Source organism: Schistocerca nitens, chromosome 9 (assembly GCF_023898315.1).
Source record: "Schistocerca nitens isolate TAMUIC-IGC-003100 chromosome 9, iqSchNite1.1, whole genome shotgun sequence".
NCBI classification, from domain to species: domain Eukaryota; kingdom Metazoa; phylum Arthropoda; class Insecta; order Orthoptera; family Acrididae; genus Schistocerca; species Schistocerca nitens.
The window spans coordinates 181,062,059-181,134,147 of NC_064622.1; positions in this window are offsets into that span (position 1 = coordinate 181,062,059).

A 72,089-nucleotide genomic window follows, 5' to 3' on the forward strand; every position below is an offset into this window, starting at 1 on the left:
GTCTCAGTTACGTGACTGAATTCGTGATTTGCTATCAGAGAGGTCACATCTCGACAGATGGACGGAAAGTCATCGAATAAAGCAGAAGTAGTTTTGACATTCCCGAAGGTAGTGTTATAGGCCTTGATTTCCTTATCTATATAAACGATTTGGAAGACAATCTGAGCAGCCGTCTTAGGTTGTTTGCAGATGACGCTTTCGTTTATCCACTAGTACAGTCATCAGAAGCTCAAAACAAATTGCAAACGATTTGGAAAAGATATCTGTATGGGGCGAAAATTGGCAATTAACATAAATAACGAAAAGTATTAGGTCATCCACATGAGTGCTAAAAGGAATCCATTAAACTTTGGTTACACGAGAAACCAGTTAAATCTAAAGGCCGTAAATTCAACTAAATACCTTGGAATTACAATTACGAACAGCTAAAAATGGAAGGAACATATAGAAAATGTTATGGGGAAGGCTAACCAGAAACTGCGTTTTATTGGCAGGACACTTAGATTATATTAGATTAATAATTGCTCCATAGATCATGAATACGACACTTCGTAATGATGTGAAACGTGTCAGGTTAATAAAAGATGTCTGTACAACATATTACATTTCAAAAAATATTGCATGACACTAATATTTAATTTTTTTTTCCTTAATTTATATCTACAAATTCAGCCAATGAGTAGAACGAGTTGTCATCTAGAAATTCTTTTAATTTATTTTTAATTGTTGTTTGGCTATCTGTCAGGCTTTTGATGCTGTTTGGTAGGTGACCAAAGACTTTTGTGGCAGCATAATTTACCCCTTTCTGTGCCAAAGTCAGATTTAACGCTGCACAGTGAAGATCATCCTTTCTCCTGGTGTTATAGCTATGCACACTGCTATTACTTTTGAACTGGGTTGGATTATTAACAACAAATTTCACAAGTGAATATACACTCCTGGAAATGGAAAAAAAGAACACATTGACACCGGTGTGTCAGACCCACCATACTTGCTCCGGACACTGCGAGAGGGCTGTACAAGCAATGATCACACGCACGGCACAGCGGACACACCAGGAACCGCGGTGTTGGCCGTCGAATGGCGCTAGCTGCGCAGCATTTGTGCACCGCCGCCGTCAGTGTCAGCCAGTTTGCCGTGGCATACGGAGCTCCATCGCAGTCTTTAACACTGGTAGCATGCCGCGACAGCGTGGACGTGAACCGTATGTGCAGTTGACGGACTTTGAGCGAGGGCGTATAGTGGGCATGCGGGAGGCCGGGTGGACGTACCGCCGAATTGCTCAACACGTAAGGCGTGAGGTCTCCACAGTACATCGATGTTGTCGCCAGTGGTCGGCGGAAGGTGCACGTGCTCGTCGACCTGGGACCGGACCGCAGCGACCCACGGATGCACGCCAAGACCGTAGGATCCTACGCAGTGCCGTAGGGGACCGCACCGCCACTTCCCAGCAAATTAGGGACACTGTTGCTCCTGGGGTATCGGCGAGGACCATTCGCAACCGTCTCCATGAAGCTGGGCTACGGTCCCGCACACCGTTAGGCCGTCTTCCGCTCACGCCCCAACATCGTGCAGCCCGCCTCCAGTGGTGTCGCGACAGGCGTGAATGGAGGGACGAATGGAGACGTGTCGTCTTCAGCGATGAGAGTCGCTTCTGCCTTGGTGCCAATGATGGTCGTATGCGTGTTTGGCGCCGTGCAGGTGAGCGCCACAATCAGGACTGCATACGACCGAGGCACACAGGGCCAACACCCGGCATCATGGTGTGGGGAGCGATCTCCTACACTGGCCGTACACCACTGGTGATCGTCGAGGGGACACTGAATAGTGCACGGTACATCCAAACCGTCATCGAACCCATCGTTCTACCATTCCTAGACCGGCAAGGGAACTTGCTGTTCCAACAGGACAATGCACGTCCGCATGTATCCCGTGCCACCCAACGTGCTGTAGAAGGTGTAAGTCAACTACCCTGGCCAGCAAGATCTCCGGATCTGTCCCCCATTGAGCATGTTTGGGACTGGATGAAGCGTCGTCTCACGCGGTCTGCACGTCCAGCACGAACGCTGGTCCAACTGAGGCGCCAGGTGGAAATGGCATGGCAAGCCGTTCCACAGGACTACATCCAGCATCTCTACGATCGTCTCCATGGGAGAATAGCAGCCTGCATTGCTGCGAAAGGTGGATATACACTGTACTAGTGGCGACATTGTGCATGCTCTGTTGCCTGTGTCTATGTGCCTGTGGTTCTGTCAATGTGATCATGTGATGTATCTGACCCCAGGAATGTGTCAATAAAGTTTCCCCTTCCTGGGACAATGAATTCACGGTGTTCTTATTTCAATTTCCAGGAGTGTATATACTGTGAGGTTACTGTGAGGATCCCTAGATCCTTAAACAGATGTCTGCAGGATGACCGTGGGTGGGCTCCAGCAATTATTCTGATTACACGTTTTTGAACAATGAATACTTTTCTACCCAACGATGAATTACCCCAGAATACGATGCCATACGAAAACAGTGAATGAAAGTAGGCATAATAAGCTAATTTACTGAGATTCTTATCACCAAAATTTGCAACAGCGCTAATAGCAAACGTAGCTGAACTCAGACAATTCAGCAGACCATCAATTTGTTGCTTCCAGTTTAACCTCTCGTCAATGGACACACCTAAAAATTTTGAAAATTTTACCTTAGCCACCGACTTCTGTTGAAAGTCTATATTTATTACTGGAGTTGTGCCATTTACTGTACGTAACTGTATATACTGTGTTTTATCAAAATTTGAAGAGAGTCCGTTTGCTGAGAGCAGCTTAATAATTTTGTGAAAAACATCATTTAGAATTACATAACTTAGTTCTTGGGTTATGTTACTATACTTGTATCATCAGCAAAAAGAACTAACTTTGCATCTTCATCAGTGTGGAATGGTAAGTCATTACTGTATATCAAGAACAGTAAAGGACCTAAGACCGAATCCTGTGGGACCCCGTACTTGATAGCCCCCCCAGTTTGAGGAATCAGCTGTTGCTTTATCTTTACATGAACGACTTATTTCAACTTTCTGCATTCTTCCAGTTAAGTATGAATTAAACCATTTGTGCACTGTCCAACTCAAACCATAATGATTTAGCTTATCTAAAAGAATTCCATGATTTACACAATCAAAGGCCTTTGAGAGATCACAAAAAATACCAATGGGTGATGTCCGGTTATTCAGAGCATTTAATATTTGATCAGTGAAAGCGTATATAGCATTTTCTGTTGAAAAACCTTTCTGAAAACCAAACTGACATTTTGTTAGTACTTTATTTTTACAAATGTGGGAGGCTACTCTTGAATACATTACTTTCTGAAAAAATTTTGATACAGCTGTCAGAAGAGAGATTGGACGGCAGTTGTTGACATCCGACGTATCCCCCTTTTTATGCAATGGTTTTACAACGTCATATTTCAGTTTGTCAGGGAAAACACCCTGCTCCAAAGAGATATTACATACGTGGCTGAGAATCCTACTTATCTGTGGGGAACAAGCTTTAAGTACCTTGCTGGAAATGCCATCAGTTCCGTAAGAGCTTTTACTTTTCAGTGAGTTTATTATTTTACTGATTTCAGAGGGAGAGGTTGGTGGAATTACAGTTCTTTCAAACTGCACAGGTATGGCCTCTTTTATTAGTAGCCTTGCCTCTTCTAGTGAAGATCTAGATCCTTTTTTCTCCATAGCATTTAAAAAATGATTATTGAAATTATTTTCAATTTCTGATTGTTTGTTAGTATACTTGTCATTCAGTTTTATGGCACTAAAGTCTTCCTGTGCTCTTGGTTGCCCTGTTTCCCTTTCATTAATATTCCAAATTGCTTTAATTTTATTATCAGAGTTACTGATTTCAGACATGATACACATGCTTCTGGACTTTTTAAAAACTTAGAAAATTTAACAGATCTACTAAAGAGACTGCCTTCACTACGCTTGTCCGACCTCTTTTAGAATACTACTGTGCTATGTTAGATCCTTACCCGATAGATTTGACGGAGTAAATCGATAAAGTTCAAAGAAGGGTAGCATGTTTTGTATTATCGCGGAATAGGGGAGAGAGTGTCACTGTAATGATACAGGATTTATGGTCGACATCGTTAAACCAAAGGCGTTTTTCGTTGCGGCGGAGTCTTTTAACGAAATGTCAGTCAACCACTTCCTCCTCCGATTGCGAAAATATTTTGTTAACTCCAGCCTACATAGGGCGAAACGATCACCATGTTAAATAAGCGAAATCAGAGCTTGCAAGGAAACATATACGTGTTCATTTTTCCTCACGCTATACGAGATTGGAATAACAGAGAATTGTGGAGGTGGTTCGATGAACGATATGCCAGGTACTTAAATATGATTTGCAAACTATCCATGTAGATGAAGATGTAGATGCGGGAAATTCAGGAATACAGAAACGCAGATAAGTGAGGGATGAAGTAAACAGGAAGAGCAGTGAAGCTAAGTCGAAAAGGCTGCATGAAATATGTGATGAAATCGAGAAAGAACCGGTTGTCGGAAGAACTGCCTATCATACAGTAAAGTCAAAACAACCTTCAGTGAAATTAAAAGCAAGGGGGGTAACTTTAACACTGGAACGGGAATTCCACTGTTTAATGCAAAGGAGAGAGCGGATAGGTGGAAAGAGTACGATGAAGGCCTCAATGAGGGGGAAGATTTGTCTGATGTGATAGAAGAAGTAACAAGAGTCGATTTCAAAGAGATAGGGTATCCATGTCAGAAATTAATAGAGCTTTGGAGGACTTAAGATTAAATAAGACAGAAGGGTTAGATAAAATTCCAACAGAATCTCTAAAATCATTGGGGGAAGTGGCAACAAACCGGTTACTCACGATGGTGTGTAGAATGTGTGAGATAGGAGATACATCATCTGACTTTAGGAAAAATATCACCCACACAATTCCGAAGACTGCAAGAGCTGACAAGCGCGAAATTATCGCACAATAGGCTTAACAGCTCATTTAGCCAAATTGCTTACAAGAGTAATATACAGAAGAATGTAAAAGAAAATTGGTGATGTGTTAGATGACGATCAGTTTGAGTTTAGGAAAGCTAAGAGCACCAGAAAGGCAATTCTAACGTTGAGGTTGATATTGGCAGCAACACTAAAGAAAAATCAAAGACACTCTCATAGGATTTGTCGACCTGGGAAAGACGTTCGACAGTGTAAAATGGTGCAAGGATATTCCAAATTCTGAGAAAAGTATGTTAAGCTACAAGGAGAGACGCGTAATTTACAGTATATACAAGAGCCAAGAGGTATTAATAAAGGTGGATTACCGAGAACGAAGCGCTCGTATTAAAAAGTATATAAGACATGGATGTAGTCTTTCGCCCCTACTGTTCAATCTGTACATCGAAGAAGCAATGATGGAACTAATATTCAGGGTGAAAGGATATGAACGATACAGTTCGTTCATGACATTACTATCCTGAGTGAGAGTGAAGAAAATTACATGATCTACTGAATGGATTGATGGTCACGAAGTAGATGAGGTTAAGGAATTCCATTACCTTGGCAGCAAAATAACCAATGACGTTCGGAGCAAGGAGGACATCAAAAGCAGAGTAGCACTGGCAAAAAGGGCATTCCTGACCAAGAGAAGACCTTAAATTGTGGAAGACATTTCTGAATCTACACGTTTGGAGCACATAATTATATACGGTAGTGAAACATGGACTGTGGAAAAACCGTAACAAGAAAAAATCGAGGCATTTCAGATGTGGTGCTACAGACGAATGTTTAAAATTAGGTGGACCGATAAGCTAAGAAACGAGGAGGTTCTACGCAGAATCGGAGAGGAAAGGAATACTCGTAAAGCACGGTCAAGGAGAAGGGACAGAATGATAGGATACCTGTTAAGACACCAGATAATGGTTTCTGTGGTACTAAGTCAGCAGCACAGCGCAAAAACTATGGAGCAAGGCAGAGATTGCGATATATCCAGCAAATATTTGAGAACGTATATACACTCCTGGAAATGGAAAAAAGAACACATTGACACCGGTGTGTCAGACCCACCATACTTGCTCCGGACACTGCGAGAGGGCTATACAAGCAATGATCACACGCACGGCACAGCGGACACACCAGGAACCGCGGTGTTGGCCGTCGAATGGCGCTAGCTGCGCAGCATTTGTGCACCGCCGCCGTCAGTGTCAGCCAGTTTGCCGTGGCATACGGAGCTCCATCGCAGTCTTTAACACTGGTAGCATGCCGCGACAGCGTGGACGTGAACCGTATGTGCAGTTGACGGACTTTGAGCGAGGGCGTATAGTGGGCATGCGGGAGGCCGGGTGGACGTACCGCCGAGTTGCTCAACACGTAAGGCGTGAGGTCTCCACAGTACATCGATGTTGTCGCCAGTGGTCGGCGGAAGGTGCACGTGCCCGTCGACCTGGGACCGGACCGCAGCGACGCACGGATGCACGCCAAGACCGTAGGATCCTACGCAGTGCCGTAGGGGACCGCACCGCCACTTCCCAGCAAATTAGGGACACCGTTGCTCCTGGGGTATCGGCGAGGACCATTCGCAACCGTCTCCATGAAGCTGGGCTACGGTCCCGCACACCGTTAGGCCGTCTTCCGCTCACGCCCCAACATCGTGCAGCCCGCCTCCAGTGGTGTCGCGACAGGCGTGAATGGAGGGACGAATGGAGACGTGTCGTCTTCAGCGATGAGAGTCGCTTCTGCCTTGGTGCCAATGATGGTCGTATGCGTGTTTGGCGCCGTGCAGGTGAGCGCCACAATCAGGACTGCATACGACCGAGGCACACAGGGCCAACACCCGGCATCATGGTGTGGGGAGCGATCTCCTACACTGGCCGTACACCACTGGTGATCGTCGAGGGGACACTGAATAGTGCACGGTACATCCAAACCGTCATCGAACCCATCGTTCTACCATTCCTAGACCGGCAAGGGACATTGCTGTTCCAACAGGACAATGCACGTCCGCATGTATCCCGTGCCACCCAACGTGCTCTAGAAGGTGTAAGTCAACTACCTTGGCCAGCAAGATCTCCGGATTGTCCCCCATTGAGCATGTTTGGGACTGGATGAAGCGTCGTCTCACGCGGTCTGCACGTCCAGCACGAACGCTGGTCCAACTGAGGCGCCAGGTGGAAATGGCATGGCAAGCCGTTCCACAGCACTACATCCAGCATCTCTACGATCGTCTCCATGGGAGAATAGCAGCCTGCATTGCTGCGAAAGGTGGATATACACTGTACTAGTGCCGACATTGTGCATGCTCTGTTGCCTGTGTCTATGTGCCTGTGGTTCTGTCAGTGTGATCATGTGATGTATCTGACCCCAGGAATGTGTCAATAAAGTTTCCCCTTCCTGCGACAATGAATTCACGGTGTTCTTATTTCAATTTCCAGGAGTGTATGTGCGTTGAAATGTTACTGTGAGAGGAAGAGGTGGGCACAGGATGAATCGTGGCGGGCCGCATCAAACCAGATACTGATGGCTCAAAAAAGAAAAAAAAATGTGGTTTTCAGTGCTTGAATTTCAATGCTAATACAAAACTGGTCAAGCTGACTGTATCTGCAGTAAATCAGAATTACGAGGATGAAATTAAAACACGTTGTAATGCCAACACTAAGAGAATTAAGATGGAATGAAATAGTGTACAGTGGTTTCTCACTGCATGGAACTGTCGATGAGAGAGTGATGGATAAAAAATCCAATACATTCGGTTTCTTATATTTCACACGTAAACATTTATTTTCCCTGGTGATGTGGGTGCAATATGACTCGTGATTACCGCATTATGTGTAGAGGCATTTCGCGCTTATGGAAAAGATTGCGACTCAGGATTTTTCGAAGATTCAGTTCTACACGAAAAACTCAAAGGAAAACCTTAGGACAAAATAAACAAAGACTTAACAGGAACATCGCATTTCCTTGCGTCGCACTAACTGATGAAGTATTTTGGATGATTAAAAATTTAATGAGACCCTATGGTGGAAAGCACCTGGCGTATGAAAAAACGATATTTAACTAAGGGCTCACTTCAACACGTAGGTACCGGTATGTCGAGAGTACTTTTGGTGCTGCTTGTAGTAAGCGTAGAATACATCGCTCTTGAGAGGCCAGTGTGTATTGTGCCAAACAAATTGTAAAAGAGATTGCAGTAATCCACAACTACGACATAATAAGATATGGATGTAAATACGAAGACGTCTAAAAAAGAAATCTCACAAATGTAAATGCTCCCTACAATGGGCGACCAACTTCATCAGCAAATAATGTTCGGACTAAATTTAGCAACAGTTTTGTTGATGAATGTAAACTTGAACTTTCAAGCCCTATAATAGGAACAAAAGTATACTTGTTACCCGAAAAGGGTGTTTTTTTCCTCAACGGTGGTGGGCTGGAAGCGGATAAAAACCGCTCTTCAGCCACAGGTTGCATTAAATGTGTTTAAAGATGGGTTGAATATGAGAAGGGAGGAAAGTAGGAAGGAGGGACATTGAAGTCATTAGAGACGGAGGACAAGCTTCGATTGTGTCGGTGATGGAGGAGGAAATCGTCCGTGCCCTTTCAAAGGAACCACCCCGGCATTTATCTGGAGCGATTTAGGGAAATCATGGGAGGCCTAAATCTGGATGATCGGCGGTATCGTCCACCCAAACGCGATTATAGTGTGCTAGCCACTGGACCACCTCGCTCGGTGGGTTAAAATATATAAAAGGTGATAAGAGTTGACTTAAAAAAAAAAAAAAAAAAAACACGGACGATTTTCACATAAAACAAGTGACGATTAACGAGGATTTTGTAAAATAGGCATAGATGGAAACTATTGATGGTTTTTTAAGCACGTTTGACGATTTATATGATGGACAAAATGTAGTTATCGATGGCAGTGAATGATGCTAAGCTGTAATGGTGGTGCTAGGTGACACATTAAAAACATGTCATGATGAAGGTGCGACGATGACTACGGCTATGGGGCCCTGTACAACTGACTAGAAGTCGGCAATGTTAATGTGCGAGGTGGATCGTTGTGATCAGGATTGGAAAGAGCGGTATATCTCGGGAGGAGTTTCATCGTTGGGGAGTGGGTTACAATTATGGCGGTAGAGGAAGGATAAGGTATAGAGCTGCATGGAAGGTGGAATATGGATGCAGTGGCGCAGCAGGGCACCTGGATTGGTTACTGGTGGGTAGAAAATTGGATGCCATGACTGGGTTTTGCGATTAATGTATGAGATCCGAAGGTGTTCTAGAAAGAGAAGAAGATGTGGGAACTGGATGACTTGCTTCAGAATGCGAATTGGGGAAGGTAGATGAATGCGGAAGGCGAGATGGTGTGCATGTCTTTCCAGGATTTTAAAGGCTTATAGAATTTAGGCGAGGCAAGGATCAAGGCAACGTTGGTGTGGGATAGTATGGGGCAGATGAGGAATTTATAGGTGTGGATAACTGCTGAAGACTGTAGACTCTCCTTCTAGTAGTTTTTGTAGTTTTCGTCGGTTTCTAGCCTTGGGTTGGATGGTAAAGAGATTTGCATTCCACGTTAGTTTTCCATCGACAGTTAGTCCTATACACTTTACTGTGTTACTCAGAGGTGTAGGTTAGGTGTGGATGAAGAGATGGAAATCTGGACAATGGAAACGCGAAGCGTTGTGAGTAAAAGTGGTCACTTGGCTTTTCTCTGGACTAATTTGAAGTTTCCACTCGGCTCGGAGAATTATGTGGTGTTGCAGGAGGTCATAGAAGAGTTGAAGGTTGTGATGAGTGGCTGGGTAGGTGGTGTTGTCACCATGTTGCAGTAGTAGGTTCGGGGTGGCAGTTTGGGAAGTTCTGCAGGGTACATAATGTGAAGGAAGAGTGAAAGGACAGAGCCTTGACACACACTTGCAGCATGGTGAAAGACGTGGCAGCAGACTTGGTTGATTGTGATATATGTACGACAGTGCGGAAGGATACTGTCAGGTAAGGTTGCACCTTCAAGAGCGATCGGGACTGCCATACCCCGTCAAAGCCTATTTGGCTGTCAAGGGAGACAAATATGGCGAACACTCGTTTATTTAGTTGATGTGAAGTTAGGTGGGCAAGATAAAGAAGTTGGTTGTTGATGAAATAGTTGGGACGAAAGCCACTTTGGGTATTGGGAATTCGCTGGGTAAGAATGATCTCAGAAATTTGGCTGAACACTGACTGGAGGTTGAGAGGACAATATGATGAGGTCTGTGAGGGTGGTTTATCAGGTTTGAAGGCGAGGAGGACTTTGGACGTTTCCCAGTGCTGTGGGTAATAATTTGTGTACTGGAGAGCATTGTAAAGTTTGGAAAGGGTTTCATAATAGGCTCTGGGACATTACGTGAGGTGGCAGTAGGTAACTGTATCATAGCTGGGCGCAGTGTTTCACTTTTTAGCGAGTATTTGTGCAATGTCGTCAGGTGTTATTGCCCAGTTTAGACCTGTTCGTGGAGCGCTGTGCAATTACTGGATGTTTGATGCGAGACGTGGGATAGTTGTCTGGTACATTCATACGCGTAAGGGTCCATCGTGTAACCAAAGTTTGGATCATGTGGGATGGTGAATGTGTCTTCTAGGTCAGATGCGAACTGGGAGACATTGATGAGGTGCTCAGTTTGATCTCTTAGGAGCAGTTGGGGATGGTGACGTTATCTCGGAGATGGGTACTCCACTATGGGTAATAGGACTGCAGTTAGCAGTGTGATGTAGGATGTAGGGAGAATTGAGTATGGAATTGTGTGGTTTGAGAAAGGGTTTGTTGAGGTGGAGGGCATGGATTTTGTGTTTTTGGAGGGTATGTTTACTGGAGTGGAGGGAACAGACATTTTGTTATAGGTTGCTGTATGTCTGCTACGCCATTTTCAGCAAAACAAGAAGTAGTTTGAGGGGTAGGTTAGAATAGTGTTTCGAGACAATCAAAAATCAAATGGGCTAGATTTTGGGAATATGTGATGTAGGTATTGAGATAGAACATGTAGCGGTTGGTGTGGGTTATTTGTTGTGCGATGTAGGACCTTTCAAAGGGATAGATATTTTGCAGGAATGGTGTTATGAAACATGCGATATCATAAATGGTGGGTGGCGGACGGTGGGAGTGGTTCGTCTGCAGCTCTGAGCAACTGCGCATTTGGGGATGGTGAGCTCAGGCTTTTGGGAAGAGGGTTGAATTTGGATTTATGGGAGTAGATGACGTGAGGCTGGTCGCAGATGTTTCAGGTAGGTGGGGAGTTAAGTTTTGGGCATTGTTTGTGGAGGTGATTTTGCTTGCAGTGAAATCAGGTTGGTGGTTCGCCGACCTGTTTGTGCTTGTATAGTGGATCGAGAAGCTTATACAGGATGCTTTCTGTTGTAAATCAAGTCCCTAAGTTTGATAAATCTGTCAATGGTATCGAGTGATTTTGAGAATTGTCGTACTAAGAAGAGAGGTCCATTATCACTGTGAATGCTAAGTGCCTTGTTCACATTGATACCCCCACTGAGAGTCGAGTTTATTTTCGATCTCCTCGTACTCTTAGTTGACCTTCTTGCAAACTGCTGTGAAGGTCAGCATGGAGGTCGGCGTTGTTTAGGAGGAGGGTTTGTAAGAGTAGTAATGGTAGCACTTCCTCTAGAAGAGGCGAGAATTCGGAGGGATGAATACGAAAGAGTATCGTTAGTTTTACTCATTATGGAATCTCTCCTAGCGCTGAATGTGAGTTAGAAGTGTCTTTAGACTGACAAATTTGGAGTCATATCTACTGCGTAAAAAGAAAGAGGAATGTACTAGGACGATTTCAATCTGCATGTCTTCAGTGACTAGTGGAGTCAGTTGGGTCCATTTAGTTTCAGCGTGTCGGTAGGTGGTACTCGGCCTTTTGTTAGTTTTAGTGGTAGTTTTTGGTTGGGTGTGTGAGTGAGGTTGCAGAATGATTGGTAGTAGGGATTTTTCAGCTGCTGGTATCGTTGTATGCGTCAATGCTGGTGTTGTGGCTGGTGGTCTTCGGGCTGCTCCAGGTGATGGTGTGGCTGCTCCTGGTGATGCTGCGGTTTCTGCTGTTGCTGGCGATGCTGTGGCTGATGTTGCTGGCGATAATGTGTCTGGTGCTGGGAGACCTGGCGGTGATGGAAATGGCGCTGTGTCCTGAGCGGTCGGTGGCACCGTTGGTTTTGCTGGAGGGTTGTTAAACTGACCTGCGGACGTTCGGCAGGTAGTTGTTGTCTTGTTGTTGTGCAGGTAGCAGGCAATGTGTATATTGTGGCTGTATTTGTTGTGGATCCAGTTCCGGGTGAGGTCCTCATTCGGAAGCTTTGGTAATCGAATAGCAATCCGGCGATGGTGGTAGCGTCTGGCCACAGTAGAACAAGGTGATCTCTCCGCGACGATTTTGTGAACACCGCTGGCGACGGGAGTCGCGGCGGCAGTGACAATAAGTTGAGGTAACATAGCGGTTCTGATTAATAGATTCAAAATCTAGAATAGTAGCTTTTAGTCATTCAGTCATTGAGTTATGGGACTCCAGCCCTTGCTGGTGCCGATAAAGTTTCTCTTACATAATTTTTATTGGTTGGCTGATTTCCCTCACAGGAGATCAAAACCAATAGTTCCCAAGCTCGCCATCTATAAATTATAATTTTATTCACTTGCGAGATACATTCAAAAACGCTGACCACTTTTCTCGTTTTTATTTAGTAGCTTGACATCATTTTTCGCAACGTCCAAAAAAGAAAAGTAACAGAAACTCAAAGAAAATCTGTATGTTTACTAGGGGTACGCGCGATCAAATGTCCAGTTCACGTGCACCATCTGCCCTTCTAACCACGCGTTCGTCTCTTTGTGGAAAGTTATTCTGTGAACGTTACTTCAACGCGCGTTCAAATGATCGGCTCCAAGTTGAATGCCAAGATTTTAAATGCCCAGTTTGGAACCGCACATCAGGTTTCCGTCATTTGAACGTAGCCTTAAAAGCATGGAGTGTGAAGACTGGCGAAATTCATCGGGAGACTAGTGCACTGTATACACATAAAATGTTTAGAAAATGATGTGGAGAATTTAAATATGGTAGCAGAAATGTGAATCATGAGAAATGAAGTGGGCGGCTGTCCATCACAGCTAATGACACCGAGTGGAAATTTGACAGTAAATTTCGAGAAGGACGCTTCACGATATCCCCAGTACCCCATGCCTTTCTCGCATTTCAACTAGAGTCGTGCTAGAAACTGTGGCCAAACGCTTATGATATCTGAAGTTGTACGCAGACGGTGTTGCAGAAATGGAAAATTAAACAAAATCAGTCGTTTAGCCACTGCAATCGCAATTCATCAGTGGTACAGTGTTGACAAGAATAAGTTTAGTCGAAGTGTCATTGTAGAGGAAACATGGAAATGATTTGCTCATTTTTCACTAGAATCAAAACAGTAGTCCTAGGAATGGAGGTATTCAACACTCCCACGAACCTGAACTTCCGGCAATCAATTTCACTCCGAAGACTCATCAACATTGTGTTTCCATATAAGTAGGGTGCTTGGTCTGTTGAGTTTTTTGCCTCGAAGTAGCACCGTCAATGCAGAGAAGTACTGTGAGATCTTCATGAAACTGCTCCACGCATTTAGAAACAAAATACTTGACATGCTCAAGAGATGGTTTAATTTTCTGCACGACAATGCCCTCAGCCATGTGCCTCATTAAACTCAATACCCCCTCGCTTCGTATGGTCAGAAACAAACTGATCACCCTCCAAATAGCCCCGACCTAACACCAACCAATTGTTCTTGAACTTAAAATATTACCTAAACGGTCAGCGCTACGAGGAAGAAGACGTTGTCAAAACGTCGGTACAGCACTGGTTAAAAATCAGACCTTGGATTCCTACGAAGACGGCTTCCGAAGCTGGTCATACGATGTGATAAGTGCATAAATAAAGATGCAATTTACGTTGAAAACTAGATTAAGGTCTAGGCATATACAGGGTGTTTCAAAAATGACCGGTATATTTGAAACGGCAATAAAAACTAAACGAGCAGCGATAGAAATACACCGTTTGTTGCAATATGCTTGGGACAACAGTACATTTTCAGGCGGACAAACTTTCGAAATTACAGTAGTTACAATTTTCAACAACAGATGGCGCTGCAAGTGATGTGAAAGATATAGAAGACAACGCAGTCTGTGGGTGCGCCATTCTGTACGTCGTCTTTCTGCTGTAAGCGTGTGCTGTTCACAACGTGCAAGTGTGCTGTAGACAACATGGTTTATTCCTTAGAACAGAAGATTTTTCTGGTGTTGGAATTCCACCGCCTAGAACACAGTGTTGTTGCAACAAGACGAGGTTTTCAACGGAGGTTTAATGTAACCAAAGGACCGAAAAGCGATACAATAAAGGATCTGTTTGAAAAATTTCAACGGACTGGAAACGTGACGGATGAACGTGCTGGAAAGGTAGGGCGACCGCATACGGCAACCACAGAGGGCAACGCGCAGCTAGTGCAGCAGGTGATCCAACAGCGGCCTCGGGTTTCCGTTCGCCGTGTTGTAGCTGCGGTCCAAATGACGCCAACGTCCACGTATCGTCTCATGCGCCAGAGTTTACACCTCTATCCATACAAAATTCAAACGCGGCAACCCCTCAGCGCCGCTACCATTGCTGCACGAGAGACATTCGCTAACGATATAGTGCACAGGATTGATGACAGCGATATGCATGTGGGCAGCATTTGGTTTACTGACGAAGCTTATTTTTACCTGGACGGCTTCGTCAATAAACAGAACTGGCGCATATGGGGAACCGAAAAGCCCCATGTTGCAGTCCCATCGTCCCTGCATCCTCAAAAAGTACTGGTCTGGGCCGCCATTTCTTCCAAAGGATTCATTGGCCCATTTTTCAGATCCGAAACGATTACTGCATCACGCTACCTGGACATTCTTCGTGAATTAATGGCGGTACAAACTGCCTTAGACGACACTACGAACACCTCGTGGTTTATGCAAGATGGTGCCCGGCCACATCGCACGGCCGACGTCTTTAATTTCCTGAATGAATATTTCGATGATCGTGTGATTGCTTTGGGCTATCCAAAACATACAGGAGGCGGCGTGGATTGGCCTCCCTATTCGCCAGACATGAACCCCTGTGACTTCTTTCTGTGGGGACACTTGAAAGTCCAGGTGTACCGCCAGAATCCAGAAACAATTGAACAGCTGAAGCAGTACATCTCATCTGCATGTGAAGCCATTCCGCCAGACACGTTGTCAAAGGTTTCGGGTTATTTCATTCAGAGACTACGCCATATTATTGCTACCCATGGTGGATATGTGGAAAATATCGTACTATAGAGTTTCCCAGACCGCAGCGCCATCTGTTGTTGAAAATTGTAACTACTGTAATTTCGAAAGTTTGTCTGCCTGAAAATGTACTGTTGTCCCAAGCATATTGCAACAAACGGTGTACTTCTATCGCTGCTCGTTTAGTTTTTATTGCCGTTTCAAATATACCGGTCATTTTTGAAACACCCTGTACGTAAACATAAAGTAGTTGAAATATCGTTTTGGGTTTTTCCTGTTTCCCTCTATTTAAAAGCGGCACTTCCTTTAAAATGAACCTCGTACATTCCATGCTATAGTGTTCAAAAAAGTGACCTGCGACACTAATAATTTTATCTTTCCTACAATACGATAGTTAGAGCTAAGAATCTTTGTTTTGCATTATTTTATTTATTTATTAATTCCTTTAACTCCTTATATGGAGCACAGGGCTGCAACAAATGATGGCCGTCTTGTTCTGTCTTCTGCTAGTATCCTCATTTCTCCCCATCCTATTCCTTGCTGATGGCCTTCTGCTTCAACTGACCGTCTCCATGTCATTTTTGGCCTGCCTCGTCCCCGTCGTCCTTGCGGGATCCAGTCAAGTGCTTCTCTCGCAATCTGTTCATTTGGTCTTCTAAGAGTATGTCCTAACCATTTCTTGCTTCTGATTTGCAGCTCTATTGGCTTCTGGTTTGTTCTTTTCCAAAGAGTTTCGTTACAGATGACATTTGGCCATCGTATCCCCAGGATGTTCCTCAGGCATTTGTTGAATGTCTGCAGCTTGGGGATTAACTGTTTTGTCACTTTCACATCGATAAAGGAGCACAGATTTTACATTACTTTCAAATATCTGGAATTTGGTCCTCAGTGATATTTCCTTCGATCTCCAGATAGAGTGTAGAGCTGTAAAACCTCCTCTTGCTTTGTTGATGCGGCTGTTAATGTCCTCTGTTGCACCGCCATCTGGTGTAATCATGATTCTAAGGTAGCAAAACTTATCCAACTTTTCAATTATCTGGTTCAAATGGCTCTGAGCACTATGGGACTCAACTGCTGAGGTCATTAGTCCCCTAGAACTTAGAACTAGTTAAACCTAACTAACCTAAGGACATCACAAACATCCATGCCCGAGGCAGGATTCGAACCTGCGACCGTAGCGGTCTTGCGGTTCCAGACTGCAGCGCCTTTAACCGCACGGCCACTTCGGCCGGCCTCAATTAACTGGCTCCCAAGTTTAAGCTATGCAGTGCTGTTACCATTTGCCCGCGTGTCTTTAGTTTCTCGGGCACTAAGTTTCAAGCCAACTTCCTTCGCTGCAGATTTCTGATCTCTAGCTTCTATTTCATCTCGTTGAGGCTGTGGGATAAAAGGAAAAGGTCATATGTAAAATCTAAGTCTTCTAGATGTGTCTCATTGCTCCATTTTATCCCTCTCCCTTTATCTATTGCTTGCGCCAAGTACTATGTTACAAAGTATCGGTGAGAGCATGCAGCCTTGCTTAACTCGCTATTGGATCTGAAAGCAGAGTTTGATGTAGAATCTGGCACGTGTAGTTTTCATACATGCACTTGACGTGAGCTATTATTTTCTTGGGGATTCAAAAGTTCGCAGTAAACTCCAAATTTTTCTTCTAGTTATTCTGTCAAATGTTTTTTCAAAGTCTACAAACAGCATGTAAAGTGGTGACTGGTATTGATATGAATGTTCTGCTATTATTATCAAGCCGGCCGGGGTGGCAGAGCGGTTCTAGGGCATGGATGTGTGTGATGTCAGGTTAGTTAGGTTTAAGTAGTTCTATGAAGTCTTGAAGGTACCAGCGACAATACACAGGGAGTGACTGGTTATTTATAACTTTTACGGAAACGAGACAGCAGTTATAGGAGTAGATGGTCATGGAAGGAGAGCAGTGGTTGAGAAGGAAGTCAGGAAGGGTTGCAGCCCCTCCCCGATGTTATTCAATCTGTACACTGAGCAAGCAGCAAAGGAAATCAAGGAGAAGCTTGGAGAGAGAATTGAAGGTTAGGGAGAAGAAATGAGAACTTTGTTGACTCATGGGTTTGTATTTCAACAAGAGATGCGGAAGGACTTCGAAGGCATTTGAAAGGAATGATCGTGTCTTGAAAACAGTCGTAGTATGTATGTCAACAAAAAACGAGGGTAATTGAATGTAGTCTGATTAAATCAGTTGGTGGTGGTGCGTTAAGGCTGTTAGAAGCAGGAGGAATGGTTTATCTTGTGGCGAAATTGAAGTAGATAGTTGCAGTGAGTTGGTGTTGGTAGAGGTTATACTTTACAACCGGAATAAATTAATAACTGGGTCCTTTTACAGGAATTACCCTGTCGCACGATAGCGCCCATCCCCACACAGCCAAACGGACGAAGGCTGCGATTCCTCGATTTGGTTGTCAAATAATCTGGTATCTTCCGTACATTCAGAATCTTTCACCATGTGATTTTCACATCTTTGGTGATCTGAAGAAATACATGCATGGACGTCGATTTCAGTCGGACATGGAAGCGCAGGAGTGGGTGTGGTTGTGGACCCGTTAGCGGCCGAACGCATTTTACGAAACCAGAACCGATCGTCTAGTCTCACGGTAGGATAAATGTCTTCGCACACGTGGTGATTACTTGTGAACGGAACCATTCCGTAGACCTGTTGTGGCAGCTATTCGGCGTTCATTTGACTGCCTCTTATAAAACGCAAACCAGTAACTACGAGAAAATCAGTTGTCAAAAAGATACATTTATTAAGGTCTGATACAAATCTAAGTGTTGGGAAGTCTTTTCTGAAAGTATTTGGAGTGTAACCTTGAATGAAAGTGAAACATGGACTATAAGTGGTGGAGACAAGAAGAGAATAGAAGCTTTTGAAATTCATGTTACAGAAGAATGCTGAACATTTGATGATTTGATCGAATAAATAATGAGGAGGTGTTCGAACTGGGGAAAAATAAATTGACTAAAAGAAGAGATCGGTTGATAGGACACAAGCAAGTGATTGTCAGTTTGGTAAATCAGAGGGCTGCGGGGAGTAAAATGGTAGAATTATAGCTAGGCATAAACAGTGTAAACAAGTTGAAATGAATGCAGGTTGCAATAGCTATTCAAAGCTTCATGAAACCGATCTTCGGACTGAAGAAAACTTTCGAGATCAGTCGCTGCCTGGCGTTTCACATGGATACTTTGTCATTGTTTTGCTTTCGTGATACTGTCACTGAAAATTAGAAGCATGCCGTAACTAAATTTACTATTTCTATGAGTAAAGAAACATACTGTATTTTCAGCACATTCCTTTTGTGTATTGGAACTCAAAAATAGAGACAGAGTGTTTTAATACTGAGACAGTGATTTGTTTGTGAATTCTTATTTCGCATATATATTACAGAACGTTAGCTGGCGGTTAACCAGCAAAGTTCAATGAAGAACTGGCTTAACGGAAACATTATTAGTGTCGTCCTTTACTATAAAATTCCATTACGATCGTGAAGAAATAGTTAATTGAAATTAATATTTACAAGAATGTACCGCTAAATAGCCAATTACCACCAAAAACGTTACGTCCTTAGTTTTTATTTAAACTCTCTGAATGTGAATAAACAATAGAGCTGACGAAAAATACAGAAAAAATTCCACTAATATATTAGTAGCAATTTTTACTATCCGAGTCGAGAGCAGGAGAAAATGATCAGTTGACAGTTTTTAACAATACCAGAACGGATTTTTTGTAGATTACATGTTGAAGTCGGCTTCACAGTGTTATTCGGAACCATAATCGCTGATTGAGGATCAAACGCAGACGTCGCTTGCCCTTGCATCATGATGCGAAGCGTTGCGAAGATTTGCTAGGACCAGCACATTGACGGACCGCTGAATTTAAACACACTAAAGATAAAAAGAAAGGAAGGAAGGTTATTCCGTCGACCGCGCTGTCATCAGAGACGGACAACGCACAAGGACAGCGTCCCGAGAAGTGAGTAAACAATACAACACAAACCCTCGTCATTCATGAACTCTACCATAAAATAAACGCTGCTGGATAAATTTTCAACAGGCTCCCATTGCAGTCGAGTTGTTATCTACAAACAGATTTCTGGTACGTTGAAACAGCTTTTGAAAAAGTCAGGAAATTGTTATCCAAAAGAAATTACTTTAAATAACAATGTTTGGGTCGTAAATGCTGGCTTATTTTTCTTTAGAGGCCACAGCAGTTTCAATTTAGTTAGTACTAAACGTTATTCTGCACCTTCATTCTCCTTGGAGACTTTGTTGTGGTGTTCACCATGTTCTCGACTGCGACAACTCACAAAAGCCTTGATGACGATGGTGCAGTAAAGAAACTGCTGACAGTGATAATACGGTATCACGATGGCGATACATAAACAACACTTACGTGCTTACAATCTACATCTACATCTACATGGATACTCTGCAAATCACATTCAAGTGCCTGGCAGAGGGTTCATCTTTATTATTCCAATCTCGTAAAGCGAGCGGAAAGAATGAACACCTATATCTTCCCGCACGAGCTCTGATTTCCCTTATTTTATCTTGGCGATCGTTCCTCCCTATGTAAGTCAGTGTCAACAAAATATTTTTGCATTCGGAGGAGAAAGTTGGTGATTGGAATTTCGTGAGAAGATTCCGTCGCAACGAAAAACGCCTTTCTTTTACTAATGTCCATCCCAAATCCTGTATAATTTCAGTGACAATCTCTCCCATATTTCGCTATAATACGTATTTCTTTGAACTTTTTCGATGTACTCCGTCAGTCCTATATGGTAAGGATCCCACACCGCGCAGCAGTATTCTAAAAGAGGACGAACAAGCGTAGTGTAAGCAGTCTCCTGAGTAGGTCTGTTACATTTTCTAAGTGTCCTGCCAATAAAACGCAGTCTTTGGATAGGCTTAGCCTTCCTCACAACATTTTCTGTGTGTTCCTTCCAATTTAAGTTGTTCGTAATTGCAATACCTAGGTATTTAGTTGAATTTACGGCTTTTAGATTAGACTGATTTATCATGTAACCGAAGTTTAACGAGTTCCTTTTAGCGCTCATGTGGATGACCTCACACTTTTCGTTATTTAAGGTCAACTGCCACTTTTCGCACCATGCCGATATTTCTTCTAAATCGTTTTGCAGTTTCTTTTGATCTTCTGATGACCTTATTGGTCGATAAACGACAGCGTTATCTGCAAACAACCGAAGACGGCTGCTAAGATTGTCTCTCAAATCGTTCATATACACGAGGGCGTATAGTGGGCATGCGGGAGGCCGGGTGGACGTACCGCCGAATTACTCAACACGTGGGGCGTGAGGTCTCCACAGTACATCGTTGTTGTGGCCAGTGGTCGGCGGAAGGTGCACGTGCCCGTCGACCTGGGACCGGACCGCAGCGACGCACGGATGCACGCCAAGACCGTAGGATCCTACGCAGTGCCGTAGGGGACCGCACCGCCACTTCCCAGCAAATTAGGGACACTGTTGCTCCTGGGGTATCGGCGAGGACCATTCGCAACCGTCTCCATGAAGCTGGGCTACGGTCCCGCACACCGTTAGGCCGTCTTCCGCTCACGCCCCAACATCGTGCAGCCCGCCTCCAGTGGTGTCGCGACAGGCGTGAATGGAGGGACGAATGGAGACGTGTCGTCTCCAGCGATGAGAGTCGCTTCTGCCTTGGTGCCAATGATGGTCGTATGCGTGTTTGGCGCCGTGCAGGTGAGCGCCACAATCAGGACTGCATACGACCGAGGCACACAGGGCCAACACCCGGCATCATGGTGTGGGGAGCGATCTCCTACACTGGCCGTACACCACTGGTGATCGTCGAGGGGACACTGAATAGTGCACGGTACATCCAAACCGTCATCGAACCCATCGTTCTACCATTCCTAGACCGGCAAGGGAACTTGCTGTTCCAACAGGACAATGCACGTCCGCATGTATCCCGTGCCACCCAACGTGCTCTAGAAGGTGTAAGTCAACTACCCTGGCCAGCAAGATCTCCGGATCTGTCCCCCATTGAGCATGTTTGGGACTGGATGAAGCGTCGTCTCACGCGGTCTGCACGTCCAGCACGAACGCTGGTGCAACTGAGGCGCCAGGTGGAAATGGCATGGCAAGCCGTTCCACAGGACTACATCCAGCATCTCCACGATCGTCTCCATGGGAGAATAGCAGCCTGCATTGCTGCGAAAGGTGGATATACACTGTACTAGTGCCGACATTGTGCATGCTCTGTTGCCTGTGTCTATGTGCCTGTGGTTCTGTCAGTGTGATCATGTGATGTATCTGACCCCAGGAATGTGTCAATAAAGTTTCCCCTTCCTGGGACAATGAATTCACGGTGTTCTTATTTCAATTTCCAGGAGTGTAGATAAGGAACAGCAAAGGTCCTATAACACTACCTTGGGGAACGCCCGAAATCACTTCTGTTTTGTTCAATGACTTTCCGTCAATTACCGAACTGTGACCTATCAGGCAGGAAATCAGAGATCCAGTCACATAACTGAGACGATATTCCATAAGCACGCAAGTTCACTACGAGCCGCTTGTGAGGTACAGTGTCAAAAGCGTTCCGGAAATCCAGAAATACGGAATCGATTTGAAATCCCTTGTCAAAAGCACTTAGCACTTCATGTGAATAAAGATGATTTCTAAACCCATGTTGACTGTGTGTCAATAGACCGTTTTCTTCGAGGTAATTCATTATGTTCGAACACAATATATGTTCCAAAATCCTGCTGCAAATCGACGTTAACGATATGGGCCTGTAATTTAGTGGATTACTCCTACTACCTTTCTTGAATATTGGTGTGATCCTTGCAACTTTCTATTCTTTGGGTACGGATGTTTCGTCGAGCGAACGGTTGTATATGATTGTTAAGCATGGACCTAATGCATCAGCATACTCCGAAAGGAACCTAATTCGTAAACAGTCTGAACCAGAAGACTTGCTTTTATTAAGTGATTTACGTTGCTTCACTACTCCGAGGATGTTTACTTGTACGTTGCTCATGTTGGCAGCTGTTCTCAATTCGAATTCTGCAATATGTACTTCGTCTTCTTTTGTGAAGGCATTTCGGAAGGCTGTGTTTAGTAACGCTGCTTTGGCAGCACTGCCTTCGATAGTATCTCCATTGCTATCGTGCAGAGAAGGCATTGACTGTTTCTTGCCGGTAACATACATCACATATGACCAGAATCTCTTTGGATTTTCTGCCAGGTTTCGAGACAAAGTTTCGTTGTGGAAACTGTTATAGGCATCTCTCATTGAAGTCCGCGCTAAATTTCGAGCTTCTGTAAAAGATCACCAATCTTGGCGATTTTGCGTCTGTTTAAATTTGGCATTTTTGTTTCGTTGTTTCTGCAACAGTGTTCTAACCCGTTTTGTGTACCAAGGAGGATCAGCTCCGTCGTTCGTTAATTTATTTGGCATAACTCTCTCAATTGCTGCTGATACTGTTTCTCTGAATTTAAGCCACATCTGGTCTACACTTATATTATTAATTTGGAATGTTTGGAGATTGTCTCTCAGGAAGGCGTCAAGTGCATTTTTATCTGCTTTCTTGAATAGGTATATTTTTCCCTTATTTTTCGAGGATTTGGGGATTACAATATTCAGTCTTGCTACTACAGCCCTGTGTTCACTAATCCCTGAATCGGTTTTGATGCTCGTTATTAACTCAGGATTATTTGTTGCTAAGAGGTCAAGTGTGTTTTCATTACCGTTTACTATTCGCGTGGGCTCGTGAACTAATTGCTAGAAATAATTTTCAGGGAATGCGTTTAGCTCAATTTCGGATGATATTTTATGTGTACCTCCGGAATTAAACATGTATTTTCGCCAATATATCGAGGGTAAATTAAAGTCACCACCAACTAATAACGTATTACTCGGGTACGTGTTTGAAACCAAACTCAAGTTTTCCCTGAACCGTTCAGCAACTGTATCATCTGAAATGGGAGGTCGGTAAAAGGATCCAATTATTATTTTATTCCGGTTGCCAACAATGAACTCTGCCCATATTAACTCACAGGATGTATCTACTTCAATTTCGCGACAAGTTAAACCTGACTGCAAGAAACGCGCCACCGCCAACCGTGTTTAGCCTATCCTTTCGGAACACCGTTAGGTTCTTCGCAAAAATTTCGGCTGAGCTTATATCCGGCTTTAGCCAGCTTTCAGTGCCTCTAACGATATGAGCATCATTGTTTCCTATTAGCGCCTGGAGCTCTGGTACTTTCCCAACACAGCTACGACAATTTACAACTGTTATACCAAAGGTTCCTGTATCTACGTTTTTCCTGTGTTCAGCCTACACTATTTGTGACTGAAGCCCTTTCTGTGTTTTCCCGAGACCCTCTAACCTAAAAAAACCAACCAGTCCACGCCACACAGCCGCTGCTACCCGTGTACCCGCCTCCTGCGTAATGTGGACACCTGATCTATTCAGAGGAGCGTGAAACCCAACCACCCTTAGTCGCAAGTCGAGGAATCTGCAGCCTATACGGTCGCAGAACCGTCTGAGCCTCTGATTCAGACCCTCCACTCGGCTCTGTACCAGAGCTCTGTAATCGGTCCTGTCGACTGTGCTGCAAATGCTCAGCTCTGCTTTCATCTTGTAAGCAAGACTGGCAGCCCTTCCCACTTCTGTTAGCAGCTAGAAACCAGAGAGAATCTCTTCTGGTCTAAAGTGACACACATCATTGGTACTGACGTGAGCCACCACCTGCAGTTGTCTGCACCCTGTGGTCTTCATGGCATCCGGGAGGACCCTTTCCACATCTGGAATGACTCCATCCGGTATGCATACGGAGTGCGCATTGGATTTCTTACCCTTCTTGCCAGCCAAGTCCCTAAGGGGCCTTATAACGCGCCTAACGTTGGAGCTCCCAACTACCAATATCCCACCCTCTGCGACTGCCCAGATCTTTCAGGCTGAGTGGTTTCCTCTAAAACAGGACAGGCGACAGCATCTGGCTCAGCGACAGTGTCAGCCACAGACAGAACCTGGAACCTGTTTGTCAGACAAACCGGGTAGGCCTTACGTGCGGCCGCCTGGGAAGTCTGTCGCCCCCTGCTTCGCCCTGGAGTGACCTCCCATTCGACAGAGGTGAGGGGTCAGCCTCATGTACACCCCAGGTGTCGAGACATCTTCGCCGGTAACGGACACGGTTGGGCAAACCTCTCCCCAAGGGGAGTGGTGGGTTCAGCGGCGTTCGCGGAGTACGAGACAGAGGGTCAATGTGGAGGCTGGCCGTGTGGCACCACCCGCTCTGCCTGTGAGTGGACATGTGGCCGCTCCTTCAGCAAGGTCTGAGCAGGCACACGGGGGGATGGTATTTATTAGTTATTGGGAGCTCCAACGTGAGGCGGGTGATGGAGCCCATCAGGGAAATAGCGGAAAGGTCGGGGAAGAAGGCCAGTGTTCACTCTGTCAGCTTGCCGGGAGATCTCATCCGAGATGTGGAGGAGGCCCTGCCGGCGGTGATAGAGAGCACTGGGTGCACCCGACTGCAAATTGTTGCTCATGTCGACACCAATGACTCCTGCCGTCTGGGTTCAGAGGTCATCCTCAGTTCGTACAGGCAGCTGGCGGATTTGGTGGAGGCGGAAAGCCTCGCTCGCGGGGTGGAATCTGAGCTAACTATTTGTAGTATCGTTCCCAGAACCGATCGCGGTCCTCTGGTTTGGAGCCGAGTAGAAGGCTTAAACCAGAGGCTCAGACGATTCTGCGGAGATCTGGGGTTGAAATTTCTTGACCTCCGCTATCGGGTGGAGAAATGTAGGGTCCCCCTGAATAGGTCAGGCGTGCACTACACGCCGGAAGCGGCTATAAGGGTAGCGGAGTACGTGTGGAGTGCACATGTGGGTTTTTTAGGTTAGAGAATTCCCTCCCTAGGCCCGAAAAGACGGCTCCTGAGACGCGGCAATATAGGAGTAGGCAAAATGCTACAGGGAATAACAATATTAATGTGCTAATAGTAAACTGCAGGACCGTCTATAGAAAGGTCCCAGAACTGCTCTCATTAATAAACGGTCGCAATGCCCATATAGTACTCGGGACAGAAAGATGGCTGAAACCAGATGTAAACAGTAATGAAATCTTAAACTCAGATTGGAATGTATACCGCAGAGACAGGCTGGATAGTGAAGGGGGAGGCGTGTTTATAGCGATAAGAAGTGCAATAGTATCGAAGGAAATTGACGGAGATCCGAAATGTGAAATGATTTGGGTGAAGGTCACGGCTAAAGCAGGCTCAGACATGGTAATTGGATGTCTCTATAGGCCTCCGGGCTCAGCAGCTGTTGTGACTAAGTATCTGAAGGATAATTTGGAAAATATTTCGAGTAGATTTCCTGACCATGTTATAGTTCTGGGTGGAGATTTTAATTTTCCGGATATAGACTGGGAGACTCAAACGTTCATAACGGGTGGCAGGACAAAGTATCCAGTAAAATGTTTTTAAATGCTTTATCTGAAAACTACCTTGAGGAGTTAAACAGAGAACCGACTCGTGGAGATAACATATTAGACCTTCTGGTGACAAACAGACCCGAACTACACTCCTGGAAATGGAAAAAAGAACACATTGACACCGGTGTGTCAGACCCACCATACTTGCTCCGGACACTGCGAGAGGGCTGTACAAGCAATGATCAGATGCACGGCACAGCGGACACACCAGGACCCGCGGTGTTGGCCGTCGAATGGCGCTAGCTGCGCAGCATTTGTGCACCGCCGCCGCCAGTGTCAGCCAGTTTGCCGTGGCATACGGAGCTCCATCGCAGTCTCTAACACTGGTAGCATGCCGCGACAGCGTGGACGTGAACCGTATGTGCAGTTGACGGACTTTGAGCGAGGGCGTATAGTGGGCATGCGGGAGGCCGGGTGGACGTACCGCCGAATTGCTCAACACGTGGGGCGTGAGGTCTCCACAGTACATCGATGTTGTCGCCAGTGGTCGGCGGAAGGTGCACGTGCCCGTCGACCTGGGACCGGACCGCAGCGACGCACGGATGCACGCCAAGACCGTAGGATCCTACGCAGTGCCGTAGGGGACCGCACCGCCACTTCCCAGCAAATTAGGGACACTGTTGCTCCTGGGGTATCGGCGAGGACCATTCGCAACCGTCTCCATGAAGCTGGGCTACGGTCCCGCACACCGTTAGGCCGTCTTCCGCTCACGCCCCAACATCGTGCAGCCCGCCTCCAGTGGTGTCGCGACAGGCGTGAATGGAGGGACGAATGGAGACGTGTCGTCTTCAGCGATGAGAGTCGCTTCTGCCTTGGTGCCAATGATGGTCGTATGCGTGTTTGGCGCCGTGTAGGTGAGCGCCACAAGCAGGACTGCATACGACCGAGGCACACAGGGCCAACACCCGGTATCATGGTGTGGGGAGCGATCTCCTACACTGGCCGTACACCACTGGTGATCGTCGAGGGGACGGCTCAACACAAAAGTTTTGTCTCAAGTACAGATAGTGTTGAGGATCAGTGGACAAAGTTCAGAACCATCGTACAATATGCGTTAGATGAGTATTTGCCAAGCAAGATCGTAAGAGATGGAAAAGAGCCACCGTGGTACAACAACCGAGTTAGAAAACTGCTGCGGAAGCAAAGGGAACTTCACAGCAAACATAAACACAGCCAAAGCCTTGCAGACAAACAAAAATTACGCGAAGCGAAATGTAGTGTGAAGAGGGCTATGCGAGAGGCTTCCAATGAATTCGAAAGTAAAGTTATATGTACTGACTTGGCAGAATATCCTAAGAAATTTGGGTCTTATGTCAGAGCGGTAGGTGGATCAAAACAAGATGTCCAGACACTCTGTGACCAAAATGGTATTGAAACAGAGGATGACAGACTAAAGGCCGTAATACTAAATGTCTTTTTCCAAAGCTGTTTCACAGAGGAAGACTGCACTGTAGTTCCTTCTCTAGATTGTCGCACAGATGACAAAATGCTAGATATCGAAATAGACGACAGAGGGATAGAGAAACAATTAAAATCGCTCAAAAGAGGAAAGGCCGCTGGACCTGATGGGATACCAGTTCGATTTTACACAGAGTACGTGAAGGAACTTGCCCCCCTTCTTGCAGCGGTGTACCGTATGTCTCTAGAAGAGCGTAGCGTTCCAAAGGATTGGGAAAGGGCGCGGGTCATCCCCGTTTTCAAGAAGGGATGTCGAACATATGTGCAGAACTATAGACCTCTATTCTAACGTCGATCAGTTGTAGAATTTTGGAACACGTATTATGTTCGAGTATAATGACTTTTCTGGAGACTAGAAATCTACTCTGTAGGAATCAGCATGGGTTTCGAAAAAGACGGTCGTGTGAAACCCAGCTCGCGCTATTCGTCCACGAGACTCAGAGGGCCATAGACACAGGTTCACAGGTAGATGCCGTGTTTCTTGACTTCCGCAAGGCGTTCGATACAGTTCCCCACAGTCGTCTAATGAACCAAGTAAGGGCATATGGACTATCAGACCAATTGTGTGATTGGATTGAAGAGTTCCTAGATAACAGAACGCAGCATGTCATTCTCAATGGAGAGAAGTCTTCCGAAGAAAGAGTGATTTCAGGTGTGCCGCAGGGGAGTGTCATAGGACCGTTGCTACTCACAATATACACAAATGACCTTGAGGATGACATCGGAAGTTCACTGAGGCTTTTTTCGGATGATGCTGTGGTGTATCGAGAGGTTTTAACAATGGAAAATTGTACTGAAATGCAGGAGGATCTGCAGCGAGTTGACGCACGGTGCAGGGAATGGCAATTGAATCTCAATGTAGACAAGTGTAATGTGCTGCGAATACATAGAAAGATACATCCCTTATCATTTAGCTACAAAATAGCAGGTCAGCAGCTGGAAGCAGTTAATTCCATAAATTATCTGGGAGTACGCATTAGGAGTGATTTAAAATGGAATGATCATGTAATGTTGATCGTCGGTAAAGCAGATGCCAGACTGAGATTCATTGGAAGAATCCTAAGGAAACGCAATCCGAAAACAAAGGAAGAAGGTTACAGTACACTTGTTCGCCTACTGTTTGAATACTGCTCAGCAGTGTGGGATCCGTACCAGATAGGGTTGATAGAAGAGATAGAGAAGATCCAACGGAGAGCAGCGCGCTTCGTTACAGGATCATTTAGTAATCGCGAAAGCGTTACGGAAATGATAGATAAATTCCAGTGGAAAACTCTGCAGGAGAGACGCTCAGTAGCTCGGTACGGGCTTTTGTTAAAGTTTCGAGAACATACCTTCAGCGAAGAGTCAGTCAGTATATTGCTCCCTCCTACGTATATCTCGCGAAGAGACCATGAGGATAAAATCAGAGAGATTAGAGCCCACACAGAAGCATACCGAAAATCCTTCTTTCCACGAACAATACGAGATTGGAATAGAAGGGAGAACCGATAGAGGTACTCAGGGTACCCTCCGCCACGCACCGTCAGGTGGCTTGAGGAGTGTGGATGTAGATGTAGAATGCAAGCAGTAACTGGGTTGGCCACCTGTGAGGACCGATCGGAGGACTCTGACGTGCTGGACGTCCATTGGATCCCCACGGCCGGTTCACAACAGTGGTGCCCATCCACTGCAGCCTCAAGCTGTGTATACGAAGCTATCACAGCCCGAAGGTGAGAGCGAAGGGTCGCCAACTCGGCCCGCATCCGCACACAACAATCGCAGTCCCTGTCCATACTAAAAACCGTGGAAAACTAAACTATGCAGATAAACGGACTATCGGCACGTGCTGCGCAACTCTACTGTAGACGTTGACGAAAACACACGAACTGTGTCTAGTAATACGCAGATATTGAAAAACCTAACTACCGAAGCACTCAGGTAATACTAAATAATGTGGCCCTGATTTGGAACTTACAATATGTCACAAAATCGGTTTACTTTTTGATGCAAACGAAAAACGCGACATCTGTGGCTATTGATATTAAATTAACACGCAGAAACTCAAGAAACTGAACTATTGAAGCACACAGATGATATAATAAAATTAGCTCCTGGTTCGGAACTCGTAAATGACAAAAGCAGTTACTTGCCTGTTGCTGGGTCTGTATCGGTCGGCTTCTGCTGCCTGACTGGCTGACTATGACCAGGTGCTTACACACACACACACACACACACACACACACACACACACACACACACACACACACACAACGACGGAAAAAATGGCCAGAAGGCTGATGACTGAAAGAAACATTATTCCACTCATTTACACTCATGAATAACCATACTCATCCGTCTCCATAGCTGCCAGCGTCTTTCAGTACTATGCAGAGGACTCTGATTCGATTCCCGTTACTACCAGAGAAATGTAGAACGGGTTGCAGCATCAAAACCTGTTGGGTATAAAAATTGCTATGTGTAATCGTTACGAGATTTCTGTTTAATTACACAGATATCATACATGTTACTTAGCTGTGTTTCTGTGAATTCAGCGGAACATAAAACACGTTTATACAATTTCATCTTCATTTCGGCTGAGTGCCAAGAGGCGCTGAAAATTATACAGCAGGGAACAAGGTTCACGTGTTTAAGTTTCCTAAAGAACATGTAATGAGACAGAAATGGCTCCATGCAACTCCAAGGCACGATTTCGCAACTTCTTTTTATTCAGTGGTAAATTATATTTCGAATGTAATTTAGTAATGCGTGTCTGAAATTATGACGTGTAATTGTTTTCCAGGTCAGTTGCCTTGAATTTATTTCGATGAATCTATTTCATTGTTTACTTTTCAGTTCGGGACAGGCATTTCGAAGCTAGCGACATTATCTGAGAAGCATCTGACACAGACTGGGCAACCTTAACAGCTCCACTTTCAAAACCACAACTTGATTTAATTGTCGTGCCAGCCATTTTTCCAATGTGTCCAGACTACCTACCTCTCTTCAGCTGCAGGACCATTCAGTGCCCTCTCTGGATGATCCTGCTGCTGAAGGCAGGTAGTCTGGACACATTGGAAAAATGACTGGCACGACATTTTAGTCAGTACCGCATCCGAATTACGTCATATGGCGGAGGGTGACACGGAGGCCCAGCAAGCTAGCAAAGCTAGCGTCTCCTATGTTGCTCCTGAGATGCCTTCCTCTTCATCTATCTCTATTAGCCACGCAATATTCTTTTCCTTTATATTTCCTTAATTATGTTTCATCATGTCTCTCTATTCTTCTCCTCCCTTCACCATGAGTCTCCCTCATACTCCCTGCTGCCAGCACTCCTATCTCAAATCTGTCTGTTCAATAATGTCTAATTATAACAGTACTTGAGTCTAAGAATATAAACTCTATATGTATGTATTTTTCCAGGTGTACCTTTCAAATTGTTTATTTCACTTTTTGTACTAGATGTAGTTTAACATGCCTACTAAAACATATGAATGTAAAATAAGTAGAATGCCTGGTTAGATGTAAGAGAGGGCCTGATGGCCCTAATCGTGCCAGGTTAAATAAATAAATAAATAAATAAATAAATATAGTCATTGTCTGAAGATCTGTGCTCATAATCATGACAGTAACTGGAATACCGATAATGCTGAAAGCACACTTATTGCATTGGGGTGATGTATAAGTTCGCAGAGATTTTCGTTAAGCTTCACAACGGATGCATATAACAGAGTCATCAATAATATAATCCGCTTGATTAATTACAACAGTCTGCCATCACTGGGGTGATTTTTCAGCTGCGCGACTGTAGAAATAAATTGATATTGAGCCGAAGAACTCGTCGATCCATGTTCGGTGCGCATTTTCATTCGGAAGTTCCTTGAAAGTTGTCCGATAGAGAGCGGATAAAGAGGAAGTCTGAGGGCGCAAGATCAGTCGACTAAAATGGGTGCGGAGTGACTTTTTTGTGAGTCTAGTAGAATGGGGGCGAAGCAGCATCACTTCACGGAGACTTCTGGTCGTTGTTCTTGGACTTCGTCCGTAAGACGTCTCAGTTGTTGACAGTAAAAGTCAGCAGGGATTGTTACGACCGGGGGCAGAAATTTGGAGACCACACCATGGCCGTTCCACCAAATGCATAACATTATCTTTTGTGGATGCAAGTAGGTCTTTGTATGAGGAGTAGCTGTTTCGTTTGGGCGCAACCATAACTCTCTTTTCCTTATGTTAGCATAAAGACATCATTTTTCGTCACCAGTAACGATGCAGGATAGGACGAGCAAGCGCAGATGTACGTATGGCCACCCGCTGATGTTTGTGATTTTGGCTTAGAGCATGCGGTACCCACACACCCGATTTTTGAACCTTCCCCATTGCATACAAAAGTTGCACGATGGTGGAATGATGACAGTTCATCACATTTGCCAGTTCTCGAATGCTCTGGCGTGGATCATTGTGGATTAATGTTATTAAACGATCTTATTGAAACCCCGAAAGTCTTTCTGAATTTCGAGAGTCATTAATGTCAAAACGATCCACATTAAAACGACAAACTCAGTTTCTTGCAGTGCTCTATCCAGTGTCATTATCCACGGCGAAAATGTTTCTGGCTGCCCCCGTTGCTTCCACCCCTCTATTGAACTCAAAGAGAAGAACATGTAGGATTTGTTCCGATTTCTCCACTTGGCACTACATTTTCTAGCGTCCATAACTGCAGATGAAAAATAAGGAGATGTAAACGCAAACAGCAACAGTGAAACAGAAATTAAAAATGGTAATTAATAAATAAACCCATATCCAATAGAAAACGCTACTAACTTATGCACCAACCTAATAATAATGAACCCAGTAATTCTTCGTCTTCGGGAATTCGGTAACCTTCCTAATGTGCAGTATCCCTGGGATTTGTGTTAGGAGTAGAATTTTATCTCCTTGTTGCGACTTCAGCAACTTTGAAATAATGTAATTCTATATTGTAGTAAATCACATGAATAAAAACAGACTCCTTTGTTTTCGTTTTGGTTTTCATTTTATCAAACTTTTTTGAACTTATTGTACACAGTATAGCTATAAAACTTTAGAATCCACATTTCTTTTCGTTTTTTGGATACTTGTAAACTACTGTTCCATGAAAGGACGAAGTGCAATTGAAAAAAAAGAAAACTAACTTTCTAAACACCCTGCCATCTTAGTTAAAACGGCTGCAAGGAGGGAAACGAAACATTACATTTACACACCACATAAAAATGTATAATCTATGTCCTAATAGTATGAGTACAGTTTTATTTTTTGGGGGATACTGTGTGATAAGATTTAGTGAAAGGGCACATACAACCGTCTATGGTAAAAACTCCTGATCGTATATCAATTGCGACGTATTTGAATGACCGAACTCGAACGTTCTTCGTTGTTACTGCGAGCAAAAGCTTGCTTCTCTTAAACTGAGTGGGTAAATTAGTTAGGTTCATTGGTACACAGGATATGAGAGAGACTTTACCATCTGTGACGATAGTAGCTAAAATGACATTCTTTCGCAAAGCTTTAATCTGCGAAGGGTTAGCGTCACGAAATTTCCAACCATGCACTTTCCATAGTAGTGTTATAATCATAAGCCTGTAAAACATAAATAACTTCCCTAATATAAGGTTTTTCTGTTACAACCGACTAAGAGAAAACGAAGCGGTTCGTTTCTTTTGTACACACATTTTTTGTCTACATTTATTTATATTGGAAAGCAGTATATAAGAGAGAAACAATTTGTCTACTCGTTTAAATGGCCCTCAATTGTAGTTTAGGCCAACTGCGAAAAAGAAAGCAAAACCGCTCATTTTCACAGCAAAGAATGGTGTATCACAGCATTTTATTTCTCACAGTAGTTTTTAACACCTATAAGTTGTTGCTTAAAAAATTATCCAGCGTGAACGATGTAAAACTTGGATCGTTTATATTTCCCAGATGGAAAAGGCTGTTGACGTTCGGTTTTCAGGGGATGGATTGGTAGTCAGAGGGTCGTACTGTTGGCTACTAAACGGATTTTAATAATACAAAGCGTATCTTTTGTGAAAATATACTCTTTTATTTAATGGTACTAGCCTAATGATAAAGTACGATAAATTAAAATGTCAGTGGTGTTTGTTACAGGATTGTAGTGAGAGTCGTTTACGAGATATCATATTTTGAAGTTTTCCACTCCGACACTTTTACAATAGCTGTGGTAACACACACTAAAGAGCAAATCAAGTGCATACACAAGTTATGTGGATTGCGACCAACAACGAGACAACTGATCTTCACAGGTTGTGTTCAAAATTACCACCGACAGCAGTAACACACACTACCCGTCTGGTACGGAACGACAGCTGTACACAGTTAGCATACCAGCCGAGTTGTCCGCTTATCTATCCGCTGTAAATTTATCAAAAGAAGTCGTTTTTCTGTGTAGGCCTTTTATTTTGAAATAAAGACTTTATTTATTATTAGCATCTACATGTACATTGGTAATTACTGAGCTGGATACAGACCCCGTTCAATACGGCTAACTGACTATGGACATCAACGCGTAAAGACATGTTAATCTGCCAGAGCTTTCTACTATCATTTTTGCAATGTCCCCGTGCTTCAGGATGAAAGCTTGCTACGCGCTATCTGCTATACAATGCTATGAATTATATGTGTTACAGATGTTTTTATTACAATGTACAAACAAAGGTCCATAGGCTCCCGATTTTCAGCGGTGGAGCTATCCCGCAGTACGTTCGGATTCATAATTTATGATTTAGTCATTTCTGTACGATGGTTCCTTATCTCGTATGACGATTACTGTGTGAACATCTAATCTAAAAATGAGCCGACTGAAAGACAAAATTTCTACTTTTCATTTTATTTCCATAGCTGCCAATATCCAAAGTGTAGTAACTGGTAACGTTCCGGCGGTAAGATAGGGACACAACGGAAATGTCACACTATGGTACATTATTGTTTTGTATTATTCAGTGCTACTCTTTTCGCAAATGTAAAAACTCTCAGTGTTTCTTTGTCTTAAACGATCAGTTTAAATATTATGACGTTAATCTTTCACAAACAATACAATAGCTAGTTTTTTTCTATTTTTGTTGTTTTCAATTTTTGTAATGTAGACACACTGACATTGTCAGAGATGATGCATTGTGTAAGCTACGTCCAATTGAATGGGACACCTTCGCTGTAGCAGCGTTATACGTAATCGCGATGGGTGAATGTGTTTGACGGATGGCATAGTGCTAACCCCATTTGCACAAGCGGACTGAGAGTGAATGGCTTGCAGCAGTTTCCTATTTTGTGTACAGTTGTTTCCGCTGCTCTCGCATGGTGGATTCCTCCAGATCAGTACAATGAGTGGTTATCCAGTTGCTTCGCGCAGAAGGAGAGCATGCTTTACAGTTCTATTGCGGAATGAAAGAGGCGTAGCGCAAATTATTGCTGTGGTGTCAGCGTTATCCCCTGGACAGGCGCTCGTTTACACCACCGGCGCAAGATTTCGGGTTTGGAGGAGCTCACACGGAAGAACTGTCGGTTTACCACCTGTGACATCGCTGAGGAGCTGTCAATAAGCAAAAGAACTTTGCATCACATAATCCATGAGCAGCTTCTTTATGGCAAGGTCTGTGCACACTAGGTGCTCAAGTATCTTTCAGAGAATCAGTTGCAGCTACAATGAGCGTTCATCCCATCCATCTATTGAGACACGCAGAGCAAGGAACGTATTTCATTGCTCAGATTATGTCATGTAATGAATTGTGGTGCAACACTTTGACCCTGCCACCAAACGAATGAGCACGGAGTCCAAAGGAGGCCCACTCTGCTCCAAAGATCGTAAAAGTGATGCTCAGTTTCTTAACCGACGAAGAAAGACGTTTTGCTCGTCGGCTGGATACCACAGAGTGCAACAGTTCACCCTGAGCAGTACTGCAGCACGCTGGTGAGGCTCAGACAGGTGGTGGTGGTGGTGGTTAGTGTTTAACGTCCCGTTGACAACGAGGTCATTAGAGACGGAGCGCAAGCTCGGGTTAGGGATGGATTGGGAAGGAAATCGGCCGTGCCCTTTCAAAGGAACCATCCTGGCATTTGCCTGAAACGATTTAGGGAAATCACGGAAAACCTAAATCAGGATGGCCGGAGACGGGATTGAACCGTCGTCTTCCCGAATGCGAGTCCAATGTGCTAACCACTGCGCCACCTCGCTCGGTCCTCAGACAGGCCATCAAGAACAAATGCAAGGGCAAGCTCTTGAATGGGACGGTGCTTCCCCTTGACAACGCTATAACTCATGTGACTAAAGAGACCCTCAGATAAATTTAAAAATTTCGATGGGAGATCTTATAAAATGCTCCTTAGGACCTGGATATCTCATCGTATGAGTCACATAAAACTATCTCAGAAAGGCCAGAGTGTCAAGGAAATGCAAGACGCTGTCGAAAACTGGGTCCATCAGCAACGCTTCGTATGCGCTGAGATTGGCGTATCAGTGTCAGTGACAGTTACTATTGCGTACAGTTGTAGCGTTCCAATGATGTACAGTGTCAACGATTTAATCTGAATGGTAGGATAGGATCTTTGGCGTACGAGTGAAAAGTATTCGGCAGTAAGCAGTGAAAGATTGTGGAAGTGTAGTCGTCGCAAGTACAAGAAGACAAAATAGTGTGTGCTGTGAGTGTCGTGAAATTTCTGCGGGCCATAATACAACGATAATTTATGAAGAGGCTTCAAAAGAAATGTGTAGGTACAACAGTGGTAGGAGAAAATAGCCTAAAATTGTCTACAACTGGCAGACGAGCAATGGTTCATATTGTTGTTGATGCCGAACTAAATATGTCTGGTTGACAGCTTCGCAGCAAATAAGACTGAACATTTCAAACATATAGTTCTGTGAAAGACTTGCCAATGTCTTTACACTGAGATTACAAAAGTCATGGGATACAGTCTAATATTATGTTCGACCTCCTTATAGTCGGGGGAGATCAGAATCTCGACGTGGCATGGACTCAACAAGTTGTTGGAAGTCCCCTGCAGAGAGTGCCGTATTGCTTCTGTAGCCATACATAATTGCGAAAGTGTTGTCGGAGTAGGATTTTGTGGAAGGACATCTCGATTTTGTCCCATACATATTTGATGGGATTCATGTCTGGTGATCTGGGTGGCCAAATGATTCGATAAAATTGTCCAGAACGTTCTACAAACAAGTCGCGAACAATTGCGGCCCTGTGACATGGCGCATTAGCATTCACAAAAATTCCGTCATTGTTTGGGAACATGAAGTTCATGATTGGGTGCAAATGAAGTAGCCGGACATAAACATTTCCAGTCAATGATTGATTCAGTTGGACCAGAGGACCCGGCCCAATCCATGATAGTCCACACCATTATGGAACTACTGCCTGCTTGCATAGTGACTTATTGACAACTTGGGACCATTGCTTCGTGCGGTCTGCAACACACATGATTCCTACCATCCGCTCTTGAAATCGGGACTCGTCTGACCGGGGCACGGTTTTCCGGTAGTCTAGAGTCCAACCGGTATGACCACTAGCCCGGGAGAGGCGCGTCCAGGCGATGTCGTGCTGTTAGCTAAGGCGCTCGCGTTGATTATCTTCTGCGATAGTTCATTAACACCAAATTTTGCCACTCTGTTTTAACTGATATGTTCGTCGTAAGTCCCACATTGTTTTCTGAGGTTATTTGATGCAGTGTTGCTTGTCTGTCAGCACTGACAGCACTAAGCAAATATCAGTGTTCTCGATCGTTAAGTGACAGCCGACGGCCACTGCTTTGTCCGTGGCAAGAGGTAATGGCTGAGATTTCGTAATCTTGGCACCCTCTCGACGCTTTGGATATGGGGAATATTGAATTCCCTAAGGATTTCCGAAACAGAATGTCCCACGCGTCTAGCTCCTACTATCATTTTGCGTTCAGTGTCTTAATTCTCGTCGTGCGGCCATAATCATGTCGCAAACCTCTTTACATGAATCAGCTGAGTACAAATGACAGGCCCGTCAATGCACTGGCCTTTCAGCCCTTGTGTACGTGATAACCATTTGCTTATGTGCATATCGCTGTCCCATGACTTTCGTCACATCCGTGTAGAGTTTTCTTAAGGACAGTACATTAACTGCATGAAACTTAATCATAATTCTATGTTGGTTATTAACCTAAATCATTGTTACCGTAAGCAGGATCTATATTCTGTTATCCTAAATGATGAGAATCATAGTAGTAATGACAGAAATATTTCAACATAAAAAATGTCAAATTTGGCCCAAGATAAAACTAAACTGTTGTCTTAAACTGAAACATGATTTCTAGCTGGTCAAACAAAACTAGAACGACCTTAATTAACTTTCGAAGTTAATATTCGACACCTGCTGAATTTATTTAATTTGGTAAAAGATAGAGAGTTTTAACTTTTCTTCACTATAAGAGTCACTTTGTTAAGTTTATCTATGACGTATTGGCTGTCGTATTCCAGCATTTCCTTTTTATCTTGCTGTCGTTGATTCATACATTCTTAGTGATTACATTTTTGATAATGAATTGAAAGCACTTGGAAGGGCTGGTTAGTCTATCAGCAACAGTAAAAATTACATTGAGGTTGCACTGCATTATTATTATCATCGCTTCACGTGATGCAATGAATCATAGGCGCGCTATCAGAAAGCAGCAGGATGCCTTGGTACATTTTTCATTCTGCAGTGGCGGTCTTTGACAGACATGCTGCTCCACACACAGTCTGCATCTTTCTATGGATGTCTACCTGTGTTTGTCTTTCGGCAGCCACGAAAAGAATAGCAGCAAAGTGGTAATAACGTCGCTATGGTTAATGTTTCCGCATATACTGCACGCACGTCGGAAAAACGTGAATGTTGCATTAGTCGCTTTCCTACGTGTCGGTGTTTATATACCCACATCTGAGTTGCGCTATTCGCTGCAGTAATGCCCTAGAACAGAAACATTCCGATTACCTCTTCCGGGTGCGTAAACAGATTGTTAACAACATTGCATCTTATCCATTTTACTGCTTTGCTCTGCTCATAGCGTAGTTGATTTATTGGTCAAGTAAACATCACACTCTTGCTCCTAACGTAACCAGCAGCCTATAAAGATTTACAGTTTGAACAGATTTGACCGTCCAACTGAAACCGCATTTTTCAGCTCGTTGAATACAATACTGCTCATTAAAATTGCCACACCACGAAGATAGCGTGCTACAGACCCGAAATTTAACCGACAGGAAGAAGATGCTGTGCTATGCTAATGATTAGCTTTTCAGAGCATTCACACAAGGTTGGCGCCGGTGGCGACACCTAAAATGTGCTGACATGAGGAAAGTTTCCAACCGATTTCTCATACACAAACAGCACTTGACCGGCATTGCCTGGTGAAACGTTTTTGTGATGCCTCGTGTAAGGAGGAGAAATGCGTACCATCGCGTTTCCAACTTTGATAAAGGTCGGATTTTAGCCTATCGCGATTGCGGTTTATCGCATCACGACATTGCTGCTCGCGTTGGTCGAGATCCAATGACTTTTAGCAGAATATGGAATCTGTGGATTCAGGAGGGTAATACGGAATGCCGTTCTGGATCCCAACGGCCTCGTATCACTAGCAGTCGAGATGACAGGCATCTTATCCGCATGGCTGGAACGGATCGTGCAGCCACGTCTCGATCCCTGAGCAAGACAACAACCATCTGCACGAACAGTTCGAAGACGTTCGCAGCAGCATGGACTGTCAGCTCGAAGACCATGTTTGCGGTTACCCTTGACGCTTCATCATAGACAGGAGCGCCTGCGATGGTGTACTCAACGACGAACCTGGATGCACGAATGGCAAAACGTCATTTTTTCGGATGAATCGAGGTCCTGTTTACAGCATCATGATGGTCGCATTCGTGTTTGGCGACATCGCGGTGAACGCACATCGGAAGCGTGTATTCGTCATCGTCATACTGGCGTATCACCCGGCGTGATGGTATGGGGTGCCATTGTTTACACGTCTCGCCCACCGCTTGCTCGCATTGACGCTACTTTGAACAATGGACGTTACATTTCAGATGTGTTACGACCCGTGGATCTATCCTTCATCCGATCCCTGCGAAACGCTAAATTTTAGCAGGATAATGCATGACCGCATGTTGCAGGTCCTGTACGGGCCTTTCTGGATACAGAAAATGTTCGACTGCCGCCCTGGCCAGCACATTCTCCAGATCTCTCACCAAATGAAAACGTCTGGTCAATAGCAACTGTCCCGTCACAATACGCCAGTTACTACTCTTGACAAACTGTGGTATCGTGTTGAAGCTGCATGGGCAGCTGTACCTGTACACGCCATCCACGGTCTGTTTTACTCAATGCCCAGGCGTATCAAGGCCGTTATTACGGCCAGAGGTGGTTGTCCTGGTTACTTATTTCTCAGGATCTATGCACCCAAATTGCGTGAAAATGTAATGTCAGTTCTAGTATAATATATTTGTCCAATGAATACCCACTTATCATCTGCATTTCTTCTTGGTGTAGCAATTTTAATGGCCAGTAGTGTAGTAACTGCGTTCCTTAGCATAACAGATATTCGCTGGGGGAAGTTAGTTCACAGCAACCATTTCTCAGTGATCGAGATGAATAGCTGTCGTTTCATAGATATAGCTCCCCAACTGTGCATATCCGACATCCATGTACTACCTGGAAATTTTTGCTAGATGCGATGTTCCCCAGCCTGCTCTAACATTACCGAGTTATTATTTCCTACCTTATAGAGTTTCAGACTCATACAAGTGTCAATTAAGGGTAATAGATGCAGTAGCTATCTACAAGTATCGTTAGTTAGAAATTGAATCTCGTTATTAGGCTCTGTTCACAACACATTTTACTAAAAGTCGACTGGAAATTACTTCACACAAAATTAAGTCTCATGGACACAATAGCACCCATAGCACTCTTTACAAACCGTCGATCCTAAAAGTTCCGAAATTGATTTTACTCCTGATATACACTCCTGGAAATGGAAAAAAGAACACATTGACACCGGTGTGTCAGACCCACCATACTTGCTCCGGACACTGCGAGAGGGCTGTACAAGCAATGATCACACGCACGGCACAGCGGACACACCAGGAACCGCGGTGTTGGCCGTCGAATGGCGCTAGCTGCGCAGCATTTGTGCACCGCCGCCGTCAGTGTCAGCCAGTTTGCCGTGGCATACGGAGCTCCATCGCAGTCTTTAACACTGGTAGCATGCCGCGACAGCGTGGACGTGAACCGTATGTGCAGTTGACGGACTTTGAGCGAGGGCGTATAGTGGGCATGCGGGAGGCCGGGTGGACGTACCGCCGAATTGCTCAACACGTGGGGCGTGAGGTCTCCACAGTACATCGATGTTGTCGCCAGTGGTCGGCGGAAGGTGCACGTGCCCGTCGACCTGGGACCGGACCGCAGCGACGCACGGATGCACGCCAAGACCGTAGGATCCTACGCAGTGCCGTAGGGGACCGCACCGCCACTTCCCAGCAAATTAGGGACACTGTTGCTCCTGGGGTATCGGCGAGGACCATTCACAACCGTCTCCATGAAGCTGGGCTACGGTCCCGCACACCGTTAGGCCGTCTTCCGCTCACGCCCCAACATCGTGCAGCCCGCCTCCAGTGGTGTCGCGACAGGCGTGAATGGAGGGACGAATGGAGACGTGTCGTCTTCAGCGATGAGAGTCGCTTCTGCCTTGGTGCCAATGATGGTCGTATGCGTGTTTGGCGCCGTGCAGGTGAGCGCCACAACCAGGACTGCATACGACCGAGGCACACAGGGCCAACACCCGGCATCATGGTGTGGGGAGCGATCTCCTACACTGGCCGTACACCACTGGTGATCGTCGAGGGGACACTGAATAGTGCACGGTACATCCAAACCGTCATCGAACCCATCGTTCTACCATTCCTAGACCGGCAAGGGAACTTGCTGTTCCAACAGGACAATGCACGTCCGCATGTAACCCGTGCCACCCAACGTGCTCTAGAAGGTGTAAGTCAACTACCCTGGCCAGCAGATCTCCGGATCTGTCCCCCATTGAGCATGTTTGGGACTGGATGAAGCGTCGTCTCACGCGGTCTGCACGTCCAGCACGAACGCTGGTCCAACTGAGGCGCCAGGTGGAAATGGCATGGCAAGCCGTTCCACAGGACTACATCCAGCATCTCTACGATCGTCTCCATGGGAGAATAGCAGCCTGCATTGCTGCGAAAGGTGGATATACACTGTACTAGTGCCGACATTGTGCATGCTCTGTTGCCTGTGTCTATGTGCCTGTGGTTCTGTCAGTGTGATCATGTGATGTATCTGACCCCAGGAATGTGTCAATAAAGTTTCCCCTTCCTGGGACAATGAATTCACGGTGTTCTTATTTCAATTTCCAGGAGTGTATAAGCCACGTCAGCTCAGTATGTGCTAAGGCAGCTTCAACTAACGCTGAAGACAACAGATGTGCATTTGACCAGTCAGTTGTAAGCAGGTAGTCATAAGCCGTGAACATGTCTCCATACTATGTCAACGATGTTTTGTCACAAATCGCAATGGAGCTTCACCTCTAAATAAAGCATTCAAGACACTGTCCACAATGGTTTGAAGAAGAGAAAAGTTTTGCAAAATTTACACCCCACTCCTTAAAAAAAGGAACGAGAAAGGTAGATTAAAGTTTAACGTCTCGTTGATATCGATGTCGTTAGAGACGGCCCACACCTTTACTCTGCAAGACAAGTGTACCTGAACGCCTGCCGTGATGTGGCTGTACTGCCAAACGGGAACAGTTCTTATCTGGAAGAAATCATAATGGGTGACAACACATGGTATTATAAGACGAACCTGCCCTAAAACGACAGAGCGCAGGTATTCACATGTAATCGACTGAAGTGACGTTCAAGTTTCTCATGGTTGTACGTACATAGCGTGAGCCGTACGCAAGTGGAGAGAGACCACGTACATCTACATGTGCAGACATACTCCGCAAGTCACTGTACGGTGCGTGGTGGAGGGTACCCTGTACCACTACGAGTCATTTCCTTTCCTGTTCCACTCGGAGATAGAGCGGGTCTTTTGCCTCCGCATGAGCCCTAATTTCTCGTATCTTATCTTCGTGGTCCTTACGCGAGGTATACGTTGGCAGCAGCAGAATCGTCCTGCAAGCAGCTTCTAATGCCGATTTTCAAAAGTTTCTCTATAACGTTCCTCGAAAAGGATGGCACATATCCTCCAGAAATTCCTATTTGTGTTCCCGTGTTGTTACGACATAGTGGTAAAAAATTTATCATCCAGTCTCTCAATTGTCTTCCTTTTATGCGACCTGGGACTTACCCCAAACATTCAAGCAGTACTCAAGACTGGGTGGCACTAGTGTCCTATATGCGGTATCCTTTATAAATGCCCTACACTACCCTAAGGTTCTCCCCATAAACCGAAGTCAACCATTCGCTTTTCCTACTACAGCCTTTGCGTTGCCCTCAGAGTTCTAACAGACGTTACTGTCTCAAGCAGCACATTACTAATCACACCACTCATCTGCATTAATTTACAATTTTCCTTCATTTAGAGCTAGCTGCCATTCATCACACCAACTAGAAATATGTAGGTCAACTTGTAATCTCCTACAGTCACTTGACGATGACACTTCCCCGTACCCCACAGCATCAGTAGCAAACAGCCACAGCTTGCATTCCTGACGATACCCTTCTCTCCGACGCACACCCGACGTCAAGGAGAACCTACTGGGTTCTGCTACTTATGACGTCTTCGAGCAACTTACGCACATGGGAACCTATTCCATATGCTCGTACCTCCTTTAATAACCTGTACCGGGGCATCGTGTCAAATGCTTTTCGGAAATCTATGAATATGCACTCTGCCTGTCATCTTTCATCCGTAATTGTCAGGATATCATGTAACGAAATCGTAAGATGATTTTCGCACGAGCGGTGCTTTGTAAACCTGTGCGGATTCCTGGGCAGAAGCTTTTCCGTCTCAAGTGAATTTATTATGTTTGAACTAAGGATATTTTCAAGCATGTGCAGCAAATCGATGTTAAGGACATTGGTCTGTAATTTTGCGAATCCGTTCAATACCATTCTTATATACAGGAGTTACTTGTGCTTTCTTCCATTAGCTTCGGACTTTGCGCTGGATGAGAGCTTTATGATAAATGGAAACAAATTAGGGATATTTAAAGCATTAAAACCAGTAGTTTAACGTTCCTCTGTCTTTTATTAATCCAGTTTTGAAACTTTTCGGTCTGAGGGTTATGTTTCACACAGGAGAAAGGGGTTAGCAAGTGAGGTAGCAGCGGAATGTGGCAGTGCATGTACGTTTATTTTCGGAATCAAATTTATCTCTGGCTGGTAAAAGGCCAGCTAAGGCGAACATGCGCACCCGTCAGCGGGAATATCTGCGGAACAATAAGCAGCCGCCTGCAGACCGCAGCAGGCAATTTGGCTGCGGCCTCTACTACGCCCGCGGGCGACTATACACCCATTTCGGCTGCTCGCCGACACAGCTCAAACGCCGAGGGAAACTCTCTGAACGAGAGAGAGAGAGAGAGAGAGAGAGAGAGGGAGAGAAGCAGTAGTCCAGTCAACGAAGGAACTACGGGAAATAATTCTTGTAGTCGCAAATTTTTGTACCGTGATAATGGGGGTTGGCACGAACGAAATACAACAAGTTCTGACCGTTATGTGATGAACGTGAGGATAACGCTTTCTTTTCGTTTTTCTTGAATAACTTGAAAAGCGCGACCTCCAGCGAAAACTTACAAAATCAAACTAAATTAATTTTGCAATAAAGGTCATGTTATATTTTCTCATCGAATAACATTTGGTTCGAAACAGGGGATTTAGAAGTCGCAAATATGCATTCGCATTCGCATATGCATTCGACACTGATATTGAACACACCACCTCCTCCCCCTCTATGTGGCCACTTCTTTCTCCTCTGTCGTTTACCCTCGTTCTCCCACCTACCTATCACCTCCTTCTGACTTTCTCCTCTTCATTTCCTCGTCCACTTCTCTTTGTCAGTTTCGTCCACCCCTTTTCTCTCATCATGTTTTCCCACTCCTTAATCTGATCATATTCTCTTGTCCCTCTCTCTTTCCATCTCTAACCTCCCTATTCCCTCCCCACTATCCCTCGGCACCTTCCACCTGCCTCATGGATCTCCTGGTCCTCCCTCTCTTTATGTCCATTTTCTCCTCCCATTTCCTCTGTCCAGCCCCACCTCTGTCCTTCTCAATTTGTCTCCTGCCGTGCTCTCTGGAATGTGTAGCCCCTGCAATACAGTTCAATAGGGCAGTTCACGACTGATCACACAACATGCCTGCTATGCAGGGCAGGCTACATGCACATCACTGGCTTCAAAATCATTTATTTGTCCATGAAGAACAGGCCGCCATGCTAAACAGATCGATAAAATTGGCCAACGAAACTCCCAACACAACTCGGCTGTGCCGGCCGCAGAGGCCGAGCGGTTCTAGGCACTTCGGGCCGGAACCGCAGGACTGCTATGGTCGCTGGTTCGAATCCTGCCTCGGGTATGGATGTGTGTGATGTCGTTACGTTAATTAGGTTTAAGTAGTTCTAAGTTCTAGGGGACTGATGACCTCAGATGTAGAGTCCCATAGTGCTCAGAGCCATTTGAACCATTTGAACTCGCCTGTCATGCAGGGTGGCCTACATGTTGGGGCCTCGAAAACCGTCTCTTGCCCTTGACAGGTGCGCTATCGTGCAAAGCAGGTTGTTTCTGCAGGCCAATACTGTTCCCACCCAACATGTTTGTTTTACGGGGCTGTCAATATGCCAGGTCTGTGAGAAAATATGTTTTTACCTTTATCTATGATCCTATGGGAACTAAGAGGCTATAAACCCCACAGTGCTGATACTGGTAGTGGCTGCTGTTTCTCAGAACATATATTAAATGCGTGCACCATATATATGTGCAGTTGAGCCATATTGAGGGTTGGCTCTGAGCACAATGGGACTCAACTGCTGAGGTCATAAGTCCCCTAGAACTTAGAACTACTTAAACCTAACTAACCTAAGGACATCACACACATCTATGCCCGAGGCAGGATTCGAACCTGCGACCGTAGCGGTCGCGCGGTTCCGGACTGTAGCGCCTAGAACCGCTTGGCCACTCCGGCCGGCCATATTGAAGGATAAATTCTATTCTGGGGTGTGGTGGGAACATGGGGGGAGGGGGAAGAGGAACTAGAAAAAAAGCACATCACCTGGAATGTAGTCAGTCTCTTCTCTCCTTTGTGGGTCTGCAGGTGAAGACTGAAGAGGCGACTCACAACTCACTCTAACTTACTGCAGCGCAACAAGCAACTGCACCTGCGTACTGTTTCCCAGTTATACGACACTTCCCCAGCATGGAGGAGGGGAGGGGGAAGGAGGAGAACTTGAGCAAAAGCACATCGCCCAGAATGTGATCAGGGGCTTCTCTCCTTTGTGGATATGCATACTGAAGAGCGAACATATGACTCCAACTCACTCTAACACACTACATTGCCACAAGCAACTGCACACTCTTTCGAAATTATACCGACTCTTCCTCGGTGTGCTCTATAAATCAGTGGCAACGTAATGCAAATATGTTTGTTTTTCACAAAGTGCGTTAAGGCTAAACAGAACGCGGATATTAATTACTGATAGCAGTAACACAAGAAATGAATACAGACAGGGACTACACAAATCTCTGCACTCTTCCCTACGCTGCTTGGCCGCAAACACACTCTTGGTCTTCTTATACGGTAGTTTTAGATTTATTCCACGAGTGGTAAATGGTTCAAATGGCTCTGAGCACTATGGGACTAAACATCTATGGTCATCAGTCCCCCAGAACTTAGAACTACTTAAACCTAACTAACCTAAGGACATCACACAACACCCAGGCATCACGAGGCAGAGAAAATCCCTGACTCCGCCGGGAATCGAACCCGGGAACCCGAGCGTGGGAAGCAAGAACGCTACCGCACGACCACGAGATGCGGGCAACTCAGGTAACAGACAGGCTGTTGTTGCCCAGCACTTCCTGTCCAGACCTGTTATATGAGTAGATTAAATAACTTCACTGTGCTAGTCTTTTTCTGATAGGGCTATTTTCAGTTTTTTACATCAGTACTTCATTGCAGTTATTAAGCGTGTGTTTATGTAGCACACTTTATAAACAATGACTGAAAAGAGTTTAATTGGAAGTGTGTTGTTGGCAGTGATTCATGAAATGTGTCTGGGAAAAGGATTGGTTGGTAAACTGATGAAAGATTGAAAAGCTAAATGTTTCAGGAACAAAGAGCATAGTGTTATTTATCTATCTTGCAAAAAAAAATTACACGAGAGCTGACTCGAAAGTTTTCTGAGAGAAGCTTTTTCAGAGGAACATTCTTCGGCGATATCCAGAGTCCCATCATTGCGTTCAAATGAAGTGAAATTTAGTAGGAACAACCGATTTCGCGTTATGTCACAAAAACGCAGACTTCGCATTATTCTTCGAGTTATCTTATACGCGGAGTTTTCCTGCCACGAGCAAAGAAACCTCTACTTGGTTTACGCATTAGCATTCCACGTCTTACTGTTATAATACAGATCGGTAAACCTTTTAAGAGTCACCTGAAGCTTAGCCGGCCGCGGTGGTCTAGCGGTTCTAGGCGCTCAGTCCGGAACCGCGCGACTCCTACGGTCGCAGGTTCGAATCCTGCCTCGGGCATGGATGTGTGTGATGTCCTTAGGTTAGTTAGGTTTAAGTAGTTCTAAGTTCCAGGGGACTGATGACCACAGATGTTAAGTCCCATAGTGCTCAGAGCCATTTGAACCACCACCTGAAGCTTAGTTTGAAAAATGATACCATTTTCTCCGAAAGTGCTCCACGCTGTTTTTATTCCTCTGTTAATTACTTTGGCTGTATATTTAGTCGTTGTCTTCATCTGCTTTAAATCCAAGATTGTGTCAACTTCAACGTCAATTTGCTCTGTTTCCTTTTTATGTACTGACTGAAGTTTCAATCTCATTATAATTTGTTATGTGGCTACTATCAGACTGGCTCTACTGAGATGTTTGATTGGTTACTGAAACTTACCTTCACTAGATGGAAATGGTACAATGTAATTGAGAAAACGAAGGTGGTTCGGATATGTAGCGGCAATTTTGGAGTATCCATATTTTACTCTACCGTAAGTAAAGGCTTTTTTGATTATATGTGGCGAGTTCAAATTATACGCCGTGTTGGAACTGGAAAATACCTTACCCGCTGTGTCTTTTCTCTCAAAGATACAATTTTTACATTATTGTGAGAGAATCTTTGCTGGGCTTTTGAGGAAATGTGATGAGCCCCTGACAAATTATAGTTGAGGGTCAGACACCGAAGTCGGCTCAGATGGGGCAACTGCTACCGTGCTGCCAGCCAGAGGCAAAGTTCTGGGTTAGAGTCCCGGTCCGATATACGATTTTAGACCGTTACATAAGTCATCGATCAAATATTACGCCCAGAATGTAAAATTTCTTTTTCATTGCATGCAGTTTTAAAGCATGTAGAAAAAAAATCAGATATGCAGTGAACAGGTGACGCAACATGGTGTAATATTAGTCTCAAATTCCTAAAATTTCACTACTAATACTTACTCCCAAAACCGAGTAAGATGTAGTCTTAAGACACAGTACTGGATTCTGGAGAGCGGCGGTTCAAATCCTCGTCCGATAATCCTGATTTAGGTATTCTGCGATTTCCCTATGCTGTTTAATACGATTCCTCATGTGGTTTCCTCGCAATTGGGTAGATGATTTTCCTCACTATCCTCCACGTAGAGCTTGTATTCCATCTCTAAGGAACTCATCATTGACAGTACGGTAACCCTTTCATGGTTAAAATTTATTTTGCATTTGTTTGATAAATAAATGTCAAAAACAGTCTTCTTTGTGATAAATAACACACTTACAAGACCATAAAACCTTTTGAGCTAACCGAGTTTAAAAACCGGTGAACTAACTAGATCCATGTTTTCGTGTGAACCTGGGATTTTTCAGAGTGAAATTTTTATCTTAAAATTTTCTTATCAGAATGGTAATTATGGAAAAATGTAACAAATCAATACCGAAACACATTTCCTCTTCTGACAATGAAAAACATGAAATATCGCTAAAAATGTCATAACATACATTTAAAGATGGCTTTGATATACCATACACCAATGTCTTCTACATTGTACGAAGTTTTCTAAGGGATATACGTACTACTATATCCAAAAACCAGCTGAATTACTGAGATTTGTACTAATGTTTCAAAACAATATGTTGCATAAGAAAACACAATTAGTTAATTCAGACTTTCTTGGAATGGAGGAGAGGGTGATTTGATCCGTTCTTCGTGAAACAGACACGCTGTGCCATCTGGAAACACACGCCATTCCATTTGATCGCTCAGAGCATGTTTTATATCCATTCCGTTCCGAAAGCACTTCGCTACATGGTAACACTAGACAGACATGAGATATAGACGTTCCAACGCTCACAACTGCTTGTTATTTTAGTTGGACATATGTGTCCCATCAACCACGAAAGATGTAACACCAGACTTCCTCTATTAGGACCTCCCCCCCCCCCCCCCACCTCCCCACATATCGTTGTCACTAATGTGAATACTCTAGTATGAAAAAGTTGTCTAGTTACTGTTACCAGTCACAAAATTCGTTTACTTCTATTACTCAATGTAGCAACATGTTTCGAGGTATAAACCTTACTTTCAGGCTACAAAGTCTGCACAAATATGCTTAACAAAAGTACACACACACTGATTGGTCAAATATATGGAAGCACCACAAACATAACTCATTACCATGCCTAAAATGGATTATGAAACCCGTTGGCACTCGAAAGAGTTTCCTGGAGTTTCGGAATGGATAAATACAGTCCTGTCTGATTTTCTAGGAAATTTTATACCATTCTTCTGCAAACAAATGGCAAGTTCAAGTAAGTGTGATGGATATGGATAGCGACTACACACCCTTCTCTCCAAAGTAGACCACAAAGGCTGAAAAATATTGTGATTTGATGACTGTGGTGTCCAGAGGAGGTGTAACATTTCATCCTCGTCTTAACAAAACCAGTCTTGGATGTCGCGAGCTGTATGAACAAGGGCCTATAGCTTTGTTAACGCAGTTTCATCATTAATGAATCAGCGTTGTACCATGGATTGGACCTGATCAACCAAAATGGTCACATAATCCTTGGCAGTAAGGCGAAATTGTAGGGTAACCGTGGATCCCCTGGAATACCATGAAATGTGCATGCAGTAGTTTAAGATCGTTGTCTGTTTAGTGCTGTCTTATTTTATCATTATGCTTCGCTGTAATTAACGTGATAATTTTATCGATTCTGAAGAAGTCAATATACTCTATAAAATAGGTCTTCAAATCTTTGTCCGTTTGGCGAATATAGTATTTGGTACAATAACTATGTTACTTTATAAATTCATAATATACTGAGTTTCTCGGCCTTTGTGAAATGTCGAACATCAGGTTCTTCCTTACGTGGTTAGTAGTGATAAAAGTGATGGTGGCAGAATGAGATTTTCACTCTGCAGCGGAGTGTGCGCTGATATGAAACTTCCTGGCAGATTAAAACTGTGTGCCCGACCGAAATTCGAACTCGGGACCTTTGCCTTTCGCGGGCAAGTGCTCTACCAACTGAGCTACCGAAGCACGACTCACGCCCGGTACTCACAGCTTTACTTCTGCCAGTACCTCGTCTCCTACCTTCCAAACTTTACAGAAGCTCTCCTGCGAACCTTGCAGAACTAGCACTCCTGAAAGAAAGGATATTGCGGATAAATGGCTTAGCCACAGCCTGGGGGATGTTTCCAGAATGAGATTTTCACTCTGCAGCGGAGAGTGCGCTGATATGAAACTTCCTGGCACATTAAAACTGTGTGCCCGACCGAGACTCGAACTCGGGACCTTTGCCTTTCGCGGGCAAGTGCTCTACCAACTGAGCTACCGAAGAACGACTCACGCCCGGTACTCACAGCTTTACTTCTGCCAGTACCTCGTCTCCTACCTTCAAAACTTTACAGAAGCTCTCCTGCGAACCTTGCAGAACTAGCACTCCTGAAAGAAAGGATATTGCGGATACATGGCTTAGCCACAGCCTGGGGGATGTTTCCAGAATGAGATTTTCACTCTGCAGCGGAGTGTGCGCTGATATGAAACTTCCTGGCAGATTAAAACTGTATGCCCGATCGAAACTCGAACTCGGGACCTTTGCCTTTCGCGGGCAAGTGTTCTACCAACTGAGCTGATATCTGTATTTTTAAGGAACGTAGCTAATTTGTCTAACCGGTCCCGTCATTTCGAACAAAAGATCCAAACTGTTTAAAAACACAGATATTAGAATCGCTTTTGGCACTTTTAGGAATTTGTAAAGTAACATGCAGCAACTGCAACAGATACTACATTGCCCAATGGGTCGTAAATTTTAAAAATGGTTCAAATGGCTCTGAGCACAATGGGACTCAACCTCTGAGGTCAGCAGTCCCCTAGAACTTAGAACTACTTAAACCTAACTAACCTAAGGACATCACACACATCTAAGCCCGAGGCAGGATTCGAACCTGCGTCCGTAGCGGTTGCGCGGTTCCAGACTGTAGCGCCTAGAACGGCTCGGCCACTTAGGCCGGTGGAAATTTTAAAACCTGTCTTAAAGGACATAATGACTATTGAGGACTTGATAAACCTAACAAGTCAGTTATCGGACAGCATAATGACGAAACAAGACAGCATTGCAATGGACAATGATCTTTAAATAATCCAAAATTTAAAGAAGGGGTCGAAAATGGACATCCTGGGGAAAATGGAAATATTCATCCGTGGCCAAAACTGGAAAATCAAAATCCCAAACGATGTGACACGTTTCGAGATTTCACATTTCTTCACCAACATCAATTCCGTATTGTTAAAATAAAAATACTTAAGAGTTATGAATACATATGAATGTGGGGACCAATAGCAATATATCTTCATTTTTTTACAGTTACGTTTGTACGGTCATCTTTAATATAAAACTGACGCAGTCTCTCGTTTGGTAATATATTTCGCCGACTAACATCAGAGACCAAAAAGTTGTGCACAAAACACAACGGCAGAACCGACAGTTAAATCTAAGCAAGCTTTGTTTCGGCCGCCATCGCGCTTCTATAGCACAGCAGAGTCGAATGTGATCTCGTGTATCAAGTGTCCCTTGAAAGTTCAGTAACAGTTGTTAACAAGAGGCAAGGAACCATAGAAATGGAATAGAAACATCACAAGATGAGAGCCATTTTATATGAACAACCTGAGTGGTTATTTGAAGATTTTTTATAAACAACAGACCAACTAACGAAGTGAAAATGCCCTCATGTTATGTTTTCTTTCTCTTTTTCTGCAGAATATCAACACAAGCCAGGCTGTACTGAACAACTTTAATATCTCTGGGTGGCCGTCGTGTGAATTACTTTTGAACACATTATCCGAAAACTGTCTTGAGCAGCTAAATCGACAGCCAACGCGTAATGGAAATATTTTAGATCTGGTAGCCACGAACAGACCAGAACTCATCGACGGTGTCAGTGTTGAGACAGGGATTAGTGATCATGATGTTGTCATTACGACTATGGTTACGAAATTTTGAAAGTCGGTCGAGAAGGCTAGGAGAGCATTCGTACTAGAAAGAACAGATAAGCAGTTCTTAGCATCCCACCTAGTAAATGAATCGACTTCATTTACTTCCGGTACGATGGACGTGGAAGAATTATGGCCAAATTTTAAACACATTGTAAATCACGCATTGGACAAGAATGTGCCGAAAAAGTGGGTTACGGATGAAAAAGACCCACCGTGGTTTAACAGCGCAATCCGTAGAATGCTCAGGGAGCAAAGGCAGTTGCACTCGCGGTACAAGAAATATCGGGAGAATGAGAGCAGGCAAAAGTTAGTAGAGATTCGTGCTGCTGTAAAAAGAGCGATGCGCGAAGCATTCAACCACTACCAGCGTCATACCTTAGCAAAAGATCTTGCTGAAAACCCAAGGAAATTCCGGTCTAACGTAAAATCGGTAAGCGGGTCGAAGGCTTCCATCCAGTCACTAACTGATCAGTCTGGCCTGCCAACGTAAGACAGCAAAACGAAAGCTGAAATTTTAAATTTAGCATTTGAGAAATCTTTCACGCAGGAGGAACGTACAAACATACCGCCGTTTGAGTGTCGTACAGATTCCCATATGGAGGACATAGTGATAGACATCCCTGGGGTTGTGAAGCAGCTGAATGAGTTGAAAATAAATAAATCGCCAGGTCCTGATGGGTTTCCAATTCGGTTTTACAGAGAGTACTCTACTACATTGACTGCTTACTTAGTTTGGATTTATCGCGAACCTCTTGCCCAACGTAAAATCCCTAGCGACTGGAAAAAAGCGCAGGTGACGCCAGTATATAAGAGGGTCGAAGGATGGATCCTCAAAATTACACACCAATATCCTTAACATCGGTTTGTTGCAGGATTCTCGAACATATTCTCAGTTCGAATATAATGAATTTCCTTGAGACACAGAAGTTGCTGTCCATGCATCAGCACGGCTTTAGAAAGCATCGCTCATGCGAAACGCAACTCGCCCTTTTTTCACATGATATCTTGCGAACCATGGATGAAGGGTATCAGACGGATGCCATATTCCTTGACTTCCGGAAAGCGTTTGAGTCCGTGCCTCACTGCAGACTCCTAACTAAGGTACGAGCGTATGGGATTGGTTCCCAAATATGTGAGTGGCTCGAAGACTTCTTAAGTAATAGAACCTAGTTCGTTGTCCTCAATGGTGAGTGTTCATCGGAGGTGAGGGTATTATCAGGAGTTCCCCCAGGGAAGTGTGGTAGGTCCGCGTTTTCTATCTATAGGGTGTTTCAAAAATGACCGGTATATTTGAAACGGCAATAAAAACTAAACGAGCAGCGATAGAAATACACCGTTTGTTGCAATATGCTTGGGACAACAGTACATTTTCAGGCGGACAAACTTTCGAAATTACAGTAGTTACGTTTTTCAACAACAGATGGCGCTGCAAGTGATGTGAAAGATATAGAAGACAACGCAGTCTGTGGGTGCGCCATTCTGTACGTCGTCTTTCTGCTGTAAGCGTGTGCTGTTCACAACGTGCAAGTGTGCTGTAGACAACATGGTTTATTCCTTAGAACAGAGGATTTTTCTGGTGTTGGAATTCCACCGCCTAGAACACAGTGTTGTTGCAACAAGACGAAGTTTTCAACGGAGGTTTAATGTAACCAAAGGACCGAAAAGCGATACAATAAAGGATCTGTTTGAAAAATTTCAACGGACTGGGAACGTGACGGATGAACGTGCTGGAAAGGTAGGGCGACCGCGTACGGCAACCACAGAGGGCAACACGCAGCTAGTGCAGCAGGTGATCCAACAGCGGCCTCGGGTTTCCGTTCGCCGTGTTGCAGCTGCGGTCCAAATGACGCCAACGTCCACGTATCGTCTCATGCGCCAGAGTTTACACCTCTATCCATACAAAATTCAAACGCGGCAACCCCTCAGCGCTGCTACCATTGCTGCACGAGAGACATTCGCTAACGATATAGTGCACAGGATTGATGACGGCGATATGCATGTGGGCAGCATTTGGTTTACTGACGAAGCTTATTTTTACCTGGACGGCTTCGTCAATAAACAGAACTGGCGCATATGGGGAACCGAAAAGCCCCATGTTGCAGTCCCATCGTCCCTGCATCCTCAAAAAGTACTGGTCTGGGCCGCCATGTCTTCCAAAGGAATCATTGGCCCATTTTTCAGATCCGAAACGATTACTGCATCACGCTATCTGGACATTCTTCGTGAATTTGTGGCGGTACAAACTGCCTTAGACGACACTACGAACACCTCGTGGTTCATGCAAGATGGTGCCCGGCCACATCGCACGGCCGACGTCTTTAATTTCCTGAATGAATATTTCGATGATCGTGTGATTGCTTTGGGCTATCCGAAACATACAGGAGGCGGCGTGGATTGGCCTCCCTATTCGCCAGACATGAACCCCTGTGACTTCTTTCTGTGGGGACACTTGAAAGACCAGGTGTACCGCCAGAATCCAGAAACAATTGAACAGCTGAAGCAGTACATCTCATCTGCATGTGAAGCCATTCCGCCAGACACGTTGTCAAAGGTTTCGGGTAATTTCATTCAGAGACTACGCCATATTATTGCTACGCATGGTGGATATGTGGAAAATATCGTACTATAGAGTTTCCCAGACCGCAGCGCCATCTGTTGGTGAAAATTGTAACTACTGTAATTTCGAAAGTTTGTCTGCCTGAAAATGTACTGTTGTCCCAAGCATATTGCAACAAACGGTGTATTTCTATCGCTGCTCGTTTAGTTTTTATTGCCGTTTCAAATATACCGGTCATTTTTGAAACATCCTGTACATAAATGATCTTTAGGATAGGGTGGATAGCAATGTGCGGCTGTTTGCTGATGATGCTGTGGTGTACGGAAAGGTGTCGTCGTTGAGTGACTGTAGGAGGATACAAGATGACTTGGACAGGGTTTGTGATTGGTGTAAAGAATGGCAGCTAACTCTAAATATAGATAAATGTAAATTAATGCAGATGAATAGGAAAAAGAATCCCATAATGTTTGAATACTCCACTAGTAGTGTAGCGCTTGACACAGTCACGTCGATCAAATATTTGGGCGTAACACTGCAGAGCGATATGAAGCGGGACAATCATGTAATGGCAGTTGTGGGAAAGACGGACAGTCGTCTTCGGTTCTTTGGTAGAATTTTGGGAAGATGTGCTTCATCTGTAAAGGAGACCGCTTATAAAACACTAATACGACCTATTCTTGAGTACTGCTCGAGCGTTTGGGATCCCTATCAGGTCTGATTGAGGGAGGACATAGAAGCAATTCAGAGGCGGGATGCTAGATTTGTTACTGGTAGGTTTGATCATCACGCGAGTGTTACGGAAATGCTTCAGGAACTCGGCTGGGAGTCTCTAGAGGAAAGGAGGCGTTCTTTTCGTGAATCGCTACTGAGGAAACTTAGAGAACCAGCATTTGAGGCTGACTGCAGTACAATTTTACTGCCGCCAACTTACATTTTGCGGAAAGACCACAAAGATAAGATAAGAGAGATTAGGGCTCGTACAGAGGCATATAGGCAGTCATTTTTCCCTCGTTCTGTTTGGGAGTGGAACAGGGAGAGAAGATGCTAGTCGTGGTACGAGGTACCCTCCACCACGCACCGTATGGTATGTAGATGTAGATGTACTTTTGTTAAATGCTTTTGTATTCCCATGATAGCCTGAAGATGGGGTTTATACCTCGAAATACTTTACTTCATTAACTAAAGTAAGTAAGTCAACAAATGTTGTCGACCAGTGGCGGTATGTCTGGAAATTTTTCACATTTTTGAAAGAGTCGCAGTCGATTACAGGTCAATGTGGCTTCAAACTGGGTTCACTAGACTGCTTATAGAGTTGTACCCTTATGGACAGACGTACAGTCCCAAACGTGTTGTCTAAATGAAGAGTGTGTTACGTTGTAAATTCAAGCGCCGGCACACCAGTCGGCAACGATAGGGTAGAAATGGCTGTGATAAGAAGTCAGATAATCGCACGCTTACCGACCCCTCTCCAGGACGACAACGCGACAGCAGCGGACCCTGTGTGAAGAGGACACAAACACCGCGTCCGACTGGCGACGCCGCAGTTGAATAGCAAAATGGTTCAAATGGCTCTGAGCACTATGGGACTTAACATCTGAGGTGATCAGTCCCCTAGAACAGAGAACTACTTAAACCTAACTAACCTAAAGACATCACACACCTCCATGCCCGAGGCATAATTCGAACCTGCGACCGCAGCGGTCGCGCAGTTCCAGACTGTAGCGACTAGAACCGCTCGGCCACTCCGGCCGGCAGTTGAATAGCAGCTTCAAGATTAGCGACTTGGATAGAAGCGTCAACTCTAATTATTTCGCTTGTGCACTCTATGCAGCATACACTTGGAATTGTTTTTACTGAAGAAGTGTCATTATTTCGTAAGTCGCCCTTTGCTTGCGACACATCTGTGTAATTGAGAAGGTTATTATTGTATCTTTCCATTTTTTTGTAAAACTCATTAACACGATTTGTTCGAATTGCTTGTCTAGCGAAAAGAGTTCGTAGGATTCCTAGGCTCCACATATTTGAGGACGAGCATGGAGACCTAATAGAGTGCATGGTTGTTAATGTAACTGTGCTTGAAGCTGTTATAATATTTATAATTTGTGATGGTGCTTTACGATCTCCTGTGATTTTTACCTGCATTGTGGTGAATGAATGACCACCACACAGTGGCGTAGTTTACAGATATTCATGCAATGAAAATATTCAGGCCTCGGGAGCGGAATTAGATCTTTGAGTATTTGTAAGTGTACTTTAGAAACATACTATGTTCGCCGATAAAAAGGGCAAAGAAATGATGGCAGTGCACTGTCTTAACGCTTCGTGGCATCTGCTGTTGCTGCACATAGCCAACTCTGAGTCATGTAGCTACCTTGGCATAAAATTTTAAGAAGGAGACGAATACAGTATGTGGAACTCTGAAATATACTGTTTGTTACCGGTAGGCTCGAAAAACACGCTAGTGTTACGGAGATGCTTCAAGATTTCAAATGGGAATCTCTGGAAGGAAGGTGAACTAGTGCTCGAGGAACACTACTCAGAAGATTTAGAGAACCGGCATTTAAAGCTCTACTGCTATCAACAAATTTCACTTAAGAACCAAGAAGATAAGATAGGAGGAATTAGGGCTCATACGGAGGAACATAGACAGTCGTTTTTCCATCGCTGTATTTAAAATCTAAACAGGAAAGGAAACGACTTGTAGTGGTACAACATACACTCCGTCACTCACCGTACGGTGGGTTGTGAAAAACACAGGGTGTATATTTTAAGTTGACAAACCAGAATAAATCGAAAAATAAGCTTCACACGAAAAAATGTGTAGAATCCAAAGTATATTATTTTCGAGGGGGACATCTGCTGGTGCTAAAATTAGCCCGCCACCCAAGCCCCTTGTGGGTTTTGCGGGAGGCAACTTTAAAATTTCAAATGGGAACCCCCAGTTTTTATTGCAGAATCAGATTCTAAATAAAAAACTACGCACATTTTGTGTTAAACATTTATTTTGATTCTTGGTGGTTGACGCTGTAATTCAAGAAAATCCATGTTCTCATTTTTGCGTGGAAAATGGTTACGGATAAATAAAAAAATACTTATTTACTTCGTAAATTTTGATTCGCTAAAACTAAAACTCTCCCTCTTTCCCCATAGGGTTGGGTTTGAGAGAGAAGAATTAGAGTTTTACAAATTTCCGAATATGCGGAAGAAACTAATATTTGCGTCAACATTTGTAAAACTCAAGGGTTCAACGACGGCTGTGTACGGGCAAGTAAACGTGCAGATGTTGAGAAAATTACCACCCAAATGAACCAGCGGGCTACCAACGGTGCTTCCTCGACGACCGCTTAGCTAACATTGCTTCGTGTGTGCCTCCCCAACAAGATCCTGGTTCATACGCCCACCCATGCTGACTGCTGTTCATCAGCGACGAAGGCTGGAATTTGCACGCCAGAACCGCAACTGGATGTCCACTGAGTGGAGACAACTTACCTTTTCAGACAAATCACGTTTTATGCTTCATCGGACCCTTATTGACCATGTCTACACATAAATGCAGTTTGTTTGTTCTCGGCACGACGGCCTCTACCAACATGACAATGTAACACAGTTTGCAGTGAACGTGCGTGGTTCGAAGAAAACCTGGATCTATTTACTTCACTCCCCTGGTCCCAAATGCCCCGGATTTGAAGACAATCGAGAATCTGTGGGACCACCTCCATCGGAGTGTATGCGCCATGGATCGTCAACCGAGAAAACCAGTTACTGAACTCGGCGTAGCTCCACATTCCTGTCGGTACCTTTCAGAACCTCACGGACCCTTTTTACACGTGTCGCAGCAAAATGTGATTATTCTGGTGTTTGACTGGTGGTCAAATTAACGCAAGTGGACAGCTAATGGCAAACAACCCATGAACAAGAAAGGAAGGCGATTTTACAAGAGCGAGATCGTTTTTGGTTTGACGTGGGGTTTTCATTGAACGAAGCAGCCACCTCGACGCACACAACAGCTTTCCGGCGATTCAATGGTTTGAATATTGGGTTGACAGACTAAAGTTACATCTAAAGACTATCACACACACATGCCCGAGGGAGGACTCGAAACTCCGGCAGGAGGGGCCGCGCAGTCCGCAACATGACGCCTTAAACCGCACGACCACCCCGAGCGGCGTCAAACAACATTTTTCGCGACTCCGATCATTTTATGTTCTGATCACTGGTAGAGGACGGAACACCACAAAAACTATTTAGCTACGACGGAGCAGCAGTTAAATAATAACTGTGGCAGGAATTGCTATTTGAAACTCGCCTTTGCTTTCACAGGCGCACTTTTTTCATCCCACAGAGTCTTCATCGTTTAATCACGGGTCGAGTACGCCTACAGTTGCCTGTGATACATGAGTTTTCATTCATACACATACAGCAAGTTTTTCACCTGTTTTAGCACAACTGTACGCTTACATGTGTTCATAAGACGCTTGTGCTGTACCTCAAAGGCTACTTTACCATGGGTGTTATACGACCTTTCCTATGTAAAAATCAAACAAACCGTCAGAGGTGACATTTCACTTTGATTCTGCAATAGTACTGCAGTTGATCAACATAATGATAGGTAACGAGCGGCGGGCAACAAATCTTTTTATACCTACAGTTTCATGCAGGAAAACCATACATGTAATGTGATAATTTTTATTTTGGCCGGAGCCACGGTAATGGTAAATTTTTGAATGATGCTGCCGACATTTGACTGTAATAATTTTTATTATTGTACGATTCTGACTTCGGTCTTGGACCATTTTCATGTACAAACTTATCTATATGTCATAAGGCATCAGACTTGTATTTCATACCAGTCTGATGTCGTTTCATAAATATGTTAGAAAAGTGGCCCAAAGCCGAAATCTGGGTCGTCTAACAATAAACTAAAAATTATTACAGTCAGATAGCGCAGCATCGTACAAAAAACATATTTAATGTGGTCTGGTCTCACATCTATTCTTCAGTAGTTTTCCAGAGTGTACAAATAGTGGGCTGCACGCGATTGCGTCGTTCGCAAGTAACCGCGCTTAACCTTAATATCCGGGTTTAACTACGTACCGCACACGTTGTAGCAATAACCTAAGAGGTTATGCGCGGCCGGCCAGAACGAGCTTAGTTTTCAGCCAACTGTCACACTGCGCGCTAAAGGAGCAGACACAAGGCCTTGTAAACAGGCTTCGGGGAATCCCGGCAGTGAAACTTCACAGCGCCGCCGGAGCCGTATTGTTTCGGTGAACGCCCTAAATTCGTGCGTCCTGGGAGGTGTCAGGCTGCACAGTCTCATAGGGGACGCAAACTTCCGACCTAAACTCCTGCTGCACAGCTTGCGTGTGAACGGCCGTTTGTTGTATGTGCAGAGACACTCCAGACGTACAGTATATCAGCAGAGAAAGCGAGCTCAACTAACAAGGGAACCTCCCCATCGCACCCCCTCAGATTTGGTTATAAGTTGGCACAGTGGATAGGCCTTGAAAAACTGAACACAGATCAATCGAGAAAACAGGAAGAAGTTGTGTGGAACTATGAAAAAAATAAGCAAAATATACATACTGAGTAGTCCATGGCAAGATAGGCAACTTCAACGACAGTCTGAGCTCAGGAGCGCCGTGGTCCCGTGGTTAGCGTGAGCAGCTGCGGAGCGAGAGGTCCTTGGTTCAAGTCTTCCCTCGAGAGAAAAGTTTAATTTTTTATTTTCAGACAATTATTATCTGACAAACTCTCATGTTTTCATCACTTTTTGGGAGTGATTATCACATACACAAGAAAACCTAAATCAGGCAAGGTAGAAGAATCTTTTTACCCATTCGCCAAGTGTACAAGTTAGGTGGGTCGACAACATATTCCTGTCACGTAACGCACATGCCGTCACAAGTGTCGTATAGAATATATCAGACGTGTTTTCCTGTGGAGGAATCGGTTGACCTATGACCTTGTGGTTCCCATTGGAGAGGCACGTCCTTTCGTCTACTAATCGCACGGTTTTGCGATGCGGTCGCAAAACACACACTAAACTTATTACAGTGAACAGAGAAGTCAATGAACGAACGGACAGATCACAACTTCGCGAAAATAAAAAAAAATAAAATTTTCACTCGAGGGAAGACTTGAATCAAGCATCCCTCGTTCCGCAGCTGCTCACTCTAACCACGGGACCGCGGCGCTCCTATGCTCACACGGTCCTCAATGTTACCTATCATGGCCATGGACTACTCAGTTTGTATATTTTGCATATTTTTTTTCATAGTACCACACAACTTCTTCCTGTTTTCTCGATTGATCTGTGTTCAGTTTTTCAAGGCCTATCCACTGTGCCAACTTATAACTAAATCTGAGGGGGGTGCGATGGGGAGGTTCCCTTGTAAGAAACTTATCACTGATCTCGATTGTACAGAATGGGAAGTGTGGGTAACAATTGACCTACTGCATTTATAAGCCGGCCGGAGTGGCCATTCGGTTCTAGGTGCTACAGTCTGGAGCCGAGCGACCGCTACGTTCGCAAGTTCGAATCCTGCCTCGGGCATGGATGTGTGTGATGTCCTTAGGTTAGTTAGGTTTCATTAGTTCTAAGTTCTAGGCGACTGATGACCTCAGCATAGTGCTCACAGCCATTTGAACCATTTTTTGCATTTATAACTGACTAAAGTGACATTTCCTGGTTTGAGTTTTTTTGCTGCATCCTCCTATCCTTGTGACAGTGACGCTTAAGTTTTGTTACTCGAAACACGAAGGCTTTAGTGATGGAGCGTTAGTTTGTATTGAGAAAAGGAAGCGGAAGGAAATGGGGCATGTTGTTTTGAAGTGAAAAATGGTTCAAATGGCTCTGAGCACTATGGGACTCAACTGCTGTGGTCATCAGTCCCCTAGAACTTAGAACTACTTAAACCTAACTAACCTAAGGACATCACACACATCCATGCCCGAGGCAGGATTCGAACCTGCGACCGTAGCAGTCGCACGGTTCCGGACTGCGCGCCTAGAACCGCGAGACCACCGCGGCCGGCTTTTGAAGTGAATCATAACGTCATTTGTCTCAAGCAGGTTAGAAAGAACACGGACATCTCCACGCTTATTATTATTATTACTGCGGTTATTTGATTTGCCTCTGCGTAATCTATATCTTTTTCTACGCCTATCTACTATATATACTTTATACTAAGAGGGGTATTCAATAAGTAATCCATTTATTTTTTCGGGCAGTTTATATTGAAAAAAGAGATTTCGTGTGGGAAATCTTAGAACATTCCCACTTCAGTCCTTATAGTTTTATGAAGTTCCGATAGGTGACATCGCTGTAACAAGCCTTTGATATGATGTTTGTAATGGACATGCAGTCCAAGGAGAGATCTGTCATTGAGTATCTTCTGACGGAAAACCAGACCATCGCAGATATTTGTGGACGCTTGCAGAATGTCTACAGAGATCTCGCAGTGAAGAAAAGCACGGTGAGTCAGTGGGCTAGGCGCCCGTCACCATTATTTCAAAAAGGTCGCGGAAACCCGTCCAATCTCCATCGTGCCAGCCGGCCACACAAAGGTGTGACTCTTGCAGTGTTGTAACATGAGGACACTCATTCGGGACCACAAATACATCGCTACGCGACTGGACGTCACTGCTGGTAATTCTGACACACTCGTCCACCAACTGTGGTACTCGAAGGTATGTGCCAGGTTTTTTTCTCGCCGCCTAACAGAAGACCATAACGAACAACGAAGAAACATCTGTGAGGAATTGCTTACACATTACATGGCTGATCGTAACAGTATTTTTTAGAACATCGTCACGCACGGTGTAACATGGATCCATTACTTCGAACTCGAAACAAATCGACTCTCCATAGAGTAGCGCCGCACCGGCTCTCCTCTGAAGAAAATGTTTAAAGCCCCATCATCAGCCTGCTGTTCTGCGTCTCTGAAAGGGTTACTCTGACGTCTTCCGTCATGGTGCTACGATCAGATCTGAAGTGTATTGCGCCACCCTCAAGAATTTGAAGAAAATACTTCAGCGTGTTCGTCCCACGCAGATGTAAACAAACTTCCCCATGACCATGACAACGCAAGGCCCAACACTAGTCTACCGAGAGGAAGTCACGACATTTCAAGGGACTGATCTTCTCCACCCACCCTACATGAAGGATCTTCTCCGTTCCGAGTTCTATCTGTTTGACCCAATGAAGGAAGCAGTATGTGGATAATGGGGAGGCTATTGTTCCCGACGACAACCAGTAGAGTGGTACCATGAGGGCGTAGAGGACATCCAAAAAGAAAATGGCTCTGAGCACTATGGGACTTAAATCTGAGGTCATCAGTCCCCTAGAACTTAGAACTACTTAAACCTAAGGACATCACACACATCCATGCCCGAGGCAGGATTCGAACCTGCGACCGTAGCGATCACGCGGTTCCAGACTGAAGCGCCTAGAACCGCTCGGCTACACCAGGACATCCCAGTCGGGTGACGAGAGGCCGTCACATTGAACGGAGCTTATGCTGTAAAATAGGGTTTTCTAGTCAAAAGAGCTGGCAATGATACAGTGTATAGGATTCCCGAATAAAAGCAACTTGCTTTTAGAAAAAAAGTGTTGTATTAGTTTCCGAACGCCTCTTGTCGATACTAATAATGAAACTGTAAAAGCGGCGTGTCTGTGGAACCTACGAATCTCCGAATCTACTAGACGAATTTTCACGGAGTTTTCACAGATTACAATTTTCTTCCACGGAATTTCCACAGTTAGGTACAGTGTAACAACTTATTGGGTTAATTTCATCAATATAGGATCATGGAAAAAATATATTGTGATTTAAAGTTTGAAATAAAACAGACTTAGGAGAGGTAGAAAATACAGCTTCAGTTGTAAGGTTCTTTATACTTTTCAGTAGTTAAAACACGACCGGTTTGGGCTCTGACATGCCCATCATCAGTTATTATATTAAAATAAACAAGTGACCGCAGCTGATAAGAGATTTTACGCGTAGTAGCAGACATGAAGAAGCAAACAAGAAATCCCATATAACATTCCAGAAAACAGCGGTCGGGTTGGGTGCCACAAAACCTAGGTCAATGACAAAATGACATCAGACAGTACTACAGACAACTACCTGGGTAAAGAAATACGAAAGGAACACCAGGACACTTACAGTTGGTGCTGTGACGCCGGCCGCCGCGGTGGGCAAGTGCAGGACGCAGTGTTGTCACTAGCGAGCGCAGAGCACGGAGTAGAGTACACGAAGGGGGAAGCGAACGGGTGAACCAGAGTGGCAAAAGTACTGCCATCTGTTGATGGGAAGAACAACGCGGGGCCAACTGTCAGGTAAATAACGGTGTGGCAAGCACCTTCCATTTGCAAACGAAAAAATTTCATTGATTTACGGTTTACACATAAATTTTTTGTCGCCGACTTCCACTTAGTTTTACTACAATTCTGTAATGCTCCTATTCAATACGTTCCTTTACCACTCATAATGTACTTTTAACGTTGTTCATGTAACTTTCTACGTAATCATTTTGAATGTAAATCACTAATTCAAATTGTGAACGGCCAGGTCAGACAGGCGATCATTGTAGGCCAAACCACCCCTTCCTTCCGCCTCCTTGATTTCTATCTCACCATCTATGGCCGTCCTATCGCCCTCACTCCCACCCTTAAGTACCTTGGCGTCACCCTCGACCGTCGCCTCTCCTGGACTCCCCATCTCCGGACAATCCAAGCCAAGGCACGCTCCCGACTCCGTCTCCTCAAGCTCCTTTCCGGCCGTACGTGGGGTCTGGACCCCTCCACCATCCTCCACACTTATAAATCCCTCATCCGCCCTATCCTTTGTTACGCCCATCCGGCCTGGATCTCTGTCCCCCCTACCTTTTATAAATCCCTCCAAATCCTTGAATGCCACGCTCTCCGCCTCGCCTCGCCTATCGCATCCGTCTCCCCCACGCGGGTCCTGTATGATCTCATCCCCTTCCCCCACCTCCTCCTCTTCCTTGAAAGGATACGGATCCTGTACACCTCCCACAAACTCGATCCTCCTCATCCGCTTGTCTGACCCATCCTCTCCCACCCCCGCCCACTGCCGCGCCTGTATTCCCACGTCCCGGTCTCCATCTCTCCACCTTCCTCACCCTCTCCCAAGGTGGCTTCCGCCAGCTCCCCCTCCCTGATGATGTCCTCCTCCCCTCCATCTACCCCTCCTATCAACTTTGATCCTCCGCCCCACTTCCTGTGTCCTTTCCTTTAGGCACCCTCCCTCCCTTCTCTTTCCTTTTCCCCCGTACCCTCCCTCCACCACTCTTCCCCCGGGCCCTCCTCCCCCTTCCTCCCTTCCCCCTATCTCCCCTGCCCATGGCATCTGCTCTCCCCTCTCCCTCTCCCACCCCCCCTCCACCTCTCTTGACAGGTCCCCAGACTCGCACACACTCAGTGAACATTCGCGCGCCGGAGATCATCGCCATCAGTGTCTCGTGTGTGTGCCTTCGTCTGCGGTTAATGTTGTTTCGTCGTCACGCCTCCACTGTTCACGTGTGCTGTCGCAGTCGTCCGTATTCAGTGCTCCGTGTCAACAAGTGTTAGTGTTTTTTTTTCGTCCAGCGTGAACGGCTTCATGTTTATTGTTTTTGTATCTACATTTTTTGCCCGCCGTTTTTCTTGTATTGTTTGTGTCACCTCTATGTCATATTATTGTACCCCTTAAGGCTGAAGAGCGGCGTAATGTGCTGCTGACAGCCCGCCTTGTATGAGGTGCTTAAAATTACAAAAAGAAAGAAAAAAAAACGGGTCAGTTCACTTCGCGCTGTTCTTCCCGTCAACAGATGGCAGCACATTTGCCACTCTGGTTCTCTAGTTTGCTTCCCCCTTCGTATACGCTACTCCGTGCTCTGCGCTCGCTGAGACACACCGAGTTATGCACTCGGCCACCGCGGCGCTCGGAGTCACAGTACAAAGTGTAAGTGTCCCGGGGGACTTTGCGTATTTCTTTACCCAGGTAGTTGTCCATAGTACTGTCTGGTGTCTCTTTGCCATTGACTTAGGTTTTGCCGTGCATAACCCAAACGCTTCTGAAATGTTAATTGGAATTTCTTTTTTGCTTTTTTAAATGTACTACTGCGTGTAAAAGCTATTATTAGCTCTCGTCTTATATTTTCTGTATGACATCTGATGACGAGCATAAAAGAGCCCGAAACCGGTCGTGTTTTAACTACTGAAAAGTAGAAAGGACCTTACAACTGAAACGGTTCTTTCAACCTCTCCTATAACGCTCGTTGTGGATGTTCCTCTTGCAGGACTGTTTCTACAAATAATAAAATGTTGCGCAGGGCAATTGGAACATATTAACAATTTCTGAATTTACGCTAGAGACGCTGTCTGATATCTGTAGCCATTAATTATAATAAAACGTGTGTACCATATAACGTGATTCCCAACTCTATTAGAAGATGTTCAATACGATTACTAGTAGCTCAGCAAGTTACATTCAGCAGTTCATGAAAACTACTATTATTAAAGAAACGAGACGCTCATATTCAAAGAAAGACTACGTAACTCACGTTATATGCTCTAAAGAAGAGATCCATTTTATCTTTGACGATACATAAACACATATTACGCATGTCATTGTATAAAGGATAATGTTACTAGTTCTCATGTTAAGAAACTGGAAAGATTAGGTGTGAGATTCGACTCTGTTTTAGAAGCAGCTCCTAAATGTGACTTTAGTTTCTACCATACAGTTGAGAAACCATCTAGCACCATTTTTAATCTCGAAAAAAGTGTTTCTTAAGTAAAGGGCTATCCCATAGGATTAACTTCCCATTTCATCAAAACAAGGTGTCTTCATTGGTGATCCATACTTTTGTTGCACTGGTACTGGCTGAATCTCATAACCCCGCAAAAAACTTCATGTCCCAAAAGCTGAATAAAGCTATTGCACTAGAACTTAGAGCAGTAAATAATGAAAATCAAAAACGGAATCCCGACAAGGAGTACGTTCACGCAAGAGAGCAATTCATTTAGCGCGACATTAACAGGAAGCGTTACTAAAACCAAGCCATCATTGTGCGGTTAGACAAAGGCCGCACATAAATAGTTTTATACAAGGCCCATTACGTACAGAAAGCACATGGCTTCCTTTCCAGCGCTGTTTTTAAAATATATTCATTTAACGCTACAGCTGATTTCGTTGTGGAGATTAATCATGGCTCTTAAGGAAACAAATGCTTTATTTGCCCCATTTCTTAAAAAAAAGCTTTGATATCGATGAATCCGAGAATGCTCCTTTAAGGCCCATTATCAACGCTATTAATGCTCCAGGTTACGTATTGGCTCAGGAATTGCAATGTTCCCTCAGTATTTTTTTCATGATGAACGTGGAATTAAGACTAGAGAGGAGTTAATTATATACCTCAAACGTGTCACTGTAACCAGTGATACAAACTTAGCATGTCTGGACATCGTAGGCATGTACACGAATATCCCCATTAAAGGGGTGATCCCTGTTACTGAGCCCGCATCTCGTGGTCGTGCGGTAGCGTTCTCGCTTCCCACGCCCGGGTTCCCGGGTTCGATTCCCGGCGGGGTCAGGTATTTTCTCTGCCTCGTGATGGCTGGGTGTTGTGTGCTGTCCTTAGGTTAGTTAGGCTTAAGTAGTTCTAAGTTCTAGGGGACTTATAACCACAGCAGTTGAGTCCCATAGTGCTCAGAGCCATTTGAACCATTTGAACCTGTTACTGAATCCAACTTACGGTTGTACTCTCGTCTAGACACACAAAAATTAGTGAATTCCTTTGTTTGCTCTGGATTGTTCTGAACCATAATTACTTTGTCTTCAAAGACACCATGTATGAACAAACTAATGGGTCAGCCATGGGATCCTTCAGTCCCAGTACAATCGCTAACATTTACATTTATCATAATGAACATCAGCTTTTTCAATCCACCCACAACACCTTCAGACAATAGTATGCTACAAAAGATACTTTGATGACATCATACTTTCGTGTAACGGGACCGATGCCCAGCTGCAACCTTTTCAACACGATTTTAAGAAAATTAATGTACGACATATTACCAGTCTTGCTTTATATCCCCATTTTTGGATTTGTAAATTACGTTACAAGACAATAAGTTCACCTTTACATACTTAGAAAACCAACCACGAGTAGTTCTCTTATTCATTGCAATAACAGCAGCAAATAACGGCAGCTCTTCGAGCAATGCTTTACCTGGCGACGAGAGTCCCTCTCTCAAAACAAAACTACCAGCGTGAGATGGATATCATTAAATTTATAGCACATGCTAATACTTACCAGCCAAATGTTGCTGATGTCCTTCACCAGCAAATGCAGTCGAAAGCCGCTTGTAGCAATAGGTCATCTAGTAGGAATGATAACTCAAAAAAGATTTTTTCCGATAGGATCGACAAATGGCTTAGGAACGAGGGGTTTATACCCGCCTTCTATACCCCCATAAAGTCTGGAACCTCCTGTAGCATAACCAAACCAGAGAAGATAATCGCTACGCACAATCGCGTGCCTATCGCATCCAGTGCAGTAAGTGTTCTTCCGCCTGTATAGAACAAACAGGCCGTTCCTTTAGCATACGGTTCAGAGCGCATGATGACCTTATCAATTCTAAATCCGCCCACATAACCATCTGAAGGACCATAATCATTCCATTTCAGATATAAACACGTTTTGCAACATCCTACATATTCAACGTATGGACCCTGTTTTAAATATTTTAGAAGAAGTAGAAATTAACCGCAGCATTAACGGGGATCCGTCTGGCATTTTGAATGAGAAAACTTCGCTTAAGCACGCAGTCCTGCTGAATAACCTTTCTATTTTGAAGAAGCCTTCAGCCTCATTTATTTCTCCTTCAGGTTTCTGATTGCTGTACGTCACACATGTATACTTCTTATCTGGGTCAGTGTTTTTGCCATTGTTTTGGTGGCCCCTAATTACGCTTAGTTACTGTACAGCATATGCATACCTCGTATAGTGAGGACTACAGGGTTCAAGCATTTTATTTTACATAACTGTAAAATGTCCTCTTTTAATAGAAGTTTGCATATTTTTAATTTTTTATCCTATGATTACGGTGCATTATTGTGCGTCATTGTGTGTTTCCTCACAAAAATAAAATTTACCCGTCTTTCATTATGTAAAATTTTTCTCAGGTCTTATCTTACGTAAGCCTCGTTGAGTCGTCGGCTCTTAGCAGGTTTTAAACCTATCCTACTGTTAATGCCTCTCTTTAGTGCTGTTGCTGCAAGCTATTAGTTGGTATAGTAGTTTTTGACAGTGTGGACTGAAAGGTGGTGCGACTTTCCATTTCGTTCAGTAGCGAGAGGCTTTTTAAACTGGATTGGCACATGTCTATGGTCTTTTAACTCATGACCGTGGCGCGTTATTCTACATCCATCGTCATATATATCTCCACAAAGTTGAAAACCTGCGTGCCACTCGTGGTAAGGGAAAAATTTTCATTGTATTTCACGATTTATACATAAATCTTATGTAGCCGGCTTTCAGTTAGTTTTACTACAGTTCTGTACTGCCCCTGTTAAAGATATTTATTTACCACTCATAACGTACTTCTAGCGCTCTTCATGTAACTTTCTACGCAATCTTTTTTTCCTCATTTTGAATGTAAATCACTAATTCAAATTGTGAACGGCCGGGTCAGTTCGCCGCGTGGTGTTCTACCCGTTAACAGATGGCAGCACTTTCGGCACTCTGGTTCACTAGTTTGCTTCCCACTTGGTGTACGCTACTACCTTGGAGAACGGTAGACAACCGACATTGGTAACATATCTGACGTAGACATCTGCGTTAACGACGTTGAAAAGATGATAAATTCTATAAAGTCAACAAAGCTATTGGGTTCACAATCCCTCTAAGATTATTTATGGAAAGAGAAAGTGAATTTACTTTTAACCAAAATGTAGTACATACCCTTAAAGTAAAGAACTGTCACAAATGACTATACGGAACTCATACATCTACAGGAATCACCAGAACTTATTCATGTCAATACACATCCATGAGTACTAGAATTTCAGAATTATGCTGGCTACACACATAATGATGTACCTGGAACGTCCGCCCCGATAGCTGTGTGGTCAGCGTGACGAATTGCCGTCCTACAGGCCCGAGTTCGGTTCCCGGATGGGTAGGGGATTTCCTCCTCTCAGGGACCGGGTGTCGTCTTCATCATTTCATCCCCATCCGGCGCGCAGGTCGCCCAATGTGGCGTCGAATGTAATAAGACCTGCACCAAGGCGGCCGGACCTGCCCCGCAAGGGGCCTCCCGGCCAATGACTCCAAACGCTCATTTCCATTTACCTGGAACAATACAGTCTTCTCTGCGGCAGCCGATATATATTCCGTAAACACCAACCGAGTGAAACAGAGTATGCCTTTTTCGATCACTGTACCATAAGAACGGAGAAAGACTGAGTTTAAAGTTCCGTCTACGACGTGATCTTTACTGGTGGAGCACATATTGCAGCAGATGAGGATGTGAAAGGAAATCAGTCCAGTCCTTCTCAAAGCAATCCTCCCTTAAGAATAATTCCTTAAGCGATTTAGGATCCCGCGAATAAATGTATTTACGTGGAAATTGTTTCACCTTACTTCGCGAACTTCCGATGTATCGCTATTACCTTTGCTCTCACACTGTCTATATGAATGTGTACCTCTGCACTTTCTCGTTGATGTGGCGTCGGCACGAAAGTCATCTTCAGAGAATGTTTCTTTAGTCTTTCATTTCACCAGGAGTGATAGCTACTCAGTATTAAGGTGGTGTAGAATAGTGTTGAAGTTTAAAGTCAACTCAATTAATCATCTGTCACAGTCTATCGACAAATACTTTCCTATTTCATTACTAGTACCGTTGGCAACAGCATACCTTACCGTATTTGATTAGGAGCAGATTTGTTACGGAGAATTCTAGAGATTCCGACAGACATACTGTCAATGGTCATGTTTCTACGTTTCGATGTTACGCACAAAGGAATAGAGGAAAGACAACTCTATGACTGTGTGAAGCAAGAAACAACGACAGGAAACTAGTACCACCGTTATTGAGACTATAGATATGGAGAGAAGCTAGTGTCAGGTAGAGAGAAAGAGGGAGGATGGAGACGTGACGAGGGAGAGCAAAAAGTGCTTGAATTTCCAGCAGTGAGGCAGCGCTGCACATATAAAGCCAGGAAATGAAACACAGCATCCGAGAGAGGCCTGTTTTGTAACGCAGCTCGCGGATATTGTTGTCCACGCACGTACGGCGTCAATACACAGATGTTACTCCTGCGTAATTTTGTAGCCTGAAGTTATACTTTGAACTTTTGCGAGTGCATGTCCTGTGGGAAACAAACGCTGCAGTCTGTTGTCACGTTCTTTTGACTCCTCTGTAGGAGTTCCCTTTTCATTTTTGAATTTTACCTCACGTCGACATTATAGTCGTTCATGACGTTCATGAGCTGTGTTTCTGAACACAGTGGAAGGAATAATTGAATTTTCTCTTGAAGGATTGCCTCAGTTGCGTGTTGGCTAAATTTGCACGCCTATTTACGCTACCCGCGAACTTGTTTCCTTGCCAATATTCCTTCATTTGCTCATCCAGTCTTGTGCGATCTTATCCCGAAAATATTGCTAGTGTTGCTCTTACTTTTTCTTCGAATGGCTCCTCCATTCCCATTAAGCTTACAGTAAATATCTCTCTCTTCCCTGTATCCTCTTCATTGATCCCACACTTCCTTAGACCCTAACGTACTTCATTCATACTTGTATCTTTCTGTTCTACTGTTAAGTCATTATCCTACCTGTAACACTTTCTGGTTTCATTCCTTAGTACGCAAAAAGCCAGCGTTTCTTTATTGTGATTGAGATAGTTTCAAACATGTCCTGTAATTCTTTGATCTAAAATGAATGGAAATTCTCTTGCTGTTACGGTTTTGCATCCCAGACTCTTTCTTAGAATCTTTTTCTGTTTTTATTAAAGACCCTTTCTGACAACTGACTCTGCAACGAATAAGATCTGGCTACGCTACTGCAGTGTCAATTTTTTGTTATTACTGTTATTATTATTATCTACCGTGATTGCTTTTCCTTTATTATTTTTTTCAGATTCACAGTACAATATTATCCATATATAGTTTTGGAGCGGCGGTGCGGAACGTTAAAATTGGTGTAGGTGATTTTAATTTTGAATTTCACTATTATTTCACACAGATATAAAACTACATAATTTATGCTTGAAGTTTATTTAATATCAATACTTTCATGCAGTCATAAAAATCTGAGATTGCATATTTAAAAAATTCCCTAGTCTTAATAGGACATGTCACATCTCACATGAGGTGTGAAAGATTTCACGATGTGAGAAACGGAAGGCGCTGGAATTCGGTCACGTTGCAGAAACATGGCCAAATCTTGAGGTAAAGTCATACAAAATGATCATGCGATGTTATTTATATAATGTGTGGAGGCTATACATGTGGACAGTGTGACAAACACTCACGAGTAGGAGTGCCGGGTAGCTGTCTTCACAAACAGTAACAA